The 72,089-nt window shown below is 35.2% G+C and overlaps 2 protein-coding genes and 1 long non-coding RNA gene across 5 annotated transcripts; 1 reads left to right on the top strand and 2 right to left on the bottom strand.

Annotated features, from left to right (window-relative positions):
- Positions 1-18,154: 18,154 nt before the first annotated feature.
- Positions 18,155-20,786, top strand: LOC132278915 (transcription factor GTE9-like). 2 transcript variants are annotated; one of them, XM_059780822.1, is made up of 5 exons: positions 18,155-18,527; positions 19,285-19,559; positions 19,654-19,717; positions 20,003-20,121; positions 20,237-20,786. In XM_059780822.1, exons 2-5 carry the CDS (start codon positions 19,311-19,313, stop codon positions 20,408-20,410), a joined length of 606 nt encoding a protein of 201 aa, XP_059636805.1. In that variant the 5' UTR covers positions 18,155-18,527; positions 19,285-19,310; the 3' UTR covers positions 20,411-20,786. The 2 variants fall into 2 exon arrangements, with proteins under 2 accessions (XP_059636805.1, XP_059636804.1); XM_059780821.1 differs by having other exon boundaries at positions 18,156-18,527; positions 19,282-19,559.
- Positions 20,787-21,319: 533 nt separating this feature from the next.
- On the bottom strand, positions 21,320-23,641 carry LOC132277631 (codeine O-demethylase-like). The gene is made up of 4 exons (XM_059779470.1): positions 23,562-23,641; positions 23,346-23,387; positions 22,869-23,193; positions 21,320-21,868 (listed from the first exon to the last, which is right to left on the bottom strand). The coding sequence occupies exons 1-4, from the start codon at positions 23,639-23,641 to the stop codon at positions 21,524-21,526; spliced, it is 792 nt and encodes a 263-aa protein (XP_059635453.1). The 3' UTR covers positions 21,320-21,523.
- Positions 23,642-53,525: 29,884 nt separating this feature from the next.
- LOC132279259 (uncharacterized) lies at positions 53,526-57,328 on the bottom strand. Of its 2 annotated transcripts, XR_009471275.1 has the most exons (3): positions 56,984-57,328; positions 56,120-56,198; positions 53,526-53,756 (listed from the first exon to the last, which is right to left on the bottom strand). It is a non-coding gene; the product is annotated as an uncharacterized LOC132279259 (long non-coding RNA). The 2 variants fall into 2 exon arrangements; XR_009471274.1 differs by lacking the exon at positions 56,120-56,198.
- Positions 57,329-72,089: the final 14,761 nt, after the last annotated feature.

Raw genomic sequence — 72,089 nt, 5'->3', positions numbered from 1 at the left:
AGAGACACATATAAATGGTTGTGTGTAATGAAAAGACACATATAAATGGGTGTGTCCAGTAATGAAAAGACACACCCAATCCGAAAAGACACTTCTATTTCTATAAATACCCCATTGGGCTGCCATTTGCAATTCATTCAATTCAATTTTGTTTTTCTATCTCCCTTTATAGACTTGAACCCAACCCAAGTGAGTTCAAACCATAGGTCAAGTGGTCCAAGCCACTTAGACCCTAATTCAATTTCATTGAACCATATTAAGATTGGTCTGAACCATTTGGTTTAGATGGATTACATCCACTTTAGCATTTATATAGTATAAATGCATTTTTGAGTCAGAGAGAGTATTACACTGAGCAGGTTCACCGTATCCATAAGTTTGTAGTGTTGTTACTGGTGGATGTAGACCGTTGTATCCTGGGAGATAGACGCCACTGAGTCCGTTAGCACCATAGTGGGGCGAATCTGTCTTAAGGACATAGTATTCAATACTAGCCTCGGTTCAGGTTCTTTATTTATTATTTATTAATTTATTAATTTATTTTGCATATTTAATTAAATATATAGTTACATATTTAATTAATCATTTATTAGCATATTGTTAATTATCTCATAACATATTAGTATAAGGGTTGTTATATCTTAAATATCACATGAAACATATATTTTACCAATAAAATTCACAAATTATCATTTCAAAGTACCATCTCATTCTCTTCCTACCCTCACTAAAATTCACAAAGGAATATGGACGTTTAAATTATTATCGTTGTTTTTTGTGGGTTCTTTTTTTTTTTTTTTTCCTTCAACTGTTCTCTATATCAATATTTATCTAATGCATTCATGAATAAAAAATAACTAATTGGTACAATATAATTTGAGGCTATTACCTAATTGGTAAAATTTTGTGTGACTTTCACTCCCCTCTCTGTCATCGAAATAGTAACATAAAAATTCATATCAAAAAAGAAAAGTAGTCCACATGTGATGCATGTATACTTAGAATAAATTATATGGACTAAACATGAAAGCTCATCATATTCACAAATGTGCATCAACCACTTAATTGGATGAAAAAACATAAATATTACTTTTGGAAGCACGGTATTGGTAGTTTCGATTTGAAATTGGAAGAAATCTTCCAATTTATCGATTTGGTGCTTCCAAATATAACAAAAGTGATTTGTAATAATCAAACCCAATTAAAGTGATTTATAAACTTTTAATCTTTTTTTCAACACCTTTAGTCTTTATCTTAACACATTTTAATTTTTTCTTGACACCTTTTAAACTTTTTCTCAATACCTATAATTTTGTTTAAATTTTGATCTTATTTTTAACATATTTAATCTTTTTCTCAACACCTTTTAATCTTTATCTCAATACGTTTTAATCTTTACCTGAATAAACAAAAAAATTAACATACGTGTATCAACCACAAAATTGGATGGAAAAACATAAATATTGTTTTTGGAAGCACGGTAATGCTAGTTTCGATTTGAAATTGGAAAAAATCTTTCAATCTATCGATTTGGTGCTCCCAAACACAACAAAAATAATTTGTAATAATTAAACTCAATTAAGTGATTTATAAACTTTAATCTTGTTCTTAACACCTTTAATCTTTATCTTAACATATTTTAATCTTTTTCTTGACACCTTTTAATCTTTTTCTCAAAACCTATAATTTTGTTCTCAACACCTTTTAATATTGTTTTCTACACCTTTAATCTTGTTCTCAATACATTTAATCTTGTTCTCAACATTTTTTAATCTTTATCTTCATACCTTATGATATTTTTCTCAACCTCAAATCTGAGTAATCTCAAAAAATTAATAAATGAAAAAATCAATCAATTTGAGGTGTCACGCCCTACTCAAATAAGACTACCATAAAAACTTATTTCAATTGCTAGCACATAACAGATGCTCACTACTTGAGTAGGGTGTTGATTTATTCATTTATTATTAATATATCAGATCACTCATATTTGAGATTGAGAACAAGATTAAAATGTATCGAGGTAAAGATTAAAAGGCGTTGAAGTAAAGATTAAGAATATTAAAAACAAGATTAAAAGGTGTTGAAAACAAGATTAAATATGTTAAGAACAATATTAAAAGTTCTGAAAAAAAGATTAAAAGGTGTTGAAAAAAAAAAAAAATTAGGGTTGAGAAAAAGATTAAAAGATGCCGAGAAAAATATTAAAATGTGTTGAGATAAATATTAAAAGTGTTGACATTGGCGGATCTAGGGGTGGGCTTGGCTGGGCTCAAGTCCACACAAAAATAAATAAAAAATTTTACTTTACCTAATTTTAGCCTAGCAAAAAAAAAATAAATAAATAAATTACTACTATTAGCCTACCCATAGATATATTAGCCCATCCCACTAACAATTTCTGGATTCACCCTTGAGTGTTGAGAACAAGATTAAGAGTTTATAAAATCACTTTAATTGGTTTCGATTATTACAAATCACTTTTATTATGTTTGGGAGCACTGAATCGATAGATTAGAAGATTTCTTCTGATTTCAAATCGAAGCTACCAATATCGTGCTTCCAAAAACAATATTTATGTTTTTCATCCAATTATATTTATATATAATTTTTTTTATATATATATTAATTTATATAAATGACTTTTACCATGATTATACTGATGTGATTTTTACCAGAATTGATTTTCACACGTATAAAGAAATGATTTAATCTCTTAATTTATATATAATTATTAATTAAAAAAACTCTTTTTAGTCTCTTAGCTAGTTGACAAAAGAAAACTCTACAATAAAAGTAATATCCTTTTTTAAAAAAACATGCCTTAAAAGAAACTCAAGTAGTGTTGGAAATGAATTTTTTTTTTTTTTTTTTTTTCCATTAACGCGGGTTGTGACCGTTTCACAGTTAAATTATCTTTTTAAAAAAACATGCCTAAAAGAATGTAATTTATTGTATAGCACTGGTACAGCAAACGAAAGAAAAAAACACAAAAGCTCCCCAAATCTGATTTGGCTATCACATCAAAATTAAAAAAGAAAGAGTCGCCTCTTACATGGTATAAATGAAAAAAAAAAAAAATACATGTGCTTTCTATACAACACTTCTCCTCAAGCGTTAGCTTTTGTAAAATTACTTTCGACCCCTACTTTTTCTCTAAACGACAAATATATTTTGTAGAACTTTAATAGGATGAATAAATTAAAAATTAAAAATTCCTTAATATAAATTTTAAAACAATAAATATTTGAATTTAATAGGATGAATAAATTATAAATTAAAACTTCCTTAATATAAATTTTAAAACAATAAATATTTGATTTATACATAGTATAGATAATATTGTATTTGTATAGTTCTATGACTTTTTACTTTGTAAATTTAAATTTATGAAACACGGAAATAAGTAATTTCCGGTTTGTGATTATTTTCTTTTGCTCTCTTCATCTAATTTTGGAGAGTTTTTAGTTATTTGTTTGTGAAGGGAAAGAGAAAGCACCATGTGTGTGTGTGTGTGTGTGTTTTTTTTTTTTTTTTTTTAAATTCTGACGTGGCTTAGCCAAATCAGATTGGGGAAGTTTTCCCGTTTTCTCTTTGGCGTTGCCTATCATTACTCATTATGGTTTACCAGAATAATTATTATATTGATGATATAGGGATAATGATTTGAAGTCTGAAAGTTTGACATTAATTTATGTGAGTGAAAGCCGACATATAATAACCCTTTTGTCATCAATTATTACTTACCTAAAATTAGTTAGTATGTGACATCGAAAAGGAAAAATAAATCTACGGCGCTACATCTTCTTTTATTATAAAATTAAATGGCAAGTACTGTACCTTATTTATTTTGTTTGGATTAGAATATGTGATTGGTCTATATATATATATATAGTGTAAAGTTGTCATTAAGTGAGTAGTGACTAGGGTTACACATTCCTTCTAATTTCAAAAGTTATGTAACTTGCGTTAATATTGGTCTATAAAATGCAACAAATGATAAATTTTTAGTAATATTTATTTATTTATTTATTTTTAATACCTTAACCATAAACAAATCGCACATCCACTTGCCTCTAAAGTAATATGGAGTACTTACTTTGTGATCCCAAATATATGACAAATTAATTCCTAAAAAAATTATTAGCTGAATAATAAATGTTAAACTGTTTTTAAGCATTGATTTGTAACTGTTGATTTTTAAAGGGTAAATTTGTTTAGTTCAACAAAAACTCTAAATAAATATTTAAGCGACAATCAAATATTAATATCAAATTAATTGTTTACTCATATTCTATAAGTTATCCAAACAGTCTCAAAATGATTCATTTATTATTTTTATGGGCTTTTCTTGTTTCCTAACAAATAATTCGCACTCACTTCACTAATGCTTGTCGTTCTATTTTAAGAGAGAACAAATAGTACTAGATTACAACTCTTTGTGGTTTATGAACTTAAATTGTAAATTTTTTGTTATCTATTGTACATATATATTTATTAAACCATTATTTGTTTTTTTTTTAGACACTGTTGGGATAATATTCAATATGCGTAAACAATTAATTTGTGATTAAATTTGACTGTCACTTAAATATTTGCTTAGAGTTTTTGTTGAACTAAACAAATTTATACCCTTTAAAATTCTAAGGTTACAAATCAATGCTTAAAAACAGTTCAACGTTTGTTAGAATTAAGAGAGAGAGTATAACTATGTAATGTATTGATGTGTATAAGATGTATACAAAAGGGGTTTATATAGGAGGGTTATATATGATGAACAAGTAAACCCTATTTGTAAATGGTAACTAAATATATTCTAACCATGTATAAGATTACATATACATGGTTAGAATATATTATACAATATAGTAATTATATATTTTATACATGGTTAGAATATAGTAATAATATATTCTGACAACCCCCTCAAAATCAAGTAGATTCAATGAAACCATCTTGAGTTTGGAAATGAGATATTGAAAGCAGCTTAACGGAAGCGATTTGGTGAAAACATCAGCGATTTATCATGTGAAGTGATGGACCGCAATTGTAAGGTCTTCTGAAGAAGATGATGACAAACAAAATGACAGTCAATAGATGTAGCTGATGTGGCAGGATGATGTGGCGCTATGTGGATCTAATGTGGAAGAATGACGCGGTAGTGCTAACGTGGCCTGACATGTGGCACGGTGTGGATTTGACGTGACAAAATGATGCAACAGTGCAGACGTGGTGCGGCGTGGCAGAATGACGTGGCAGGATGGCGTGGCCTAACACGTGGCACGGCGTGGATATGACGTGGCAGAATGACGCGGCGGTGTTGACATGGCAGGATGACACATGGCGCGGCTTGGATCTGACGTGGTAGTGTGTAGCGACGCAATGACGGAGCTGATGACCACTGATGGCACATGGTGGCACAGTGACAAAGCTGATCCAACACGTTGAGGTGCGGGATTACAACCGGTGCGCGTGAAAGTGCATGGAAGAGTAGGATTACCACTTAAGGCGTATGGTGGCGCGGTGATGGAGTTGATCCGACACGTTGATCATCTTTGAACGAGACATATAGTTAAACAACGAGGCTTCCCTATACGGGGCATCCCTATGTGGGGCTTCTCTAAACAAGGCATCTCGTTGGGTTTTCCAGAGAAAGACTTAAATAACGAAGCTTCCCTAAACAGGGCATATGAAGATCTTGGAGTGCGGAAGCGTATTGGTTGATCACTGCCGCTGAGGATGGGGTTAATGGTGCCATCTTCGGCGGTGACTATGATAAACTGGTAAATTATTTACCAGAGATCGAAAGGCTCTGATACCATGTTAAATATAAAAGAGATAGAGTATAGAACTCTGTATTTTATTGATGTGTGAGATGTTACATAAAGGTTATATATAGGAAAGGGTTTGTGGATAGGTGAGTGATGAACAAGTAACCTATATATATATACTAATATTGTAGGTGTACTCATATATGGTAATCTGTAATATATATGTAAGAATCCTAGATGATAAGTAAATAGGTAAACTTGTAATCTAACAGTCCCCCTCAAACTCAAGGCGAGTATGAACCCAACTTAAGATTGAAGGCAAGATCATGAAAGTTATGGAAATTTGATGGAGATGGGTTTTCACCCATGATGATGATGTATGCATGATTAACAGCTAACGTGGTACTACTGTTGGCACCGTTGCTGACTGTGTTTGACGTGGTAGGTGACATGGCTCTATTGCTGGCACCGCTGCTGGCTGTGTTTTGCATGGCAACTGTCGTAGTAGGTGACGCACTACTGCTGGCACCGCTGTTGATGCGTCTTGGAGGCTGATTGGGCAGCCAAATAAGGCTTTTGCTTATTATGAACTTTAGACTAAAGGTTAGGATGCAGAAGCATAAGTTTAAAGGTTGATCACTGAAGGTCGACCGTGAGGGATGGGGCTGATGGTGCCATCCCCGGCGGTGATTACGATAAACTGATAAGATTATTACCAGTAATCGAGAGGCTCTTATACCATGTTAGAAATAAGGGAGAGTATATTACTCTATATATTGATTGATATATATAAGATGTATACAAGATGGGTTTATATAAGAGGGATTATGTGTGATGAATAAGTAAACCCTATATGTATATGGTAACTAAATATATTCTAACTATGCATAAGATTACATATACATAGTTAGAACATATTATATAATATAGTAATAATATATTGTACAATATATTCTAACAACATTTATTATTCAGCTAATAATTTTTTTCAGGAATTAATTTACCATATATTTGGGATCACAAAGAAAGTACTTTGTATTACCTTAGAGGCAAGTGGATGTGTGATGCGTTTATGGTTAAGGTATTAAAAATAAATAAATAAATAAATATTACTAAAAATTTATCATTTGTTGCATTTTATAGACCAATACTAACATAAGTTACATAACTTTTGAAATTAAAAGGAATGTGTGACCCTAGTCACCATTTACTTAATGACAATTTTAAACTATATATATATATATATATATATAGACAAATCACAGAGAGATAAGAGGAGTTTCATAATCTGGGCCATGAGATGCATGGGATAGATTGGAAATCCAATAACAAAGGGTAGAGACACCAAACAGAAATAGATGATGGGCATCTAAAAAGAAGATGAATTAGCGTTTCCTTCTCCAAACCACAAACCGAACAGAAGACAGTGCGTTTGCTCTTAAGGTTTTGGAGGGTTGGGAGGCGGTCATGAGCACATTGCCAAATAAAAAATTGGATTTTGTGCTTTGTTTTCAATTTCCATATCTCAAACCAGTTTGGGTAGTGAATATGAGCATTGCTACTACAAGTAGATGGGGGAGATGAGGCGAGAGAGTTTATAGAGAGAAATAATTGATAAAAACTGCTAACAGTACATTTGTATAATACCTCGGTATTTTAAATGAATTATTTATAGGGATTAATTATTTTTATTTTTAAATTAATATGATTTGTTTGATTTAATTGGAATTAATTGCGTTTATTTTATTTTTAAATTATTTATTTTATTTAATTGAATGTTATGATTAATTGTCTCATTTTTTATTAAATTATATTTCGTGATTATATTTGATAAATTGGTGTGTTGGTTTGCTTGACTAGAATGTCATGATTGCATTGTTTTTAAGTTGCTTATTTGATTATGTGTGATTTTTTTGCTTGTGTGATTTTATTGTGAATTAATTGTAATTAAGAGATTTATTTTGATATTTTTATTTATTTAAATTAATTGGATTTGGGTTTAAAGGAAGTGAGATCAATGGATGTGATCTTGGGCTTAAAGGAAGCCTTGCTGGGTTAATTAATAAGGGCCTATGGTTATAAAGATATTTAAATAATTATCTTTACATAATTATATATATAATTATATGTATATAAATATAATTAATTAATAATTATTATGGAAGGAAATATATATATATATAAATATGTGAATATAATTTAATTAGTTAAAGATTAGCATGAAAGGAAATATACATATATATATTATAAAATATATGTGTATATATATTAATTAAGATAATTATTATTTATTTTATTTGGTAGCCATACTAGAAAAATGATTAGGTTATTTATGGGTATAAATATACACATAAAGTTTTATTGTTAAAAATTTACACGTTAAAAAAAAAAAAAAAAAAAAAAAAAAGAGGCAGAGAGAGAAAAGGAGAAGGTTGATAAAGAGGAGGCCGAATCAGAGAAAAAGGACGACGGATTTGGAAGAGACGATCAAAGCTTTGGTTTCGTGTCGAAACCTTCAGACGAGTTTTCTCTATTTTTGCTCTTAGAACTCATAAGGATTTCACTTTGAGTATCAAGGCTTTAGATTTAATTTATTAATTTAACTCATGGTTAAAACGGATTAACCAAAATCATTAAGTTAATTTTATTTGATTAAATCGGAGTATTAAAAACTTGTTTTATTATTATTTTATTTTTGGAATTGTTGGATTTTAATCATATATATAGGTTGTATATATTTAAAATCATCTGTTATGCTTGATCTGTGACCTAAGGGGATTATTTAGGGTTTATAGAATTTTCTGCGAATTTCTTTATTTTCCTTAAATTTTTCTGGGCTATTAGATTAGTAAAGGTTATGTGGATTGATGCATTTGCGGCGCATAAAATGGTGGTACACATGCTGATCTGGGCCAGTAGATTATTTAACCTTAAGCGGATTAATCCGGTACATTGTGGCACATGATAAAATGTTACACACGCTAATCTAGACCATTGGATTAATTTAATATAAGTAGAATGATTCGGTGCATTGCGGCGTATGGAAAAAGGTACGCATGTGCATCTGAACCGTAGATATGGTCAAGTAAACTTAAAAATAATCTGGTGTGGGCGAGCTCACAGCAGCTGCAAGAGTTTAGCCAATACCAGCACACACGGAGGCTTGGATCCAGTGCGTACAAGTGCATGCTAAACGCGTGGGTGCGCGTAGGAAATCCCTATTCGTTTATTTCGACACTTGAAGTTGAAATGGTTGTAACTTAGTCATCTTAAGTCGAAATTGGGTCATTCTTGAGCTCAAATTTAAAAAATTTTCATCCTCTTTCCAATGGTACCAGTTTCATTCTCAAATTCCCATTACAAAGAAATATTTATGATTTAGTGAGACAATATTGAAAAATTATTTAAACCGATGGAGTATTTATAGGAAACTATTTATGAGTGCATAAACATAATTCATTAATAATTGGTGATGGAATGAGGCATGTATATATATATATGTATGTATGTATATATATATATGTATGTATATATGGTTTAATTAATTTATGTATATATGCATATACTTCCTTCCATACAAAACATAAATTAATTAAACCATATATACATATATATATATATATATATATATATATTGATATATATGTATATATGATTTTAAATAATCAAAGATTATTATGGAAGGTGTTGTACATATATTTATGCTATATAATATATGTATATATATGTATATAATTTAAGATAATTAATATTATTATTCTTCTTTGGTATATCATGGTTAATAGGTAATATTAGGCTGGTTATTTAAATGAATTATATATGGATATGATATGCATGAAATGTCTAGGTATAAGTTGTTTTATTATTTTATTAATTCTAAGGTTTGATACATGGTTGAATTATAGGCATTGATGACTTGCCAAAGGCATAAATATATTGTTTTATTATTTGTATGAATAAAATATATACATAGGAAGTATGGATGAGTTGCTAATTTAAAAATATAAATATATACTTAAGGAGGCATGGTTGAGTTGCCAATATATAAATAAATATAGGGCAAATTTCTCAAAACCCCCAAAACTATCAATAAGTGATCATAAAACCCCAACCTGTTTCTAAAAACTCCAACACTATTATAAAGTTATCACATTGTCTCAATATCTGAGTCCGACCCGTTAACCGGGCTGTGAAATGACAAATTTAACCTTATCATTTAATGTTAAATTAAAAATAGAAAATTATTATTTTTTAAATTACAAAAATACCCTCTCCTATTCTTTTTCTTTTTCTTTTTCTTTTTTCTTTTTTGTTTCTTCTCATCATCATCTCCGGCAGCAAGAATACTGCCGGCGATAAAGCAAATCGCCGCCGGCAGCTACCAAACCAAGTATCAATGAAGAAATTAAAGCAAAGACAGCTCTAGTATTGTGTATAATAAACCAAACTGCGTGTCATACATTTGCACCAACACAAAATATAGAGAGAGAAAAAGTAAAGAGAGAGAGAGATGGAGAAGAAGCCGTGGTTCAGCTTCAAGAGACTGAGGAAGAAGAGTTTGTGGACATGGAGGTTCAGGAGTTCTGGGTTTCGGTGGAAGAGGCTGACTTTTCAGATTGGGTTCATCAACGACTCTCTTTTTATGATCGTGTCTGTGTTTGAAGCCATTGTTCTGGTCTCAACACTCTGTTTCTTCTACCTATGTTCTGGTTGTAACTTCTGAGCCTTTAATTGGAAGAATTGGGTTCCTTGATATTTTAGAGAGAGAATAGGTACATTGGAGTGAGAAACAAAGGAGGAAGATTGGGCTTGAGATGGAGGAATGGTCAAATCTTGCGTGTGATTGAATGTTATGAAATTCAAGTCTAATGGGCCTTTTTTATTTTTTATTTTTTTATTTATTTTTTATTTTTTACAAAGAGCATAAAGTTTCTCTCTCATTTAAATTAGGTTCCCTGAGAAGAAAGATGAAGACGATGAGGTAGTGGAAGAAGAGAAAGGTGGGTGAGTCGTCGTGTAGCATTTTCACTCGCTCTTTTCCGTATATCTCGATGGTTCCTTAATATCTGTGACTTCAAGATTCGGCGCTTCAATGGCTTCATCGTCAAATCTTCATGACGTTGATGCATACACTTTTTATTGGTGAATCATTTTTTGTGATACCCTTCGATTCTAGAGCCATGGGTGATCAAGTCCGAGCACAGATCCGAGGGATACCAAACAATTAATATGTAAACAAGCAGAAATAAAAACTGAATTAAGAATAAATTAATAATACGCTGAAAGAAATCTAAAATAAGAATCCTCAAACTTGAAATAATAAATATAATTTAAAACCGTACAACTCGGGAATCCACCTAGTGAACCCCTAATCCCAAATCCTTGAATAAATTTACAGAATTAAAATCCAAAATTAAAATAGAAAGAAAATCCTATGTAACCGGAAGAGTGAGTGTCTGTATCTGCATCAACACGATCAAGCTCTAAGCTAGGTACTGTTGAACACCTGAAAAATAATAGAGCGGGTCAGGCCCACATGCAAGTCCTGATCTACTACGATCCAAACAGGAATCCGATACGCAGATACATCTTAGATAGACTCAACAATATCTAAAGTAGTCCATATATGTATATATTACACACTATAGGACGCTCACTAGTCCAATAGGTATGTCTCAGCCTGAGTAGAGATACCATGCCAATCGCATGTAATGTGGTCATGTGTATCTAGATCTACCAGGGAACAAAACCACTGTCCAGTTATCCATCCTAGGCGATATACGCAACCTAACCATGGTCCTGAGACTCAAGCTCATACCATGGCACCATAACATAAATATATAAAGTCCGTACTCCTAATACAAAATATCATCCATCTGTATAGTGGTCTGATATATGTATAACAAAACCATTCTGAAACCATAATAGGTCATTCAATTTATTTGATTGACATGATACAAGTAGGTGATGGACTTAACCTTTATGGTTAATCCATACCTTAATCCAAATTAGGTAGGATTTAGTACTTGAACTAATCCATACCTAGTATGTCACCGTCCCATACCGGTACATACAATCCTCCAAATAGCATAGTTTACAAATAACACTACGTATACAACAACCATTCTCCAAAATATGCATCATTATAATCTAATACATATATATCAATATTAAGCATTCATTATAAGGCCTAACAATAACATTCCAATAATGTAAACTGCTAAAATAATCTAAGCATTTACATTCTTCAACTTGTCCATAAATCGATGCAGTTCCGTAGCAAGGTGTATATAAATTTGGTCCAACATAAGTATAGTTAAACATGGGTGTAACTAAGTCATGCCTCCACTGAAAGATTTAGAACCCAAGTTTCAGTCCATTAAGTTTAATAAAACATGTTTATGAAACTTACTTCTCCAAACAGTACTATAATTGATACATTTATGTATAGACTTAAACATCAGTCTATTCCAACTAAGCATACACATTATTAAATATCAACATGCTTATAACAGAGCTGCAAAACATGATTCCAAACTAAGAACATGCAAAGGCATCAAATCTCCTCCAAACAGTGTTGTAACAAATGAGATATATCAGATTAAAATTATCAATCAATCCCAACAAAGCATACATGTATTTAAATAACATAATGCTCATAACTCAACTACAGAACATGATTAAAACTTAAGATCATGAAAAGAAATCAAATTGCAAATCAGTCTGCAACATAAGTCAATTGTTCACTTATCCACATACCGACCTTCGATTAAACTTATGTTAACTCTGTCCTAAATTCTGACTATAAACTTGCTTCTCAACTATTTTATAAGTCTTACACCATGTATTAAGTCACCCTAAAGCTTTTAAACAATTTTAAGAACCACAGTGATAGCCAAACAGAACCTAGAAACTCAGTTTTATACAATTCCAAGAGAAAGAGAAGGCTCTGAGTTTCAAAAAGCCTTCTCCAAAAAAGGAGAGCCGGCTCCCCTTCCTTGGGAGCCGGCTCTAGATGGTTGAGAGCCGGCTCTCAACCTTAGAGAGCCGGCTCTTGTGTTTTGGGAGCAGGCTCCCTCCATTTTTGGAGCCTGCTCTCACTTCTAAGAGCCGTGCCTATTTTTTTTTGTCCTCTCCGACTCCTGTGGTTTTCAGTCTTTCAATTCTGTTCTATTACATGTTTTAAGTACCTATCCTCCTCCCAAATTGATCACAAAGCAAAGTTATACATCTATGAATTTAATTATAGATTAATGTTTTAAGCAACGATAAACATCTAAAAACTGAAACTTGTAAAAACTGAGAAATAGAATATAATCTAGTGATGTTAGAAACTGATTTAACATGTTTAAACAATGTGATTAACACTTAGTTTAATTCCTGGAGTCCAACTAAGCATGCACAGAACACAAATTCTTGGGAAAGAGAAGAACAGAACTTGCCTTTGAAACTTTGAATAAAAACTCCACCGTTGTCTCTATCTTCTCCGGTAATGTGGGTTGTGTTAAACCACCCTTGCTACACCTATTGCAGTCCAATAACACACACCAAACTTCCTTCATTGACTCAGCTTTGTGAACCACCCAAATTCCCACTCCGGTTCTCTTTGTATCTCTCTGGTTTTTACTACAAGATTAGAGCTCTGTTTGTGGTTTACAGAACGTACGTTTATTTTTCCTAAACCCTAAACCACCGTATTGCTTATACTTATAGGTGAAAGCAATAACCTTAATTCACGTGTACTAAGAGACTAAGCCCTAACTCCAATCCTAGTCGGCCCATGAAACCCTCTAAGTTGTAAAATACGACGGCTTACTATACAACCTTCTTAACCCTACTGTTTAACTAACGTATTGTTTTAAAACAATTCATTCACTTAATTTCCATAATTAAATAACTACATCAAATAACTTAAGTCAAATAAAACGAATATGCAACTAAACCAAAAAGAAGCCAATTAATTCAAATAAAACAATTAACTCAATCAAATTATTCAAGTAATTAATTAAAACAAATTTAAGTAAATCGTTTATTTAAAAATAAATACACACTTAATCAATTAAACAAACCAAAACACATAGCTCACATATTAAAAATGCAATAAAACTCAAAATTATCAAAATTAAATTCCCATTCTATCCTTTTGGAAACTAGGGGTATTACATTCTTCTCTCAATTTTGAAAAGCTTCTGGTCGTCATCCATAATGCTCACCAGGTCGCGCTCTGGCAACCTAGTTGATCGGTAGAAGAAGGGCATAACCTTGGGCTGCCGATGAGAAATAAGCAATGGTAAGCAGCGATCAGTCTAGGTGGAATGAGAGGAAGCCGACAGCGACCTGGTTTGGTCGCTGCAGGCGGCGATTAGCTTCATCGCCAATAATATTCTTGCTGCCGGAGATGATGATGAGAAGAAACAAAAAAGAAAAAAAGAAAAAGAAAAAAGGAGAGGGTATTTTTGTAATTTAAAAAATAATAATTTTCTATTTTTAATTTAACATTAAATGATAAGGTTAAATTTGTCATTTCACAGCTCGGTTAACGGGTCGGACTCGGATATTGAGGCAATGTGATAACTTTATAATAGTGTTGGGGTTTTTAGAAACAGGTTGGGGTTTTATGATCACTTATTGATAGTTTTGGGGGTTTTGAGAAATTTGCTCATAAATCATCTATGGTTATTGTATGTATAGGTTGGATTAGGATTACATATTTTTAAATCAAAATAACCTAGTAATTACCGATTAATGTATTATATTTTGTAAATTAATAAAGGGCAAATTTCTTAAAACCCCCAAAACTATCAATAAGTGATCAAAAAACCCCAATCTGTTTCTAAAAACCCCAACACTATTATAAAGTTATCACATTGCCTCAATATCCGAGTCCGACCCATTAACCGGGCTGTGAAATGACAAATTTAACCTTATCATTTAATGTTAAATTAAAAATAGAAAATTATTATTTTTTAAATTACAAAAATACCCTCTCCTTTTTTTTTTTTCTTCTCATCATCATCTCCGGCAGCAAGAATATTGCCGGCGATGAAGCTAATCGCCGCCGACAGCGACCAAACCAGGTCGCTGTTGGCTTCCTCTCATTCCAGCTGGACTGGTCGCTGCTTACCATTGCTTATTTCTCATCGGCGGCCCAAGGTTGTGCCCTTCTTCTACCGATCAACTAGGTTGCCAGAGCGCGACCTGGTGAGCACCATGGATGATGACCAGAAGCTTTTCAAAATTGAGAGAAGAATGATTCACCAATGAAAAGTGTATGCATCAACGTCATGAAGATTTGACGATGAAGCCATTGAAGCGCCGAATCTCGAAGTCACAGATATTAAGGAACCATCGAGAGATATGGAGAAGAGCGAGTGAAAATGCTACACGACGACTCACCCACCTTTCTCTTCTTCCATTACCTCATCATCTTCATCTTTCTTCTCAGGGAACCTAATTTAAATGAGAGAGAAACTTTATGCTCTTCGTAAAAAAAAAAAAAAAAAAAAAAAAAAAAAAAAAAAAAATAGGCCCATTAAATTTGAATTTCAGAACATTTAATCACACGCAAGATTTGACCATTCCTCCATCTTAAGCCCAATCTTCCTCCTCCGTTTCTCATTCCAACGTACCCATTCTCTCTCTAGAATATCAGGGACCCCAATTCTTCCAATTAAAGGCTCAGAAGTTACAACCGCAACATAGGTAGAAGAAACAGAGTGTTGAGACCAGAACAATAGCTTTAAACACAGACACGATCATGAAGAGAGAGTCGTTGATGAACTCAATCTGAAAAGTCAGCCTCTTCCACCGAAACCCAGAACTCCTGAACCTCCATGTCCACGAACTCTTCTTCCCCAGTCTCTTGAAGCTGAACCACGGCTTCTTCTCCATCTCTCTCTCTCTTTACTTTTTCTCTCTCTATATTTTGTGTTGGTGCAAATGTATGACACGCAGTTTGGTTTATTATACACAATACTGGAGCTGTCTTTGCTTTGATTTCTTCATTGATACCTGGTTTGGTAGTTGCCGGCGGCGATTTGCTTCATCGCCGGCAGTATTCTTGCTGCCGGAGATGATGATGAGAAGAAACAAAAAAGAAAAAAGAAAAAGAAAAAGAAAAAGAATAGGAGAGGGTATTTTTGTAATTTAAAAAATAATAATTTTCTATTTTTAATTTAACATTAAATGATAAGGTTAAATTTGTCATTTCACAGCTCGGTTAACGGGTCGGACTCGGATATTGAGGTAATGTGATAACTTTATAATAGTGTTGGGGTTTTTAGAAACAGGTTGGGGTTTTATGATCACTTATTGATAATTTTGGGAGTTTTGAGAAATTTGTCCATTAATAAAATAATATTAATGGAGACATGGATGATTTTTCAAAGCCTAGATATTGGCTGTGTGATTTAAATAATTAAATCTGTATTTGATTTTGAATTCAAATCGGGTATTTGAATTTAAACAACATGAAAATACCAAACTACTTTCAACCGCTACAAGACTTCTCTATAAATAGCACTAGAAGATATCTGCACAATGGTCCCTGACCACACAATGCATTTTTCATCATGTAATATTTTCCACTTTCCTTGTATTTTTCTTTCCTTTTCCAGTATATTACTTTATCTGTATTTTTATAGGATTGGTATTATAGTTTGATCCTTTTCCAGTATATTACTTTATCTGTATTTTCATAGGACTGGTATTATAGTTTGATTACAATTCCTTTACTTGTAAACCTTGTACTGGAATTCTATTTATGGAATAAGAGATTGGACGCTTGGCTTTTGTCCCCTCTGTTATTTTATAAATTTCTGGGATTGATGAATGCTTGTGCAGTTCTCTTTCTCCTTTCATCTATTCCATTATCTGTTATTAAAGTCCCCTTCAATGAGGCATTGAAGAACCTAAAAGGAAAGTGGTAATCCTAACTTTCCTACAATAGACTGATTTCTTTTATTCGGTTATAAATATGATAGGTTTAGCTATTCTAAATTTGAGTCAATGGGCTCTGGCACGCCCCTAAAAAACAGATCCAAACAAAATAAATAAGGTATATAGTACTTGCCATCAACTTATGGTAAATCATAATCATCCAGGCTCATTAAAACAAATATTGATTTGTGCTTAATGGTAGAGACCGATCACATACTCTAATCCAAACAAAATAAATAAGGTATATAGTACCTGCCATCAACTTATGGTAAATCATAATCATCCAAGCTCATTAAAACAAATATTGATTTGTGCTTAATGGTAGTGACTACAAAAATAACCTCATAAATTTTTCTTAAGATAAATGAAATATGCAGATGTTAAAAGGATATAGGTATATTAGGAAATGCCTCTATTTCAAATTTACTGGATAAAAATTAATTACTAAATTTGTCTCACTTCGAAATTAGATAGATCCATATATATATATATATATACAATCTAAAATATATCCAAAATGACAACTAGGGTCATAAATTTTATTAACCTATACGAATCCAAAAGATAATGAAAAGAAAGAAAAGAAAAGTAATAAAAATATTTTTTATGCATGTCTATTAGAAAGAAAAAATATATATATGTTTTGATTTATCCTCAAACTCTCTCTCATTAAAAATTAAAATGCAATAAGAAAAGAAATATTATTGTGGTGAGGGTAACGCAGTCATTTTTGCATTATCCCCACTATTCCTAGGCTAAGAGCAACCGGTACAAGGGCTTGTTTGCTAGCTCTGGAGTTAGTGTTGCTAGTATGTGAATTGGTATAAAGCTAGCAATCTGTGGGACCCAAAGGAAAGCTAGCAAAGGGCATCGCAACAGGTAACAAGTCCTTTGCGAGCCAAACAAGCCCCACATGCCCTGCAGCAATAGCTCTTGTCCTCTTTTTTTTTTTGCCCACAAGCAACGGCTCTTTTCCCTTTTTTTTTTTTTTTTTTGGTTTTTTTTCTTTACTATTTCTTTTTATATGTGATTTATTTTTATTGTAAAAAATAAATTTATGTTTTGATTATTTTATTTTATTTTTTATTTTGAAATAAATATTTATGATTTCTATTTCTTATTAGTCTTTTGAAAAAAAATTTAAAAAAATTTATCAACGAATTTTTTAAAACAAAATATCATATTGTTAGAAATGGTTTTAAAAAATACAAGCAAACAAAAAAAAATAAATATATTTTTAATATTTTTTACTCAAAATATTAAATGCATTAAAAAAGTACAACAAAAAATAATAAAGTACTAAATATTAACTAATTCATATCGTATAAATAAAATAGCAGTATATTATTGCTAGTCACATCAACATAATTGCTGACGTAACCGACAATCCAACAAAGTTTTGCTAGCATATATTGCCAGCACTTGCCCTAATCGCAGTACGTATAGCAGCGCCTCCAACTTGATAAAGCCCTATTTTCTGATAAAGCCGTACTCTATCTTTGACACAAACAAATTCAGACCTAAACCCTCGAAAATCTTTTCTTCCCCTTTATTCCTTTGCAAATCGCAATACGTATAGCAGCGCCGCCAATTTGATAAAGCCCTATTTTCTGATAAAGCCCTATTCTTTCTTTGACACACACAAATTCAGACCTAAACCCTCGCAATAGGTACAGCAGCGCCGCCAACTTGATAAGAAGGGCTTATGCTCGGTCTTCTCAATACGCCGAGGCATTTTCATGCGTCCGATGAACCAAGTTTTCGACTTCATCACAGCATCTTGAAATTGAAGTCTCACACAGTGCAGCATTTGCGAAGGTATATTTCTATTTGATTTTCTTTTGTCCTTAAGCCGATGTAAATCCAATAGTTCCCTTTGACTTCTTCTTTATCAATCGGCATAGCATGTTATTTTCTGATAAAGCCCTATTCTCTCTTTGACACAAATTCAGACCTAAACCCTCGCAATACGTACAGCAGCGCCGCCAACTTGATAAAGCCTTATTTTCTGATAAAGCCCTATTTATTGATAGAGCCCTATTCTCTCTTTGACATACAAATTCAGACCTAAACCCTCGAAAATCATTTCTTTCCCTTTTCTTTCCGAAAATCTCGTTGCCTCTCTAAACCTTTACTTTCCTTTCTCTTCCATTCCCTTTTTTGGTCGATTGATACAGATTTTCACGTCATTCGCATTCAATTCTGGTAATTATCTTCGAATTTTTGTTTATCTTCGTATTTTGCTAATTGTATGATTTCAGGGTTATATTTTAATTGATGTTTCATGATTCAAGGATGTGATTATTGATTAATTTCCAAAACCAATCACTACTGTTTCATACAATTTTTTTTTGGAAGTTGCAATTGTTTTCTCCCTATAATTAGGTTGCAATTAGGGGTTATCTTTATTTGTTCCTTTTTAATAACTCGTGTTCTATTCATTGAATTAAAAAAGAAAAATTATTATTATTATTATAACTTGGGGTTCTTATATTCATTCTTTTCATTGAATTAAAAAAGAAAAGTGATCTTTTTAATGTATTTAGTCTTGTTTGTGGTGCTAATTGTGCAGTAGGTGATTCATGCATTGTTGGTGACAAAATGGTGTCTGGGATTCGTTCGGGAAATCTGAACTGTGACAAGACAAAGAAGAAAAATGTTAGGAAAGATTCATTTGTGGAAGTATCAACTGGAAAGAAGGCGCACCAATTGCAGGGTTTCCTTCAAAATGATGCTTTCACCTACCTGAAACCAGAAAAGATCAAATTAAATATTGAAGCATTGGATGATAACACTTTGTGCGAGCTGGAAAGAATTATCAGGAGTTGTCTCGATGCAAGGGCTATCAAAGTAAGTATTTTTCATTGATTAGTTTTCAACTGCAAGGTTGAGGTTTTGCTGTTGTGGTTTTGCTCATTAAGCTTCTTGTCTAATTCTTCTTCAGGCTGGTAAAGCTGACCAGGCTAAAAGGGAGGAAAAGGAAAGAGTTGCAAGGCTGCATGGGAAAGGTAATCTTTACTATTCCATAAATGAACTCAAGTTTTATTAATTTGTGTTTTGGATAAATAAGTTTTTGGCTGAAATTGAGAAAAAAAGGATAGGATATTGGCTCCCCTATGGTTATTTTTTAGTTTGCATTAAGTATCTCAGGTGTGGAATGCTGACAGGAGCATAGGTTCCATATTGCATGAAGTGACTTTACAAGGGGAAATGAGACATTTTTCTCTTCCTTCTAATTGAAACAAAATGTCAATTCAAAATCATATTTGAACTCTTAAATTTCTTGTTTACAGATAAGGGCAGAGTTGAACCCCAAATCAGAGCCGATGAATCTTTTTCACAAAAGATAGCAGAAGCACGACAAATGATGCAGAAGAGAGAAAGAGACGCTGCCCGACTTCGTCTGCAGAAGGTTTATGTTTGTCTATTTTTTGTTCAAATTTTTTTTTTTTTTTCTTTCCTGATGTACACCTTTGAATCTGTTGCTTAAAAAGAAATTAACTTGTCTTCCCCTTTCCTCGTTTCAGTTGGAGAAGACTGTAGAGTTCGAGGACAATCTGCAAATTGTCCAATACTTTGAGAACCTTAGAGTATTTGTATCAAATAAACCGTTGGAGTTATTGGGTTTGTTTCTGAAGGAGGATGACTTCTACATGGATGAGGAGGCGATTGATGTAGAAGAGGGAGAGATCTTGGGATAAGTTTCAAACCAGAATAGCTTCCAACGCCATTCATTTTTTTCAGCAATTTGGAATCAGTTCATTCTTTACAACTGTAAAAGAAAATTTTGCGAATAGAAATGTATATGTTTACTGCTGCAGAAAACTCTGAGAAACAGGGCTAAAGCTTGCCTGAAATGGCACAAGGCTAAAGCTTGCCTCTTATGTACAGAGAGATTGCCACTGTAATTTTTTTTGGTGTTACTTTGGCAAGGTGTATTTTGACTTTTGCTAGGAGTTGACTCTTGCTTAGTTCCTAGTTGTTGAGTGGCCATGTGCCTTGTTTGTGAATTGTATAAAAGTTCACCTGTAACTAGTTTTATTTCAAGTTAATAAAATCATGACACTGTTTCTTTTCCTCTGGTTTGAAACTTTCTTGTTTGAGGCTTGATGATATGCTAGGTTGCAATTGATGCATTGAAATTCTACTGCCAATGATACGTGGATGTTGCGGGAATGAGGTATTAATCCCATGGAAGGTAGCTGCCTTGTATCTCTCACACTTCAATTAAAGACCCTTATTAGTGCCCATGGATAATAATAACTCAAGCTGGTAGGTATTAGTGGCTATGTCGAATGCAATAATTATGGCATGCTAGTTTTATGTTGTTGTCATCGTTGCACTGATTTGGTGCTCCAAAATAACCACTTTGAAGTTCGGATCAAATTAGTACCTCCATAAAGCTCTCTTGTGCTTTGGATCATGTTCACTTTCAAATTCTACCGCAATTTGTTGGTTCCTTTTGCACCTGATTACCAAATTAATGTTCAAGTCTTCGGATATATAACGTCTCAGCAGTACCATATATACATAAAAACCAATATCATTCCATTATTATGCAACCCTAAATTGTAACAAGTTTAGATACAAAACAGGATTGAATTATCCCACCATAAAATTCATCAATGTAATAGAGACTAGTATAACTTTACATACAAGAGGTACCATAATACCATTTACAAGATTTAACTCCAAACCAACAAGTACATAAAACAATTTTATTTATAACAACATTATCCCACCAGCAATGTGGTACGACTTATATACAACACATATACTCCAAACCATAATATACATCGATCACACCATTTTATTTATAACAACATTAAACAAGACACAATTTTATAAAATTTAACTTCAAACCTCAATATATTACACCATTTTATTTGTTGAGCAAGTTCATGATCACCATCAATTTCAATTTGCATTCGCTCTAAGAATGACTTTCCATTGAGCTTATGGGAGTAGAAATCTTTGACACACTTCTCCATCTCCACCCTTTTGAACAATGGTGGGTTTTCTGGGTTTATAGTACGAGCTGTAGGTCCAACCTTTGCTTGGAATTTGGGATTGAAAAACATAGCAATAGAGATCCTCTCTTCCAATGGATTTACTGTCACCCTGTGCTCAATGTTGCGATAGACACCATTGCTAAAGATCTGTACATGAACACAATAAACAGAAAGAAATTGAGAAGGCAAGCAACAAAGAGGCTGACCAAAATACAATGTTAAGAAAGACACAAATACAGCTTCATCCATGTGGTGGAGACAAGGATGCTTTGCGAGATGATAAAAATTACTAGAAAAGATGAGATAAATAACATGTGACTATGCGATGGGAACGTTAGGTATAACAAGATAAAACTACGAAAAGTAGACTTAGGGTGGTATGGTCTTATTCAACGTAGGTCCCTATATAAAAAGAGCAAGACTTGTATGTTTTGAAGGTAAGCAACAAAGAGGCCGACCAAATATGAAAATAATTAGTGTTGTTTCCTAAAGATATTTGGAATTGAAGTGTTTGGTGTTAACAAGTTAAATCATGGAACTCACACCATGGCCATATTATGATGAATATGTCTGTGGGACGATGAATAGTAGAATTTAACAACTCAAACAGTGGGAAAAGGAAAAGGAAAATTCAAATCAAACTAAAGAAGGTAGGTGAGTGTAAAAAAAGTATTAAACGAGTCTTAGCAATTAAGACCAAGGTAGGTGAGTGTAAAAAAAATTTAAAATTTATTACAGAACTTCACAAATTAAGCATCTGTACTTAATATACCAGCAATTAGTAAAGGAGCCCAGAATGTTGAAATGAGTGATGCTGCATAAGTTAATTTTAGGAAAAGGAAATTGTGATACTGCAAAACTTATGTCAGGCAGTAGTAGCTAGGTAAAAAATACAGTACTAGTCCAGTGTACGAGACTCCTATCATTGCAAGATTTAGGAAGAGTCAGCTGTAAGTTGTCTTATGTACTTGTGGAAGGCCATTTCTGTTTTGAATCTGTGACCTCTAGGTCACAAAAGAGCAACATTATAAAAGGTACTTATATATTTTAAATTGACATCCAAACCAGAAAAAGGTTCTGAAAATTTATTAGATTTAGTTTGTGATAAAGAGAACGGGGAAGGATCTATCCATGTAGGTATGCAAACCTCTACAAAGTCTCCTACATTCACCATAAAGGCACTAGGAAGGAAGTTTGTAGGGAGCCAAAATCCATCTTTTCTAACTTGGAGGCCTTCCACTCCATTGACTTGGAGAAGGATAGTGATGCCAGAAGCTTCCGAGTGCGGTGTAAAGCCAATAACCAGCTCTGGTTTTGGACATGGTAGATAATAAGTCATCCTCACTGATTGCATCCCATCTTCAAACATCTCGTCTACCTCTTCCTCATCAATCTGTAGAGCCTTTGCCATCAACCCAAGAAGTGTTTTGGAAAGTTTTTGCGACTCAGAAAAGTATGATTCCAAGGTATTCCTACAGTGATATAGATGAAATATACATACATGTAAGTATTTTACACACATAAATACATAAAATATACACATATATGTATGCATGCATACTTACATATAGTAATGCATAAATACAAATATATTATGTGTGTATGTGAGAGAGAGTGAGAGCACCTAAGTGATGAAGGGATCTTTTGCAAGTGGGGTGGCTTTCTTCTATGGTTGGGGGTTAGTTATCATTTTTTTTTTTTTTTTGATAAGTAAAAAATCATCATTATTATTATTAAACTTTACTTCAAGTGTTGACTTGGGTAAGGACTGGATGATTGAAAACATAGGAGCTGCTAGTGAGTTGCTGGGTGTTTCTTCAGAGGGGAACAGTAATCAGACACTTTCCATTCTTCAAGCAATAGTGGAAGGCAGAGAGGTAGCTGTGACTGAAGAGGTAGTGAACCCGAAGCCCTTATCATCCTAGAAAGGGGTACAGGAGATCAAGAATCTTATCTCTGAAGTCAATTATGGCAGAAAGAAAGGGGCGGTGATGGAGAAGGGAAGGACTAGGAGTCAGAGCTTGGCGAAAGGAGGAGGGGAGATCATCTTATCTTGTTTTTAATGAAGCTACGAACTATTTCTTGGAATGTTCGTGGTCTCAATGACCTGAATAAAAGGAGGATGGTAAAGGTTCCTTTGAGGAAGTGGAGGGCCCAAGTTGTTTGTTTGCAAGAAACAAAGTTGGCATCCATTTTGGATAGGGTGGGTAGAAGTTTGTGGGGAGGAAGGTTTGCAAAATGGGAGGTCTTGAATGCTATAGGTACTTCGGGCGGTATCTTAGTTATGTGGGATAGTAGATGGTTGTCTCAGTTGGATGTGTGGGTGGGGAGATTCTCAGTGTCTTGCAAGTTCAAATTGGAAGAGGGCAACTTCAGTTGGGTTTTCATTGGGGTCTATGGACCAGTTGTTGATATTGATCGGCCTTTTTTTTGGGAGGAGCTCAACCATGCTCAAGAAATGTGGTCTCTTCCTTGGTGTTTGGGTGTGGATTTCAATTCTGTTATATTCCCATTAAAGAGGTTCAGAGGAGGAATGAGGTCTTCTAAAATGGATCAGTTTTCTGATTTCATTGACAACATCTTCTCATTGATTTACCAATGAAAGGCGCAGCCTATACATGGTCAAATGGCAGGGACCTAGTCACTTTTTCAAGGCTGGATCGTTTTTTGATTTCTGGGGAGTGGGAAGAGAAATTCTCGGATGTCGTTCAAGCAGTTTTAGCACGGGTCATATCTGATCATGTTCCTTTGGTTTTAGATTGTGGAGGTTTATGTTCTCAAAGGTCTCCGTTTCGATTTGAGAATATACGGCTAATAGCAGAGGACTTCCAAGGGAAAGTTCAGTCTTGGTGGGAGGGAGTTGTTGTCATAGGCTCATCTAGCTTCATGTTAACTTTAAAGTTGAAGGCTCTCAAATTCAATCATAAGAAGTGGAATAAAGACGTTTTTGGGAATCTTGAATGGAGGAAGAATAGAGTCATTGCTGATTTTTATGAGATTGATCGCCTATAAGAGGCGGGTGGGCATGTGAAGTTTTTGCATTCTAGAAGAGCTTATTGTCAGGTAGCTTTTGCTGAGATTGCTAGTATGGAGGAGATATCTTGGCGACAAAAATCCTGGGTTCTTTGGCTTAAAGAGGGAGATCGTAATACAAATTTTTTTCACAGACTTGCTAATGCTCATAGAAGAAGTAATCATATAGGATGTATTCGGGTGGAAGGTGTAGAGATGTGGAGGGAGGAAGATGTACGAAATGGGATTGCTTCTTTTTATCAGAAGCTTTATACCGAACCACTTGCTTGGAGACCTAAACTTGATGGTCTTCATTTTGAGACCATTTCTGAGATCGATAGGAAAGGGCTTGAGATTCCATTTACAGAAGAAGAAGTTCTAAAGGCTTTATCTAGCTGTAATGGGGACAAAGCTCTGGGGCCTGATGGGTTCACTATGCAGTTTTTTATGGAAAGTTGGGCAGTTGTGAAAAACGATGTGATGGGCACTTTTCAGGAGTTTTATTCTACTGGTGCCTTTGAGAAGTCGCTAAATGCAACTTTCATTGCCCTTATCCCTAAGAAGGGAGGTGCTTCTGATATTAAAGACTTCCGCCCTATCAGTTTAGTGGGTTCTATCTACAAGCTTATGGCTAAGGTCCTTGCTCTTAGGTTGAGGGGAGTGATAGATGAAATTATATCGGACTCCCGGAATGCTTTTGTTGGAGGAAGGCAAATTCTTGATTCAGTTCCTATTGTAGGCGAATGTGTGGACTCTAGATTGAGAAGTGGTGTTCCCGGAGTCTTGTGCAAACTTGACATTGAGAAATCGTATGATCATGTGAATTGGAATTTCCTACTTTATTTGCTTCAGAGAATGGGGTTTGGAAGTAAATGGAGAAAATGGATAGAGACATGCCTCTCGTCTGTCAAATTCTCTATTCTTATGAATGGGTCTCCTGCTGGTTTCTTTGGGTGTTCTCGGGGTTTACGACAAGGAGATCCCTTGTCAATTTGTCATCCTTCCTCTTTTTTATTGTTATGGAGGGATTAAGCAGACTTATGCGAAGGGCAGATGATCTTATTCTTATTAAGGGCTTTATGGTGGGAAGAGATCCTGTCCATCAGATGGAGGTCTCTCATTTACTTTTTGCGGATGACACCCTAGTTTTTTGTGATGCTAATGTGTCTCAACTTAGATATTTGAGGTGCATCGTGGCCTGCTTTCAGGCCGTCTCTGGTCTGAAGGTTAATGTGGCTAAAAATGTGCTTGTTTCGGTTAGAGATGTTCAAGATATTTCATCTTTAACGGAAGTCCTTGGGTGTAAGGTGAGTTCTTTTCCAATTCCGTATTTAGGCTTGCCTTTAGGGGCCTCAAGAACGGTGGGGAGTTGGGACCCTATGATTGATAGGTATGCGAAGAGATTAGCAAGATGGAAAAAGCAATACTTGTCTAAGGGGGGGAAAGTTACGCTTATTAAGAGCACTTTATCGAGCCATCCCACATATTTTGTATCTATGTTCCAAATTCCATGCTCTGTTGCTGATAGGATTGAAAAAATTCAAAGGGATTTCCTTTGGGGTGGAAGAGGAGATGAATTTAAGTATAAACTTGTCAATTGGGAACAAGTTTGCAAGCCAATGAATTTAAGCTCTTTTGGAAAAATAGCTGTGGAGGTACGAAAGGGAAAGACATTGCCCTTGGCGAAGGCTTGTTTCTTGCCGATATGGGGAAGAGAGTGGTGGTTGGTCTACTCGTCTGGTTTCTCTCATGGGAGGAGCTGGGGCGTGTGATACCCCAGATTTCTGGATGCAGGTTGGCCAGGCCCACGCCCGATTACCCGAGGATATCAAACCAATTAGCAATAAACGAATACAGAATACAATTAAGATAAATAGGAATAAATAAAATTGCTGAAAAGAAACTAAAATGATAATCCAGAAATTGAAACCTCAGAATAAATTTCCATTAATAAATAAACTCTTCTGATACAACTGATCCTCCATGAATACAACTCGGGAATCCATCTAGTGGACCCCTATTCCAAACCCAACTGAAGTTAAACTAAACTAAACAAGGAAATCTAAAACTAAATATAAATAACAGTCCTATGCAGTCGGAAGAGTGAGTGACCGTTTCTGCTCAGCACGAATAAGCTCTAAAACTGGAACCGTCCAATACCTGAAAAATAATAATAGGTCAGGCTCATGAACAAGTTCTATTCTAACTACAATCTAAACAGAGACCCGATACGCAGATACATCCTAGATATCTCAACTATATCTATATAGTCCGTAAATATATATATATATATATATATATATATATATATATATATATATCTACACTACAAGACTCTCATTGGACTACAATAGGAATCTCAACCTGAATAAAAGGCAATGTGCAAAAATGTACCCAAAGGTGGGTATGAGTACCTAGACCTAACAGGGTATACCTTAACCATTTCAACCAGTTATGCATCCCAATACATATACGCTCCCTAACCAACGATCCTGAGACTCAAGCTCATATCGCGGTACCATAAATTATATATATAAATTCCCATCCAAAACAAATGTAGTGCCGCTTAACTGTTCATTGCCAAGACACGACATATAATTAGGATTTAAATTTTTTAATTAAACCCATTTCCTTCCTAATACAGAAATATAAACAAACATCCAATATGTCGTTCAATTGTTTTAGTTGACAGGACATGTAACCATGTAGGATTTAACTATTTTAGTTAATCCATTCCGTATGAATGAATAGGTAGGAATTAACGTTTTGATCTAATTCGTCCCTAATATGCCACCGTCCCATACCGGTGCATATAATGCATAGATCCATAAATGATGCAACACTTTAGACAGTACATCAAATACAATCCACATAATCTATATAGTTGATAAAAACAGAATTTAAACAGTTCATCAACTAAAATCCAAAATAACATCCCTGTAATTGCTATAACATTATTTAATAGTTCAGCAATTAGAATCCAAAGCATTTAATCCATGTAATTGCAGACAGAGTTTTAATATCTCAGCAATTAAAAACCAAAGTAAGCATAAAACAAGTATGATAATTAAATGACCCCATTATGCATTCAAAACAAGTTTTATAAATCAAACTACAGTCCGTTAAATTGCTAGACACAATTTAAGCAATTAAATCCCCTCTATCCGTTATATTCGTTAACAGCATACAACTTGTTTCATGCTTTCATACTGTTTAATCCAATTGCATAAAAACATCAATTCTGCAGTTTGGGTTCTAATACAACATAATATAAGGTTTAGAGTCCATGCTACAGTCCATTAGATTATTAAAACAAAATTCAACAATCTAATCCTTCTTATCTATTAACCGTATGCAAAATTGTTTAATCTTCAATTTTTAGCATACAACTAAAGATTATGCATCAAAGGGTTTTAATACACTTTGAATTAATATATATAACCCTCATTAATATTCCAACACAGTTCCAAAAACCTAACTTGTCCAAACAGTGCCCCAAAACCACTCTAGAAAGCACTAAAACAATAGAGCTTGCTCACAAAAAAATAGAGCAGGCTCACACCACCTTAGAGCTAGCTCCCTAGACCTTGGAGCCGGCTCTGTGAAAAGGGGATCCGACTCCCAACCTCCTGGAGCCGGCTTTGCACAAGAGGGAGCCAACTCCCACTTCCCTGGAGCCGGCTCTCTCCCTCTCTGAGAGCACTGCACTTCTTCGCTTCGTCTGCTTCATCCCCGGCCGTTTCCAGCCATTCAGTTCTTCATAAAAGTGATCCTAACAGTCTACATTTCATCCAGTATCATCCCCATCATTTATTTAGAATAGTTTACATTAAAAACGATAATGAAAACAATTACCGATTCCTTAGTCTGTAAAATCAAACGGTGTATCCCAAACTTACAAGAACAATTCCAGATAAAACTAAACACATAAAGATGATCAATTTAGCATATACTAAGCATGCAAGATTCAATTAATGTTTGATTAAAGTCTTAGAGATCATCTAGGCATGCACAGAACACAGGCAAAAGGGAGAGAGACATAATAAAACTTACCTGTGTGGTTTTGAATCAAAACCTCGTCACCGTCTTCCTAAGTTTTTCCGGCGATTGTGACTGCCGTCAAGGACTCCTCTACTCTGGTTCTAACCCTCGAACAATCCTCAACCTTCCTCCTTGGTCCAGCCTAATCCTTTGGCCCAAACCTTAATCCCCTTCTCTCAGTTTCTCTCTTAAAACTCACAATATTCTCCCGTCCCTCTCTCTGCTGCTATTAGATTTTTCCCAACCCTAGTGCAGACCATCATATATATATATATAGGTTTATAAAACCCTAACTCCACTTTTAAGAGGAGACGAAAAAGAGAAAAGAAAAGAAACTCTAATATAAACTAAATATATGTATACAAGTCGGCAACCTCAAGCCCCGTGATATTATAAATATAAATAAAACCCTAGAATTATTTTATACATTAAATGATGACTAAAATTACAAATTCAATTATTAATAATTAATAATAATTAAACTAATCCACATATACATATATACCCATATATACATGTATATACATCCATGAGTATAACCAATTCCATCCTAAATAAAAGTAAACACTTAATTTTAAACCATTAATTTTAAACATTAACTTCCATTCATTAATACATTAACGTAATAACACTTTCAATTAAACACATAAAGCCAGTTAAACACAAAATAATTTAAACAATTAATTCAACATCCACATACGCATATAATTTAATTAACACAATAACACAAAGAAATCAATCAACACATAGCCACGTAATCACCTAAAATTCAATAAAATCAAACAATTAAATTCCAATTATATCATTTTTAGAATTAGGGGTATTACATTTTCCCCCCTTAACAAAAAGATTTCCGTCCTCGGAATTCACGAAATTCTGAATTATTTGTTTTTAAAATTTATTTCCGTTCTCGTGTGGACTCAGCCTCTGTGTCTAGGCCCCACCACATTCCAATTCATCTAACAAGAAACAAGGTTCCTATATTTAAGAAACACCACAAATGTACAACTCTTAGGTTGTATCTAACAACGCCTCAATCTTACCCAATATGTAGTTAAGGGTAACGATCCCTATTCCTCCAATTCCATAGGATTATCGCACAAAATTCCTATACATCCAGTGCTAATAATTTGGTAATGCTAATCGATATGCAATATCAAAAGCCAATAATGAATTTAACTAAGCAAATTATTTTTATTTTTATTTTTATTTTTTTATGCTTTAGCAAATCAACCATGCCGTTATGGATATATTTATTTATACCCGGGCAATTCAACCATGCCTCTTTAAGTATAGTTATTTATATTTTGGCAAATTAACCATGCCGACAATTCAACCATGTCTTTGGCAAATCAACCATATATTCTTAAGAATATTTAGTTATACTTTGGCAAATCAACCATGCCGACAATTCAACCATGTCCCAATTTTTTTTTTTTACTTAACAATGAACAAAAACACCCATAGTCATAGCATGCATATCATATGCATAACATTAATTTAAAACTAATCTATCCAGATAGACCAATTAAACATGTCCTTACACCAACCGGTTCATTAGAACATATAGTCGATATCTGGATGAACCTTATAATCGTCTGCGTGTATTGAGAAGAATTGACAAATTTTACATCTCATTTACTCCGACATTATTTACAGAACTTCTAATCCTCCTCCAGTACCTTAAGCTCTATCTGAGTACGATAACACCTCCACTAAGATCAGCCCCAATATTTGAAGTTAACTTCCTTATTTTCCTCGATAACAGCCAGTGTCATTATTATACAGGCTAAAACTCCAACTGCGAACTCAACAACGAATCGAAAGATATTTATATCCTATCGGTTGTTGAGAGCGTCCACTTCTATATTCCCTTCCACCAGACAAAACTTAATGCAAAGTGTGAATCATTACTTTGATGTATCTAAGTCTTCTCATAATCCACTCTATTCATATGAACTGATATCCTACCAGTTCGAAATAAACAAGAATTGAGCTGATTTAATTTAGAAATTAATCCAATATCCCAACCAAAATCCCAACCCTTTTGTAAAGTCAACAATCCCTCAACTAAATCCGTGAAAATACTCTATCATTTCCACTGCAGTATAGAAAATGGCTGCAAGGATCCAGTAATCTCGAATGATCCAGCTCGATCATCTAATAAATATTAGAAATGGTGTCAAAATCACTACGTCCCTCTTCTTGCCTATCCTCCACACATCTGCTTCATACCGTGAAGCATTTTGTTTTCACCAGGATAAAGAACTAAGAGTTATGAACCTCAGTCCTTACATCCTCCTTCCCATTTGTCTACAGAAAGTACCATCTAGTCTAGTACCACTAGCTTTCGTCTGCACCCATTGTTTAAATTGGAGCATCGTCAAAAGTTAACCCTGTAACTGAATCTATGCATCACCAATTAGTGATAAACTTACCGATAATGAAAATCAACTAGTAATTTTATTCATCGAAAGTCAACTAGCTATGATTTTTCTACACACACCGTACATCTCTTCCTTATTATACATGATCGATCTCACCATCCTGTCTTTGACACACCCTACTTCTTTAATATAAGTAAGTGTCAATTTGACTCCTTGTCTCGCTTCAAATGAATATGGAACTTTTCTCCTCCTCCATATAGTCATCAACGTCGTAGCAACAGCTAATTGTTGCGAATTATGACCCTAATTTTTTTTTTTTTTTTTCACATTTTACACAGTGTAGAAACTTTGGTTCTTCCTCCAAGTGCAACACTAGCAACTCCTCCAAATGACACCCTTGTGAATAGTGTCTTGGTTATGAATAGACTGATAAAGATTTAATCAGTCCACCATCCTCTCTCAGCATCATTCTAATAATACCTACCAGCACGAAATCCTCCTTCCGTCCTAGTGACAATTTCTAGAATATCCAACAAGATGTTCTGCACCTCCGACACCTTTGATAAACCATAGTGGCATTACAGTGATCTTTATCTACCACACCCTTATGAATACCGCCACAATAACATTCACCATTATTAGGGTGTTGTAAAAATGAATCCATATCTAGTGTAAAGCATATCAAACTAATCGTTTTAGATTAGTTGTCGCGTATTGATAGTTTAACTATCCTATCCCAAGTAGCATACCATAGTGATACATGTCCAGGTCCAATAGATTGGCTAGAATCCTGTATATCTACCAAATCATATGACCACATGCTCATAATCCTAGCGTAAATAACACTATTATTCCATGTTATTAAAAACAGTAGTTGGCTGATCACATACTTTTGTCCCCAACTAAACCATATTCCAAATCATGAATAATTAACAAAAAATGAAACATGTATGATGCACACAATAAAATAAAAATATAATTCTACTTCAGCTATCATCCATTATAGACAAGAAAACCTCCTTTGAACTCAACTTGAAAAATTGTTTCACAAATTCTTCGTTTTTAGTTTCGTAGGTAATCATCCAACCTCGAAACCTATCCGTTCAACATAGCTTAAAAGCAACATTCGTTTGCCTAGGCAAAACCAAAGACTTAACCCTCATCTTCTTTATACGCGAAATACCAACCGTCTAACGTGGCTTTATAAAGCAACTTAAAACATCACAACCTAATCCCCATAATCTCTGAAATGTGGTATAAAATCATTACTTCATTCTGATAATAACTTCATCCGATTTCCAAACTCCTGAATAGTACCTTTTTATCTATCTCCCTTAGAGATGATACGAAAATTTAACTATATGTAGATTGGTTCACACCAACCACTTGTATCATTCATTCCACTACAAGCAAATAAAATTCATCCTCGTGCAATCATTCATCTTAAATATTTAGTATCCTTTTCCTTGGATACTCTGCAATCTCCTCAGTTAGGATCCTCTTGTGTTGGCCTCGACATGCGGTGACCTAACACCTACACCTTAATCCTTTATTGGCTTATACTTTCTAAGTAATTCCAACCCCATAACTAAACCTTCCATCCCAAGTTCTGCTACTGGCAAAGAACTCGACAACGTACTCCTTTACTCCTTTGGGTCTTTGTCGCTTTCGCTTTGGACCCCATCCTCCTCCTAGTGTCAACCACTTCACAACTTTGGAATTTTGATTGACATCAGCTCCTCCTAACGAACTGTAAATAGAGTACAACGAATTCTAATATGGCTCTAAGTTTTTAAGAGACACAACGCGGAAGTCCTATAACAAAAGACACTCCTAAGGATACTAGAACCTGGAGTGCTCTGATACCAACTGTGATACTCCCGGATTTTCAGATGCGGGTTGGCCAGGCCTATGCCCGATTACCCGAGGATATCAAACCAATTAGCAATAAATGAACACAAAATACAATTAAGATAAACATGAATAAATAAAATTACTGAAAAGAAACTAAAATGATAATCCAGAAACTGAAACCTCAGAATAAATTTCCATTAATAAATAAACTCTTCTGATATAACTGTTCCTCCATGAATAAAACTCAGGAATCCATCTAGTGGACCCCTATTCCAAACCCAACTGAAGTTAAATTAAACTAAACAAGGAAATCCAAAACTAAATATAAATAACAATCTTACGTAGTCGGAAGAGTGAGTGACCGTCTCTGCTCAGCACGAATAAGCTCTAAAACTGGAACCGCCCGATACCTGAAAAATAATAGTGGGTCAGGCTCACGAAAAAGTTCTATTCTAACTACAATCCAAATAGAGACCCGATACGCAGATACATCCTAGATATCTCAACCATATCTATATAGTTCGTAAATATATATATATATCCACACTACAGGACTCTTTCTGGACTACAATGGGGGTCTCAACCTGAATAGAAGGCACCGTGAAAAAACGCACCCAAAGGTGGGCATGAGTACTTAGACCTAACAGGGTATACCTCAACCATCACAACTAGTTATGCATCCCAATGCATATACACTCCTTAACCAACGATCCTGAGACTCAAGCTCATATCGCGATACCATAAATTATATATATAAATTCCCATCCAAAATCAATGTTGTGCCGCTCAACTGTTCATTGCTAAGACACGACATATAATTAGGATTTAAATATTTTAATTAAACTCATTTTCTTCCTGATACAGAATATAAACAAACATCCAATATGTCGTTCAACTGTTTTAGTTAATAGGATATGAAACCATGTAGGATTTAACTGTTTTAGTTAATCCATTCCGTATGTATGAATAGGTAGGAATTAACATTTTGATCAATCCATCCTTAATATGCCACCGTCCCATACCGGTGCATATAATGCATAGATCCATAAATGATGCAACACTTTAGACAGTACATCAAATACAATCCACATAATCCATATAGTTGATAAAAACAGAATTTAAACAGTTCATCAACTAAAATCCAAAATAACATCCCTGTAATTACTAGAACATTATTTAATAGTTAAGCAATTAGAATCCAAAGCATTTAATCTATGTAATTGCAGACAGAGTTTTAATATCTAAGCAATTAAAAACCAAAGTAAGCATAAAACTAGTCTGATAATTAAATGACCCCATTATGCATTCAAAACAAGTTTTATAAATCAAATTACAGTCCGTTAAATTGTTAGACACAGTTTAAGCAATTAAATCCCCTCTATCCTTTATATCCGTTAACAGCATGCAACTTGTTTCACGCTTTCATACTGTTTAATCCAATTGCATAAAAACATCAATTCTGCAGTTTGGGTTCTAAAACAACATAATACAAGGTTTAGAGTCCATGCTACAGTCCATTAGATTATTAAAACAAAATTCAACAATCTAATCCTTCCTATCTGTTAACCGTGTGCAAAATTGTTTAAACTTCGATACTGTTCAAATTATTAGCATACAACTAAATATTATGCATCAAAGGGTTTTAATACACTCTAAATTAATATATATAACCCTCATTAATATTCCAACACATTTCTAGAAACCCAACTCGTCCAAACAGTGCCCCAAAACCACTCCAGAACGCACCAAAACAATAGAGCCTGCTCATAAGAAAACAGAGCAGGCTCACACCACCTCAGAGCCGGCTCCCTAGACCTTGGAGCCGGCTCTGTGATGAGGGGAGCCAGCTCCCAACCTCCTGGAGCTGGCTCTGCACAAGAGGGAGCCAGCTCACACTTCCCTGGAGCCTGCTCTCTCCCTCTCTGAGAGCACTGCACTTCTTCGCTTCGTCTGCTTAGTCCCTGGTCATTTCCAGCCATTCTATTCTTCATAAAAGTGATCCTAACAGTCTATATTTCATCTAGTATCATCCCCATCATTTATTTAGAATAGTTTACATTAAAAACGATAATGAAAACAGTTACCGATTCCTTAGTCTGTAAAATCAAACGGTGCATCCCAAACTTACAAGAACAATTCTAGATAAAACTAAACACATAAAGATTATCAATTTAGCATATACTAAGCATGAAAGATTCAATTAATGTCTGATTAAAGTCCTAGAGATCATCTAGGCATGCACAGAACACAGGCCAAAGGGAGAGAGACAGAATAGAACTTGCCTGTGTAGTTTTGAATTAAAACCTCGTCACCGTCTTCCTAAGTTTTTACGGCGATTGTGACTACCGTCAAGGACTCCTCTGCTCTGGTTCTAACCCTCGAACAGCCCTCAACCTTCCTCCTTGGTCCAGCCTAATCCTTTAGCCCAAACTTTAATCCCTTTATCTTAGTTTCTCTCTTAAAACTCACTGTATTCCCCGTCCCTCTCTCTGCTGCTATTAGAGTTTTCCCAGCCCTAGTGCAGACCATCATATGTATATATATAGGTTTATAAAACCCTAACTCCACTTTTAAGAAGAGACGGAAAAGAGAAAAGAAAAGAAACTCTAATATAAACTAAATATATGTATACAAGTCGGCAACCTTAAGCCCTGTGATATTATAAATATAAATAAAACCTTAGAATTATTTTATACATTAAATGATGACTAAAATTACAAATTCAATTATTAATAATTAATAATAATTAAACTAATCTACATATACACATATACCCATATATACATGTATATACATCATGAGTATAACCAATTCCATCCTAAATAAAAGTAAACACTTAAATTTAAACCATTAATTTTAAACATTAACTTCCATTCATTAATACATTAACGTAATAACACTTTCAATTAAACACATAAAGTCTGTTAAACAATTAATTCAACATCCACATTCGTATATAATTTAATTAACACAATAACACAAAGAAATCAATCAACACATAGCCACGTAATCACCTAAAATTCAATAAAATCAAACAATTAAATTTCAATTATATCCTTTTTAGAATTAGGGGTATTACAGGGTGTGGAAATTCATTAGGAAGGGATGGGACGCTTTTTCTACTCAAATCAGATTCAAAGTTTGTGATGACAGATGTGTACGCTTTTGGGAGGATATTTGGTGTGGAGACCGGCCTTTATCATTTTTATTTCCCAGGTTATACAGTATTGCAATTGATAGACATGCATACGTAGCCAACTGTTATCGACTTGATAGTAGAGGGATTACGTGGGACGTGCACTTTCGACGCTCTCTTCAGGATTGGGAGGTGGACGAGGTATGTGTTTTCCTGAATTTGTTGTATCGATAAAAGGCAGTTGGCAGACGTAGTGATGACATGACATGGATTCCCTCTTCCCATGGTCGTTTCGAAATTCGATCCTTATTCTTATGTCTTTCCAATTTTGATATCGTTGATTTTTCGTGGAAAACTATCTGGTGTTCTATGGCTCTAACTAGGGTAGTATTCTTTGTTTGGACCGCTGTTTGGGGCAAGATCCTTACGATTGATAATCTAAGGAAAATGGGCAATTGTCTTGTTAACTGGTGTTGCCTTTGCAAACAAGATAGTGAGTCAGTTGCTCACATTCTCATGAACTGTCCTATGGCGAGGGATTGTTGGAATCTTATTTTTTGTCTGTTTGGTATGCGATGGGTTATGTCTCGTTATCCTAAGGATTTGATTCGTATTTGGAGAGGAAGTCGTGTGAGTAGTAATATTCACGATTATTGGAGAGTTGTACTATATTGTGTTTGGTGGTGCATTTGGAAGGAGAAGGATAGAAGAATGTTCTAAGGTAAAGAATCATCCACGGCGATTCTGAAACTTAATATCATTCGCTCTCTTTTCAGTTATGTGAAGAGGAAGTCCTGTTCTTCTCCCGAAGATTTAATTATTTTTTTGGCTTCTTTAGGGACTTAATGTGACACCCCTCGATTCTAGAGCCACGGGTGACCAAGTCCGAGCACAAATCCGAGGGATATCAGACAATCAATATGTAAATAAGCAAGAATAAAAACTGAATTAAGAATAAAATAATAATGCGCTGAAAGAAATCTAAAATAAAAATCCTCAAACTTTAAATAATAAATTAATATTATTTAAATCCTCCAAATCCGTACAACTCGGGAATCCAACTAGTGGACCCCTAATAATCCCATACTATAAATAAATTTACAAAATTAAAATCCAAAACTAGAATAAGAAAGGAAATCCTATGTAGTCGGAAGAGTGAGTGACTGTATCTGCATCACCACGATCAAGCCCTAAGCCTGGTACTCACGAACACCTGAAAAATAAAGGTAGGTCAGGCCCACATGCAAGTTCCATCCTACTACAATCCGTACATAAATTTGATACGCAGATACATCCTAGATAGCTCGGCAATATCTAAAATAGTCTATATATATATATATACACACTATAGAATGCTCACTAGCCTATAACATAGTTCAGCCTGGGTAGAAAGTGACATATAAAACACGCTTTCCAGCGGCCAAGTAAAATAAATAATTTAAACAAATAAGTCATATAAAACGCATGTCATTTAAACCACAAATTAATCAAATAATTAATTTAAATACACAAAAATAATCAATTAATCAATTAAGCAAATACACATAAAACAAATTCACCATTAATCAATTAAGAACCCAAAACACAAAAGTCACATAATTAAATAAAAACGCAATAAAATCAAAATTAAATTCCCATTTTATCCTTTTGAAAACTAGGGGCATTACATTTTTTCCCCCTAACAAAAGGAATTCTGTCCTCGGAATTTACGAAACTCTGAATTAATGTCTTTTCAAAATTCATTTCCGTTTTCGTGTGGCACAGCCTTGTTATATGAGCTCCACCAAATTCCAACACATCCAACAATAACCAGGTTTCTATGTTTAAGAAATACCATAACTGTACAACTCCTAGGTTGTATCTATCAGCGATCCAAACCCACCCAATATTTAGTGAAGGGTAACGATCCCTATTCCTCCAAGTTCCACAAAACAAATGCATAAATTCCTATACATCCCGCGCCAGCTAAATGGTAACGCTAAGCAATAGGCTATTGCCTAAATCGATAACCAAAATCCTTGAAAAGTCAGTGTAATACGTAAAACTGACCTTCCTCTAAAACACATTGCTTCCTATACGGAAATCCTCCCAAACAACCATTTCCTAATAGAAAACTCCAATGGATGAGTTCAACTATCTACAAAATCTGACTGCCGCCTCCAAACCGCGCGCAATCATTACCATAAGAGAGGTTTTATTTATTTATTTTTATCTCCAATGTATCCTTAAACAAAGGCAAGGTCGTATCATATAACCTCGCTTTCATGCCAGACCAACCAGTGAGATATACACAACATAGTTATCCAAAATCCCAACCTTTGTCGCACTAACGTCTTTGGGCCAACAGTAGCACACAAAATAACTGAAAAGCTGAGTTACTCTTTCAATTACCCATGCCAACTTAGGATATACATTCTAAACATATCTACCATGATCAAATATTATATCGCGATCATATTTCCCGTCTAGAGATGTAGAGCATAGTTGTTGCTCCAACACCTTCAAAGACTCCGATGACATAGCAGTGTTTAACCCCTATAAGAGATAATCACTCTGATACCCCTCGGATCCGAGACACGGGTTGATCAGGCCCAGGCCCAAACCCGAGGGAATATCAAACAATTAATATTTTATAACGAACACGGAATACAAAATGAATTAAGAAATGAAAGTTTAAAGCTGAAAAGAGAACTAAAAGATAATCCTTAAATAATTAAATACTTAAATTTGATAAACCAAATATCCATAATTTGAACAACTCGGGAATCCATCTCTAGTGGACCCCTAATAAAAATCTCACACTGAATGAAAGTAAAATGAAAGATAAAATCCAAATCCAAGATCTGGAAAGAAACCCTACATCGTCGGTAGAATGGAAGATCGTCTCTGCTCAGCACGAACAAGCTCAAGCCTGGAACTGACGTACACCTGAAAAATAGGAGTGGGTCAGGCCCACGAACAAGTTCTATCCTACTACAATCCAAGCAGAGACTCGATACGCATGTACATACTAAATAGTTCAACAATAACTAATAATCCGTACATAAATATATCCACACTACTGGACTCTCGCTAGGCCATGAAGGGGGTCTCAACCTGGATAGAAGGCATCACACAATACGCACCTGAGTGGGCATGAGTACCTAAACCTAAACAGGGTATCCCTCAACCTTCACAGTCAGCTACACATCCAATTACATATACGCACCCTAACCGTCGACACTGAGACTCAAGCTCATGACACGGTAACTTAGAAATATATCTAAACTCCGTTTCTAACCATCCACAAGAAATCCAGTAAGTCACTCGGCGTATTCAACCGTACCGACTTATATATATAAGGAGGATTGTATTTTATAACCCGTGCCCTTACTCCAAAATAGGTAGGACTTAGCAATTTGAGCTAATCCAAACCTAGTATGTCACTGTCCCATACCGGTACATACAATCCAATCCGTCCAATAGTTGATAAAGCATATACAAGTACATAACAATATCAACGAGTCCATATCAAGCATATCAGAATGTATTAACAACCGTTCTTGAATAGTCCCAACAAATTGATTAACATTGGAAACATAAATATCAATATTAATTACTCTATCCCACGCATTTAAATAATTTATAAATGCCAAAACCAACAATTCCAACCTAACCATGTTAGAATAGATTAACCATCATGCTTTAATAAATCCAACCACTGATTAAGTACTAACAGTATCAGTGTCAAAACCCACAGTTCCAAACTAAGCACATTAAAGTATACTAGAAAAACATGCTTAATTAATCCAACAATAAGCCGTTACCTGATCACCCACAGGACTGTGTCTGTAAATATAAGTTTATTCCCGGTATCCATAATTAACAGAGCTTAAACAAATGTTATGATATTTATTTCCATGGCATGCATAATAAATCTAGACAATTTATCATACTGTTAAGCTCCTATTCAACAAAATTGACGAATTAAATGTTAGGTTTAATCATCAATTAATCTTTAGCAAAAATACAGATTCCTTGTATGTATGTATATTCTAAGAATTTGCAATTAGCAGTGCACAAACTCTCACAAGAAATTTTACATTATAATCTAGAAGTTAGAAACTCCAAATCCACACAAGTCTACAAGACATTCGTAATTAACTCCATGTAATCCTAATGATTAATGCTTTGTGTCCAATTCTATGTTAATCTTTGTCCAAAAATCTCTACGCCGTCTCTAAAGTTCCGACGAAAACCAACGTGAACCCTCTCTGTTCTTCCTTTGTCTCCACAGTCGTATACTTGGTTTTGTTATGTTTCTCAAACCCTAACCAAACATCTAACATATATTTATAGGATTTTACTAAACCCTAAATTAATTCAAGCCCCAACTGAAATCCTAACCGGCCCATCCAACATACTGAGAAACCTACGACGGCTTACAAACTGATTAAAAGTAAAACCCTACTTATTAAATCAAGACAATTACCAATTTAACCCTAATTATAAATCAACACAATTACCAATTTAAATTTAGAATAAAGAATTAAATATAACACCATTACAATTAAACACATAACTAAACAATTAACTTAAATAATCACAATTAATGTACATAAAGAAAACAAATAAACCAACTAATTAATTCAAATAACACAAATAAGTCAAGTAAATCAAATAAGTAAAAAGTCAATTAAAACATAATTCAAAACGATTAATGAACCAAAAATAATTAATGAACAGAAAACAATTAAACAAAATACCGAGACTATCCTTTTGAAAATTAGGGGTATTACATTCTTCCCCCCTAACAAAAGGAATTCCGTCCTCGGAATTCGCTCTTAGCTCCTTCCAAAATTCCAGGAAACTGCAAGCGAATGACATCTTCCCGTTCCCAAGTAGACTCAGCCTCATTGTGATGACTCCACTGAACACGAACCAAAGGAATAACCTTATTACGAAGAATCTGATCTCGTCGGTCGACAATACGACACGGTGGCTCTAAATAAGTTGCATCCGGTTGCAACTCAATCTCCCCAACATCGATATGCTGATACCGATCCTCATCTCGCAGAAATTTCCGCAACATGGAAACATGAAACACGTTGTGAACGCGATCCAAAGTATCCGGAAGTGCCAACCGATCCGTAATCATGAATGGACCGACAAACCGCGGAGACAACTTCCCTTTCTTCCCAAAACGCATAACACCCTTCATAGGAGATACTTTAAGAAGAACCTGATCCCCAACCTGAAACTCCAAAGCACGAGTGCGACGATCAGCATAGCTCTTCTGCCTATTTTGGGCAGTACGCATGCGATCTCGAATAAGAGCAATCTTTTCAGAGGTATCCTTGATGAACTCAGGACCTAAGAATCGATTCTCTCCAACCTCCATCCAACAAACAGGTGATCGACACGGTCGACCGTATAACGCCTCAAAAGGTGCCATCCCAATAGTCTTCTGGAAACTATTATTATAAGCAAACTCCACAAGTGGCAAATATTCCTCCCAGTGGCCCTTGAAATCCAGAACACACGACCGAAGCATATCTTCCATAATCTGATTCACCCTCTCAGTCTGTCCGTCAGTCTGAGGATGATAAGCAGTACTAAGGTGTAACTCCGTACCTAAAGCCTGCTGAAAACTCTTCCAAATTCCAGATACAAAGCTCGAATCCCTATCCGATATAATAGACAATGGAATGCCATGTAGCTTCACAATCTCTGAAATGTAAAGCCTCGCCATCTGCTCCGAAGTGTAGTCAGTGCAAATAGGCAAGAAATGAGCTGACTTGGTCAACCTATCCACAATGACCCATATGGAATTATGCCCCTTGAAAGAATTTGGCAACCCTTCCACAAAATCCATAGATATGCTCTCCTGTTTCCACTCCGGAACTGGTAGTGACTGTAGAGCTCCTGGCGGCCTCTGATGATTAATCTTAACCATCTGACAAGTACTACACTGAGAAACAAAAAGAGCAATGTCCCTCTTCATACCTGCCCACCAAAACTGCCGTTTCATATCCTGATACATCTTATCGCCTCCTGGATGAATAGAGAACTCAGAGTGGTGAGTCTCAGTCATCACATCCTTCCTCAAATTATCAGCAGAAGGTACCACTAACCGTCCCTTGTACCTTAAACCTCCATCATCCCCAATATAATAGAATGGAACCTCTCCGGAAGCTATCTCTGTGACCTTGTCGACATATTGCTGATCAGTGAGTTGTGCTTGTAAAACCTTGCGAATGATGGAAGGTGTAACCACCATGCAAGCCATAAAAGCATCTGACAACTCATCTACATTCTTCAAAGCATTCCACTTAGTAGTGAATAGAGTAGAAAGACTACTAACAGGTCGGCGACTGAGTGCATCCGCCATTACATTCGCTTTCCCTGGATGGTATTGTATAGAAAAATGATAGTCTTTTACAAACTCCAACCACCTGCGCTGTCTCATATTCAGCTCCCGCTGAGTGAACAAGTACTGCAGACTCTTCTGATCACTGAATAATCTGAAGGACTCACCCAACAGATAATGGCTCAAAATACGCAAGGCAAAGACCACTGCTGCCAACTCCAAATCATGTGTTGGATAATTAAGCTCATGAGGCTTAAGTTTCCGAGATCCATAAGAAATCGGTCGCTCCTCCTGCATCAATACACATCCAAGACCCTGCAACGATGCATTCGTGTAAACAAGATACTCTATCCCGCTCTGCGGAGTGGCCAGAACCGGTGCAGAAGTCAGCTTCCTTTTCAGCTCATCAAAAGCTCGCTGACAGTGTTCATCCTACACGAACTGTACACCCTTCTTGGTCAGATGAGTGAGTGGTCCTGCTATCTTGGAGAACCCCTGGATGAATCTCCTGTAATATCCTGCCAGACCGAGAAAACTCTGAATCTCTGTAGGTGATGTAGGCTGTCCCCACTCAACCACCGCCGAAACCTTGGCCGGATCCACTGCGATCCCCTTTTCTGACACCACGTGACCCAGAAATTTCACCTCCCGCTGCCAAAATTCACACTTCTCGAACTTAGCATATAACTGGTGTTCACGAAGCGTCTGCAAGACTATGCAAAGATGTCTAGCATGATCGTCCTCCGACCGAGAATAGATCAAGATGTCATCAATAAAGACAATAACAAAGTGATCCAAATAAGCCCGGAAGACTCTATTCATTAAGTCCATGAACACTGCAGGTACATTAGTCGTCCCAAACGGCATAACACGAAACTCATAAGAACCATATCTCGTGAGAAACGCTGTCTTAGGAACATCCTGCTCCCTAACCCTCAGCTGATGATACCCAGAACGCAGATCAATCTTGGAGAAGTATGTGGCTCCCCTTAACTGATCAAACAAGTCATCAATCCTGGGCAAAGGATACTTGTTACGAATCATAACCTTGTTCAACTCCCTGTAATCTATACACAGACGAAGCGAACCATCCTTCTTCTTCACAAACAGAACTGGTGCTCCCCAAGGTGATGTACTCCTACGAATAAAACCCTGGCTGAGTAACTGCTGAATCTGATCCCTCAGCTCTCTCATTTCTACCGGTGCCATCCTATAGGGTGCCCTAGCAATAGGCACAGTGCCTGGAGCTAAGTCTATCACAAAATCGATCTCGCGACTAGGTGGCAACCCTGGAATCTCCTGAAATACATCCGGGAAATCCTGTACAATTGGTATGTTATCCAATGACACAGTAATCCCCTCATCCTTTTCCTCCTCCACATGGAACAAATAGGTGCTACCGCCTCCTTTAGAACGTGGCATAGCTACTACGTACATATCTTGACCAGGTATGGTAAAAATAATAGATATATCAAAACAATCAACTTGGGCATGGTAGTGAGACAACCAATCCATCCCAAGTATCACATCATAAGTGTGCATGTCCAGGACCAGTAGATTGGCTAGAAATCTGAGTCTGCCAATATCTAGTGTCACAGGCCCATCACTCTCATGTATAATAGCTATATCACCCAATGGTGTAGAAATACCCTGAGGTCTAGTGCATACCCTCGTCCTCATCCCAGATAAAGCAACAAAAGTCCTAGCTACAAATGAGTGTGTAACACCCGTATTAAATAAAACACGTCCATGTAAACCATGAATAGGAAACTTACCCTCAATAGTCTGAGGTGCCTGAACATCCTGTGGCTTGGGGTTATACACCCTGCCATAATGCAACTGCTGTGGTGCCTGTCCCTGAGTTTGCGGCGGTGCCGATAAAGCCAGATGTGTCTGTCCCTGAATCCGTGGAACCTGTGGAGCTGGTAGAGGCACTGGCGCCCTCTGTCCCTACTGCACATACTGTCCCTGTCCCTGTCCCTGTCCCGCTTTAGGACACTGCCTGGTGGTATGACCATACTCTCCACAAGTGTAACAACTACCCTGGAAAGTACCAAATGGCCTCCTCTGTCGGTTAGCCTGTGGCTGACCCTGTCCTGCCTGTGGTCCCCCATTCTGTTGCCTCTGAATAGGTACCCCATTCCGATGAGCATCTGAACCACCCTTGTGCTTCTTCCAAGGCTGTTGCCCTTGGAACTTGCCTTTGTCATTCTGCCGGTGACCATTGCCATTCCCCTTTTCAGCTGACTGATTAGTAGAGTCTTTATCTCCCCGCTTCTCACCACGAGCCTGTCTGATGTCCACAGTCAATTGATACTGTTGTAGAGCGGCATCTACCACCTGAGCATAGGTAGTATAGGCTGGACTACCTGTAATAGCTCTCTTGATAGACCACATCAGTCCCTTGACAAAACTGTTACGCTTCTTCTCCTCTGTATCCACCTCCTCCGGTGCAAAGAGAGACAAGCGTGTGAACTGCTGCTCATACTCCGCCACTGTCATGTTTCCCTACTGCAGACTTAGAAACTCGGTCTTCATAGCTGCCCTGACTGCATAGGGAAAATATTTCTCATCAAAACGAGCACTGAACTCATCATAAGACAATGTCATCCTCTCCTCTGAGGTGGTAACTGACTCCCACCACTGTAGTGCATCCCCAACTAACTTGAAAGTAGCAAGCATCTGCTTCTGAACCTCCGTGCACTGAACCAAATGAAGATGACGCTCAATGTCCTGTTTCCACTGGTGAGCTGCTCTCGCATCGGTTGAGCCTGAGAATACAGGTGGACTCCCCTTTGTGAAAGAGCTCATAGCCTTTCCCCAAGAATTTGTCTAAACCACTGGTGCTGGTACAGGTGCCTGCTGAACCTGTGGTTGGTTTCGGAGTGCAGCTGTTACCCCAGCCTCTATAGCCCGAGCAACGAGGTCATTGAGGGGAGGAGGAATCTCTGGATCTCTGACCTGGTCCAGAGTCTGTTGAACATTCTCCTGTTCCTCCTGAAACTGATCCATGTCATCTTGAAACCCAAGCCTTTGTTGCTCTTCTTCCATTTGCTGACGCTGTAGGAGATATTGTTGCCTACGTGCCGCTCTCCTTTCCTTCCTAGTTCCTTGCATGTTCTGTCCATTTCTAGCGTTAACCATCTGTTAACACGAAAAGACAGACATCAGTACCATTTCTATACGAACCATAAGGAATACAATGAATCCTAACTTAAGCTCTATTCAAGAGAACGCTACGCGGAAGACTTAATACGAAAACATCCTAGAGACATTTGAACCTGGAGTGCTCTGATACCAACTGTGATACCCCTCGGATCCGAGACACGGGTTGATCAGGCCCAGGCCCAAACCCGAGGGAATATCAAACAATTAATATTTTATAACGAACACGGAATACAAAATGAATTAAGAAATGAAAGTTTAAAGCTGAAAAGAGAACTAAAAGATAATCCTTAAATAATTAAATACTTAAATTTGATAAACCAAATATCCATAATTTGAACAACTCGGGAATCCATCTCTAGTGGACCCCTAATAAAAATCTCACACTGAATGAAAGTAAAATGAAAGATAAAATCCAAATCCAAGATCTGGAAAGAAACCCTACATCGTCGGTAGAATGGAAAATCGTCTCTACTCAGCACGAACAAGCTCAAGCCTGGAACTGACGTACACCTGAAAAATAGGAGTGGGTCAGGCCCACGAACAAGTTCTATCCTACTACAATCCAAGCAGAGACTCGATACGCATGTACATACTAAATAGTTCAACAATAACTAATAATTCGTACATAAATATATCCACACTACTGGACTCTCGCTAGGCCATGAAGGGGGTCTCAACCCGGATAGAAGGCATCACACAATACGCACCTGAGTGGACATGAGTACCTAAACCTAAACAGGGTATACCTCAACCTTCACAGTCAGCTACACATCCAACTGCATATACGCACCCTAACCGTCGACACTGAGACTCAAGCTCATGACACGGTAACATAAAAATATATCTAAACTCCGTTTCTAACCATCCACAAGAAATCTAGTAAGTCACTCGGCGTATTCAACCGTAACGACTTATATATATAAGAAGGATTGTATTTTATAACCCGTGCCCTTACTCCAAAATAGGTAGGACTTAGCAATTTGAGCTAATCCAAACCTAGTATGTCACCGTTCCATACCGGTACGTACAATCCAATCCGTCCAATAGTTGATAAAGCATATACAAGTACATAACAATATCAACGAGTCCATATCAAGCATATCAGAATGTATTAACAACCGTTCTTGAATAGTCCCAACAAATTGATTAACATTGGAAACATAAATATCAATATTAATTACTCTATCCCACGCATTTAAATAATTTATAAATGCCAAAACCAACAATTCCAACCTAACCATGTTAGAATAGATTAACCATCATGCTTTAATAAATCCAACCACTGATTAAGTACTAACAGTATCAGTGTCAAAACCCACCGTTCCAAACTAAGCACATTAAAGTATACTAGAAAAACATGCTTAATTAATCCAACAATAAGCCGTTACCTGATCACCCACATGATTGTGTCTGTAAATATAAGTTTATTCCCGATATCCATAATTAACAGAGCTTAAACAAATGTTATAATATTTATTTCCATGGCATGCATAATAAATCTAGACAATTTATCATACTGTTAAGCTCCTATTCAACAAAATTGACGAATTAAATGTTAGGTTTAATCATCAATTAATCTTTAGCAAAAATACAGATTCCTTGTATGTATGTATATTCTAAGAATTTGCAATTAGCAGTGCACAAACTCTCACAAGAAATTTTACATTATAATCTAGAAGTTAGAAACTCCAAATCCACACAAGTCTACAAGACATTCGTAATTAACTCCATGTAATCCTAATGATTAATGCTTTGTGTCCAATTCTATTTTAATCTGATCTTTGAATATTTATGTTTACTCTAGACCACTCCTAAACCATCCATTACAGTATTCATTCTCCACTAAAACATATTAAAACAATAACTATGAAGCCTAATCACTGAAAAGTGGAAAAACAAACAACAGAACCAAAAACCCACGTAGAAAACAACCTGGAGCCGGCTCCAGAATATTGGAGCCGCCTCCAATGGCCTTGGAGCCGGCTCCTAGACCATTGGAGCCGCCTCCAATCCAAGGAGAGCCGGCTCCAATCCAATAGGAGCCGGCTCTCTCCCTCCTCTTCTTCGTGTTCTCCTCTCCAGTCGTCGTTTACGCCTCCGACACTTCACAGTATAGGTTTTCAGAGAGTTTAACTTAATCCCAGAAGATTCTAACCCTTGATTCAGTCCTTATTATGCTACTAATATGGATTAAACCAAGCACAATGCAAGATCAGTTCCAAGCTTTAACAGTTTATCAAACCAATCCTAGGACTAACAGTTTGCGTCCTAGTAACAGATAGCCTATCTATTTTTGTTTTAAAATCATATAATAAACCTGGAACCAATTTAATATGCAAAGAACACGAGTATAAGGGAGAGAGTAAGGTTAGAACTTGCCTTTGAGATCTTTGTCCAAAAATCTCTACGCCGTCTCTAAAGTTCCGACGAAAACCAACGTGAACCCTCTCTGTTCTTCCTTTGTCTCCACAGTCGTATACTTGGTTTTGTTATGTTTCTCAAACCCTAACCAAACATCTAACATATATTTATAGGATTTTACTAAACCCTAAATTAATTCAAGCCCCAACTGAAATCCTAACCGGCCCATCCAACATACTGAGAAACCTACGACGGCTTACAAACTGATTAAAAGTAAAACCCTACTTATTAAATCAAGACAATTACCAATTTAACCCTAATTATAAATCAAGACAATTATCAATTTAAATTTACAATAAAGAATTAAATATAACACCATTACAATTAAACACATAACTAAACAATTAACTTAAATAATCACAATTAATGTACATAAAGAAAACAAATAAACCAACTAATTAATTCAAATAACACAAATAAGTCAAGTAAATCAAATAAGTAAAAAGTCAATTAAAACATAATTCAAAACGATTAATGAACCAAAAACAATTAATGAACAGAAAACAATTAAACAAAATACCGAGACTATCCTTTTGAAAATTAGGGGTGTTACAATCACCTATTATAACTCCTTTATCAGTGCAATGTAGAACTGACATAACACGCCAAAACAAACACCACTAACAGTGATGTCCACCATCGAACTTGCTTATCCACAACTCTTAATCCATATGGAATTAAAATTCTAACCAATGTCGATACTTTCTACCAACCATCCACCTCCTGATTAGTCCTACTTCCCTGTTGATATAGGATGTGGCTAAAACCTCCAATGATATCCAAGCCTCAATTTTCCACCTTGTTAGCAGGTGATACACTTGGAGACAGTGATATACATGTCTCTATCGATACCGGCTCACCAAGACGAACCTGGTAAGTCGTGCTGTAAATCCTATCCATTTGACTGCACCGTAAAATTTATGAATTTTACATCTCAGTCATTCCGACCTTCCTAGAATAAATAAAAAAAAAACAACTACCAATCCTCCTTCAGTACCCTAAACTCATCTGAGTAAGATACTACCTCCTATGAGGTCAGCCCAAATATTCCAAGTTGACCGCCTTCATTTCCCTGGTAATAGCAAGTGTTATTATTTCCACGTGCTACAATGCAATGGATTGCGCAATAACCACCGCAGGTGCAATCACCACATCGGTTGATAAGATCATCCTCCTCCCTATTACTTCCACCAGACAAAACTTAATGCAAAGTGTGAATCACCACATCTATCCATCTAAGCCGTCTCGTGATCCGTGCTATTCGTAGGAACTGATTTCTTACCAGTTCCAAAATAGACAAAATGAAGTTGATTTAATTTTATCAATCAAATAATATCCCGATCAGGATCCTGACCCTTATGTAAAATCAGCAATCTCTTACCTAGATCCGTGGAAACTACCCTGTTAGTCCCACTCTAGCATAAGAAGTGGCTACAAGGATCTAATGATCTCTGACGGCCTATCTAGATTATCTACCAGATATCAGACTTTGAGACAAAATCATTATGTCCCTCCTCCTACCTACCTCCAAACATCTGCTTCCCTCTATGAAGCCTCATGTTTCCTCTAAAATCAATAAAGAACTAAGAGTGGTGAACCTCAGTCCTTACATCCTTCTTCCAATTTGTCTAACGAAAGTATCATTAGTCTGGTAGCACCAGCTTCCATATTTAGATGTTCAGTCTCACCTTCCAGTCTTTGACATCCTACTTGTCTAACACAAGTAAGTGTTTATTAGACTTCCTGTCTATCTTCAAAAGAATATGGAAGTTTTCCATCCTCCAAATAGTCAAAAATTTCCTAGCAACAACTGTTTGTTGCGAACATAGTGATTTTGTCTCAAAGTCTGATATCTAGTAGATAATCTAGATGGACCGTCAGAAATCATTAGATCCTTGCAGCCACTCCTCATACTGGAGCGGGACTAATAGAGTAGTTTCCACGGATCTAGATGAGAGATTGCTGATTCTACATAAGGGTCAGGATTCTGGGTGGGATATTGTTTGACTGATAAAATTAAATCAGATTCACTTTGTCTATTTTGGAACTAGTAAGATATCAGTTCCTACGAATAGCACGGATACTGTGATACCCCTTGTTTTTAGAGCCAAGGGTGATCAAGTCCGAGCACAGATCCGAGGGATATCAGACAATCAATATATAAACAAGCAGGAATAAAAACTGAATTAAGAATAAAATAATAATGCGCTGAAAGAAAGCTAAAATAAAAATCCTCAAATTTTAAATATTAAATTAATATTATTTAAATCCTTCATATCCGTACATAAACCCGATACGCAGATACATCCTAGATAGCTCGGCAATATCAAAAATAGTCCATATAGATATAGATACACACTATAGGATATTCACTAACCTATAGTCATCACACCTGAGTAGAAGGTAACACGCAAAACGCCGTAGCGTAGTCATGCACACCTAGACCTACCAGGGAACGTCATTAGGTCTAGTTATCCATCCACGCGATATACGCACCCTAATCGTGATCAGGAGACTTAAAGCTCGTATCACGGTACCATAAGTATATATATAAATTCCTTCTTAGTGCAGAAAGATAAAACAAATATCCATTATGTCGTTCATCTGTTTTAGTTGACAGGACATGCATCCATGTAGGATTTAACTGTTTTAGTTAATCCATTCCTTATGTATGAAGGGGTAGGACTTAGCTTTTTGATTTAATCCATCCTTGATATGTCACCGTCCCGTACTGGTACATATAATGCAAATGATCTACAAATAATGCACATTCATTAGAACATCAAATACATCCAGAGTCCGACATAACAACAATCAGATATAAGCAAGATTCTATTATGCATACAGTACATGATTAAAATCACGAAACATTCGTTCAAATTGCTACAGTAATGATAAACAATTTAAACCATCCATTCCTCATATAATTGACTGAACATGAAATATATTAGTTCAGCAATTAACATTCATAACATAATATAATGATTGACCACATTATATTAGAAATCCCAAACCATACTCTCATATTAGTTTACTAAAATCACTAAAACAAAGACTAGTAATGAAATCCTCCACAATCCTTGACGGCATGAAAGTTAACATTTACACCACATGACGTCCATTTGACCCTCCACTCCAAAACCTGTGCCTGATGTAATATGACACTCTGAAGTCCAAACTGCACAGTATATGAAACCCCAACAGTATTCCCATACTAGTCCATTTAGTTCGCTAAAACAAAACTAGCAACTAAAATTCCTACCATTCCTGACAACATGTCATTTAATATCTAAGTTCATGAAGTCTGTGACCATGTCCTAAACTGACCTTTCTGGCCTCCTTTAATTTATATATACATTTTATATAACATCCCAAAAATAATTCAATACTAGTTAGTTTAAGTTATTAAAACAAACTTAGTAACTTAAACCTTCCTCCTTCCTTGACAGCATGCCTATTCTACGTTTCCGTTTCATGATGCCCCCTAGGATTAGCACCCTAGCATAAACCAACTGTTCGAGGGTCTTAATAGGTTAATTTTTACACATTTGGAACCCAATTTATTTTCCAGTAATTACCTTTAAGCCCCTGAAATCAGAAAAATATCCGAAAACGTAAAAAAAACCACTTACTGAGCAATTTCAAAATCCACAAAAGTGTGGAGCCTGCTCTACCATCTTGGAGCTGCCTCCACAAGAGTGTGGAGCCTGCTCCACTTCAATGGAGCCGGCTCCATTGAAAAGTGGAGCCTCCTCCACTCTCTTAGCCTCCGTTACCTCTGTTTGCCTTCTCCGCTTCCGGCAAAGCTTCAATCCTCTATCCCACCTTTGTTAAAGATATTTAAGGTTCAATTTAAGTCCTAAAAATCCTAGAAACTTCTCCAATTCCAGTATGAATTAATTGACAAAAACATAAACCATAATCGAAACAGTTTATGCTTCCTCTGTTTGCCTTCTCCGCTTCCGGCAAAGTTCAACCCTCTGCTCCAGAATTTTTTCAACCATCCTAAAGACTCCTCAAATATCAACAAGCATTGCTTGACAAAAATTTAAAACCGAACAAAACAGTTTATGCAAGGAACACAATTTCAGTTCACCTAAACATACGAACAGTTTAAAGTCTGTTCCCATGCATCAAAATTCCGTTTTAAAGTTTAATTAACTTCCTGGAGACTATATAGAATGCACAGAACACAAGTTTACAAGAAGGAGATAGAATGAAACTTGCCTTTAGGTTTCGGTTTGAAACCTTTCAACATCCGTCTCCAAGTTCCGACAACCCCCAAGACCATTCCTTCCTCCTTTGTTCACTGCTCTCTACCTTTGTTACTTCTTGGCTCAACCCACAAGCAACTCCCTTAATTAATCTCTCAAGACCCTCTCTGTTTATCTATCAAAACTATTCCAGAGCCTCTGTTTTTCCCCTCTCTAGACTATTGCGTGAGTAGGGTTTTTCCCAACCCTAGCAGACATATAAGAATATATATATATAGGCATCCAAATCATAAGTCTGATTATAATCGTATATCTATAAGCTTTAATTAAACCCTAATATAAGTCGGCTACTACAATATCATAAAATAATAAAACCCTAATCCTAAACTACATACACGACCAAATAAAACAAATAATTTAAACAAATAAGTCATATAAAACACATGTCATTTAAACCACAAATTAATCAAATAATTAAATTAACTCACAATTAACCAATTAAAAATACAACCAATAAAACAATTATAGTTAAATAATTAATTTAAAGAAATACACTAATATAATAAAACAATTAATTTAAATAAACAAAATTAATCAATTAAGAAAAACACATAAGTCACGTAAGTCACATAATTAAATAAAAATGCAATAAAATCAAAATTAAATTCCTATTTTATCCTTTTGAAAACTAGGGGTATTACATTCTTCCCCCTAACAAAAAGAATTCCGTCATCGGAATTCACGAAACTATGAATTAATGTCTTTTCAAAATTCATTTCTGTGTTCTTTATGAGCTCTACGAAATTCCAACACATCCAAAAATACACAAGGTTTCGAGGTTTAAGAAATACCAGAAATGTACAACTCCTAGGTTGTATCTATCAACGATCCAATCTTACTCAATATTTAGTGAAGGGTAACGATCCCTATTCCTCCAAGTTCCATAGAACAGAAGTATAAAATTCATATGCATCCAGCGCTAACAAATTGGTAACGCTAAGCAATAGGCTACTGCCTAAACCGATAAACAAAACCATAAGAAGTCAAGTGTATATTGAGAACTGACCTAATCCCCATACATATGGATTGTCTGATATCCCTCGGATCTGTGCTTAGACTTAATCACTCGTGACTCTAGAATCGAGGGGTATCACAATTGGTATCAGAGCAAGCAAGAATAAAAACTGAATTAAGAATAAATAATAATGCGCTGAAAGAAATCTAAAATAAAAATTCTCAAATTTTAAATAATAAATTAATATCATTTAAATCCTCAAAATCCGTACAACTCGGGAATCCAACTAGTGGACCCCTAATAATCTCATACTATAAATAAATTTACAAAATTAAAATCCAAAACTAGAATAAGAAAGGAAATCATATGTAGTCGGAAGAGTGAGTGATTGTATCTGCATCACCACGATTAAGCCCTAAGCCTGGTACTCATGAACACCTGAAAAATAAAGGTAGGTCAAGCCCACATGCAAGTTCCATCCTACTACAATCCGTACATAAATCTGATACACAGATACATCCTAGATAGCTCAGCAATATCTAAAATAGTCCATATATATATACACACTATAGAATGCTCACTGGCCTATAACATAGTTCAGCCTGGGTAGAAGGTGACATATAAAACACGCTTTCCAGCAGCCAAGTAAAACAAATAATTTAAACAAATAAGTCATATAAAACACATGTCATTTAAACCACAAATTAATCAAATAATTAATTTAAATATACAAAAATAATCAATTAATCAATTAACCAAATACACATAAAACAAATTTACCATTAATCAATTAAGAACCCAAAACACAAAAGTCACATAATTAAATAAAAACGCAATAAAATCAAAATTAAATTCCCATTTTATCCTTTTAAAAACTAGGGGCAATACACTTAATCCCTAGTTCCACTTTTGTATAAGGGATGCGTTTTCCTTTTGAACGCTTTTTTATTTCAATTATTACTTATCAAAAAAAAAAAAAAAATATTGCCAGTTCATACTTCCAAAAGTATCTTTAAGTAACACAAAATCCTTGCATTATAATGTAGGAAGAAAACATAAACCTTGCAACAACTTGTCTCTAAACCTAGCATATTCACGAACACGCCCTTGGTGACCAAGCTTACGCATTTACCCCTAAATCTTCGACCATGAGCAAGAGGTAACCACCACAACACTAACTTGTGAATTTTCTAACTAAAGTAAAAATTAAATCAAAAGTCAAGCTCATTAACATATACATCATTCATAGGTGAAGACTTTAGCCTCAACAAGAGTAGCTATTACGAAAGACAATGTGACGGGTAAGGGGGTTGGTGAGATTGTACTGACTGAACGGAAGAACCGAATAAACACTAATTTTGATCAAAGAAATTTGTTACCCTAAGTTCTATTGACTTGACAACTCTAATATGAGTTTACAAAAATAAATGGACAACTTATTCATTTTAATGATATTAACTTTTTCTTATTTATGAGTCAATAAAAAACCATTCTTAGCACAAAAATATATCATCACATTCTATGCCACTGTACAAGGCTGCCCTTGTGACCCTGTCATACCATATTTGCTGCTAGGGTATGTGGCATGTCATGACCTATTCCCATTCTACTTTAGCAAAATGATCCATGTTCTTTGTGTCATTTCTTGGTTAACATCATCCTTACCTTAATCCCATATAAATGTGGTCGGCGACATGAATTCTCTTTTTTCATTCTTTTCTATTATAAGCCATCTCTCCTCTAATATTTAACGTTTTGAAATGATTTCTTTCCATGTTAATTATGGGTGCCTGCTCTGCCTCCTACCCTCTATGCAATGGCTTATAGATGAGAGGAAGAAAATGACACAAAGAAAAAATGTAATCTTCCTCTTCTTACCGATGCATCTATAGGTCTTCTATGCAATGGCTTACATGTGGGAGGAAATAAATGACACAAAGAATGATCTTTAAGTTGAAGGGTACGATGGATGTTCAAGAAGTAAACACTGACATCAAGAGTGGATTATTTATGTAAAGCTCTTTCTAGTTGCTCACCAATTGCAATTCAGGCTTCCATATCTCAATCTCCATAGGCTAACAACCTCAACTTTTAGCATATGTTATTCTAAACCGCTAATCGAGTCTAGCATTATCAAACTTTTAAAAGATTTGGAAAACAAATCCCTCATTCCATTCAGCCAACACTTGCACAACCGGCCATACATCCCAAAAATTTGGCAAAAGCCAGATGTGACCATACCATTAAGCCACATTAATCCTGCTGGGATATTTTAATAAATATCCTTATTTATTGTGGTTTATTATATTTTATTAGTTTGTTAATTCCTAAAACTATTTGACCATCAACGGTTACAACCCAAGCATAATATAAAAATTCCCAACAAATCCTCCTCAAGTAGCCTCATTAAACATCAGTCAATTCATTGTTTCAGACCCAAAATGCTAGAAGAATAATAGAGCACACGAGTAACAGACACAAATTCCCCAAAAATCACATTAAGAAATTATCAAAATAAGAAACACTTAATATTCAGACACAAAATAAATCACTCGTCTAGGTACATTTCAATCAAAACGAGTATCACAACAGCTAATGAGAAGCCCAATTACAGCTAAATCATAAAAGATAGAGCAATGCCAATGAGAGATTAAAACAATAACAAAGCAAATCAAGAACGAACACAACCCAAGCAAGCAAAACCTTAAAGTTCTTCTTTTTCAGATATAAACATACATATAGATGTGAGCGTGCACGTGTCAGTGTATATACGGACAGAGTTAGAGGAAACTTCATTTTACCTTTTGGGAACAATTATTCGTCGATGGTAGGCTTGAAAGTGAATCGCAGGGAACGTTTGAATCCCTATAGATATCTTCTCTTTAGAGAGAGAGAGAGAGAGTGAAAGAGTAAGAGAGAGATATGTAGTTACAAAGGAGCGAATGAGTGGGAAAACTGCATAAATGTGCAAAGTCCTACAACGTACAGAAAATTAAATTCAGAAAAGATTAATACATATATATATATATATATATATATGTATATATATACACATATACATTGACCCAAATGTATTAAATGACTATTATATTTATTGTAACTTAGGTGTGGTGATGTTGCCCAAGTGTTAAAAGGGTCAGGCCTTAGTGATCCCACCCTACATTCCTAGATTTGAATCCCCTCCCCTGTCCCCCACTAATTACTAATTTTCTAACCATTGATGTTTTGGAAAAGAAAGAATATAACAATTATTGAGAAAATACAACTCTATTACCTTAAGAGAAATATGTGCACTAACTCTTAACGATTTTATATTAAATAAACAACCACAATTGTTCTACATAAAAGAATAAATAAGTGAAATTATCATGGCCAATATGACAACTAGGTGTCAAATGACTGTAATATTCATGAAATTAAAAATAAATAAAATAAAGTAGAAGATATTCATGAATATACAAGCAATCCACAAGAGAATATAAATAAACAAATATAAACCAATAAAAGGAAACAATTGTTAGCAGGTATCCATGGATATTGTACACAGACAAAATTAAAAATAAAAAATAAAAGAAAGCAATATGACTGGAAGGCATTCGTGGATATACAAAGCAGTGCATAAGAGAAATAACAAGGAAGTAAAGCAAAGGTATTAAGAAGGGTACCTTTTGATTGGTGCACTACTTGCCTATTTTCTTTTGCTTCTCTAAGTGCCGAGCAAAACTTACTGTTGCCACGCCACATCGGAATGCTTAATGCTGCTGCCATCTTTTTGAACAGAGCTTCGACCTCTTCCGGACGTCGGGAGATTACAGGCACAGTCCCGATTTATATTGTATGGCTGGGGCCATTGTATGGTTGAAGGCTATATTAAAATATCGGTAGAGATGTTCTACACTCTAGGTTTAGGTGTCTCCTTTGGATACTCTTGTAAACTTGGAGACGGCTTTTAGGGTTAGTAATTGGGTTTTCCCCCACTCCTCTTCTTGTGAAGTGCAAGCTATATTTTATAAGACATAATAGGCTTGGTGAACCGGTGTTCTTGCTGAGCAAGTCCATTAAGTTTGAAAACTTTGGACTAACAGAACACGTGATTTGTGACTGTGACTGTGACAGTGATTGGTGGAATTGTATATCCCTGTACCCCTAAATTTCTGAACTTTACCGAGGAAACAGTTATATTTGTTTATCTATTTTTATTTCATTATTTATTATATAAGTATTGTATTTATTACATGGGGGCGATCAACTCCACATCTATTGAGATATTTTTTTTGACCAGAACATTTCAGTTCGGGACAAACACTATAACAAAAAATAATAATATATTTTATTATTGTTTTTATTTCATTTATGCTTTCTTATTTTTTTTTTCTTTCCTTTCATTGCTATTATATTTATTTTTCTTTATATATGGGCGCAGTTTATGGCCACAACCTGGTGAATCTGTTGGTGGCCTTAAATCACAAAAATGATAACTATTTTATATATTTATATTTTATTTTTATTTTACCTTAAAGTTTTGACCCAATCCGGACACTGTGGGTCAGTCTATTTTAACATTTGGAAATCATATTAGCCTATTTTTCAAGTTTTAATTAAACTTGAACGGTTCAAGGGGTGAAAAATTACGTTTTTACCTCTTTCTTAATCGAGTGTTACGAGTCGCATTACGAACTTGAATCTAAGTGTATCTTAAGGTTTTGGGATGTTCCGGATCTAATGGTGACATCCATTTTATGATCCGGTGGTCGAATTTTTTGATTTTCCTAACTTGGCCAAACTAGTTTTACCGGAATACTCCTACAAATGGGTAGGGGCAAAATTGGGTATCTACAAGCATGCAGTACACGCAACAAGATATCCAATATACAAGTATACGTACACAAGTATACAATCAATATTAAAATGCACTTAAGACAAGTATACAAGACACAAGTATACTAGGTTATCTAGAAAGTAAATCATTAATATACAAGTGTACATACCAAGTATGCTAAGCAATATTGAAATAGAATACAACATATATATTCAAATATATATTTCTAAGTATACTAAGCAATGTTGATATACATGGGATACAAGTATACAAATTCAAGTATATAAAGTATTTTTGATATACAAGGCGTACAAGTATACTAAGCAAGAAATGAAGTATCATTCGTCTAAGCACAAGTTAAAATTAATCTACAATTACAACTAGGAATTGAATGCAAAATCAACCAATGGCGGAAAGATAAAGGACATATGGTCTCAATGACCAAACAAGTGATCTCGAGTTACTAGCCTGTAAGGAACTACCTAGTGCGTACTATATGTTGTAAAGGAAACTATCATCCCTCGTACTAGAGACATACTCTAGCCTTAACATATTACAATGTCCATACAAACTTTCTAAAAAATCATCAAGTTGTGCAACAAATATATCACATATACACAATGCATATTGTCAATTACCATGCACAACTAAGTCATGGAATACACACAAGATATGCTCTAGGCCTTCAAGCTACAATAGCATATTAAATGTTATATTGTTGGGATTTATATGCCCTGGCATAGCAAATTCCTGTTTGGATTAATTGACATATGTTCCTGACGTTTCTGAAATATTTATGTTTTATACAATTGGTGAATTTAATGTATTATGTTTCGATTCACTATGAAATTGATAGTGTCCATGTAATTACAAGAAATATTTATATATATGTATGTGATGGCAATCAAATGCATGATATATAAATAGTAATTATAAATTGTTCATAGTCGGTAATTATGGATGGACTCATAATTAATTAAGACTTGAACTAGATCCGCGTTAGGTTGAGATATATTGCGAGAGCCGTCGTATGCAATTGCTCCCTATCATCGTCATGGCATTTGACTCTTAAGCATGAGAAAAGTATAGACTCTTTTTTTAATTAATAATTACTTTGATTTGTTCGGCGGATTCTTCGGGATCCTTAGACCGACACTTTGGGTAGTTATGTAATTAATAGTTAGAGGGTTATATTTTCAATATTTGCATCATTGCTACTTGTATTTATTTTGTATTGATTATGGTTGATCACAAAGTAAATTCGAAGGCCTTCGTGTGTTTTTAGACAAAATGATTTATTATATATTTATTTATTTAAATTATTATTTTTGTCAAACAAATGTTTTATTGTGATCGAGCCAGAAATAATCAAAGGTACCAAAATAAATATATTAATTAAGTAGTCGGATTGATGGCTATATTTATCCGATAACTAATTATGCATAGAGGGGTCAAAGTGCAATATTGACTTAGAGGTTATTTATTATTTAATTGGAGTTCAATTAATTTCTTTTAGTGGAGTAGAAATTAATTTATGAATTAATTGAATTGGGTCCATGGACCGGGCCAATTATTAATTCATTGTAGCCAATAAAATAATAGGCCCAATGGATTCTCACTCATAGACCAACTTGATATTGGAATCATATTAGATTTGAGACATATGAATTAGAGATGGAGAAGGATTTGTTGTTTCCTTTTCTTTATTTTTATGTTGCCTATAAATATACATGGTCTATGTATATTTGGGGGGGTGATTTTTAATGAGAAGGAAAAAGGAATTTATTTTCTCTCTCTAGAAAATTAGGGTTTATGTTCTCATCTAATGGAGGCTCCCACAAGCCTAGTTTTCCAAGGTCATTCATGGAGGCTTATGAGTGATTCCTAAAGGCAAAACAATTACCAAGAAGATGGAGATCCAAGAAGAAGGCATCTTGCTAAGGGATCTACAATAAGTGAGAACATTCACTTTAGAGGAAAGTTTTAAAGGTTTACTCAGACCTTTGATGTAAGTATTCAATCTGTTAATTGAATGATACATCATATTTTTATTTTGGCATAAAACTTGTCTCTATGTGATGAATCAAGATCTATGAATCAAAATCCCTCGAAAAGTTTTTAAAACTTGCACGTTTCCTAACAGTGGTATCAGAGCATGGTTTGATTCATTACTAGAGATCATGATTTTATGAAAATCATCATTCATGGATCCAAAATTATATTCATATATATTTTTTGATGTATGTTGATGTATGATTTAATATGTTGATATATATTGATACATAATGATGTATGAATAATTGTGAATGAATGATGATGTATGGTTGGGCCATGGATGAAGCTTATAGGTTAAATTAATGTAATTTTATCTTTGGATGAATGTAATTAAGGCTTTGATTTAGCCGTTTGAAAGTTCAATGATGTAATTTAATTTTTTCCATTGTATTTCAAATTGTAAATATTTTTAAAACCATGTAATCTTCGTCAAAGGATGCTATGAAGCTTCAAGAAGGTCCAAAAGGGTTAAATTATGCTTCAGTAATTTTCTGGAATTTTTCCGAATTTTTTGGAATTTTTCTGGAATTTTTCCGGATTTTTTGGAATTTTTTCGGCGTTTTTCCGGTGGCCGGAGCTTCGCCGGCGGCGAGAAGGGGCGTCGGAGGTGGCCCGGATCCGGTGTGGCATCAAGATGGTGAGCCTGGCGCGTGTTCCACACGCGCCAGGAGAGTGCACATGCTGGCGCGTGCAAGCCAAGGAGCTTGACCTCCACGCGCGTGAAGGCGCGTGGAGGCGCGTCCCACGCGCCCCAGGCGCGTGGGAGCGCGTGAGTGTGCATTCCACGCGCCCCAGGCGCGTGCCGGCGCGTGGGAGCGCGTGGGAGCACGTGCAGCTTGCCCTAGGCGCGTGCCAGCGCGTGTGAGGTCCTCCGGGCTCGTTTCAAGCGGCGTTTTGCTTCTCCTGACGCGTACAAGCTTCCTATGGGTGTTTACAGACAGTTGAAGGATGCCCGTACAGCAAGAATAGTTTTAAATGTTAAAAGCTGAATCCATTGGCCATTTAATTTGCTTTATCTGTCATTTATTGTTGTATGTGATGCATGAAATAATTAATTGCTAATTATTATTATTCATGCATTGGATCCATGATATTTATTTAAATGGCTTGATTTATATTAGTTAAATTATGAAAATTAATTGGATTTGATTACTAATTAATTAGAGGGCACTTATTGGGAAATAAAAAATTATTTTTATAAATTATTTTTGAAGTGTGCCTCAAGTTAAATATTAGTGAATCGTTTAAAGTCCAAATATTTTCTAAATTTAATTGGATTGAAATCAAGACGTTTTGCATGCATTATATCATGTAAATGAATAAAATGAAAACCCTAATTATGAATGATTAAAAATTGAGTGGGAGCGGGGATTTTTATACATTGCCCCATGGCCTTTGTTATTAACACCATTGTAATTAGATCTTCAAAAATAAGGCCCCACGCATGATTTGAAGAGTCTTAATATTACAAGAATGGTTGTCTCATGAAAATAATAATATTAAATGTTCATTGTACTTAGATCTTTAAAAATAAGGCCCTACGCATGATTTAAAGAGTCTAGATCATAATGACAAGATATTTAATATTTTATTTTTCATTAGAGCATTAATAACGTTATACACTCAATCTAAAATCAATAGTGTTAGCTTCCCAACGAAGTGGTCTATACTAGGTGATTTTAGAAAGGCTAAATTAAATCGGGAATCATTTCATATGATAGACAAGGCATTGTCTTAAGAGATATGGAAATGATGGGATTTGCCCGCCAATAGCAATAATGAACTTCGCCAACCGAATAAGTTATTGGCGTATTGGTTATTCGATTTTTCATGCAGTGGTTAAGGGACCCACATATTATTATTTTAATGGAAGTGCTCACCTAATAGTAAATGAATCTCAACAATAGTAATAATGAACTCCTCCAACAGGATAAGTTATTGACATATTGATTGGTTGATTTATTATGCTACAGAGTTGAGGGACCCGCATTAATTAAAAGGGATTGTTCACCAATAATGATAATGATCTCTTGTTCGATTGAGATTTATTATATTATGTGGTTAACAAACTCATTTTAATTTTAAATATGCATGACAGAATTAATAATTCACCTTGCATGTTGTATGAATGCATTTATATTCAGATAAATTATGTCTAATCTAGTTTATGTGCTTGCTTACATATTCTATGATATTGGACCTTATTTATAATGACTGGAAAATGAGCTTAGATATTTTATTCACAACGTAAGGGTACAAATGTATTTACTACTCCTAAACCTAATCCTTTTACTTTAAGATACCCAAGAGAACATTAATGCTTTGAATAAGTGAAATAACGCAAATGAGATGACTTAGTGCAATATTCTAGAGTTTACCTCGAATACGCTCCAAAGCTAACATTTACATTATTTTATTTTCTTTAAGCATCATGTTAAATATCAATAAGATGTTTTGGTGAGATTAGATAGAGAGTATGCTGAAGTACTATATCAGACTTGAATAGCATCAAGATAGCCTAAGGAACTCCAGTATGAAATCGAATTTTGGAAAATGATTGTTTATTATTTAAAATTAGCTGGAGATCAATAGGGCTGACTTGGGTGGTAAGTTTCAAGTTAACATGATTATTGCCTTGTTACCAAACTCGTTCGACTCTGTTAGAGTGAATTAAATAAAGAATCAGTTTGAGTTCACACTCGCTGATATTCTTATAGAATTGGTAACAGATGAAGGGATAATCAAGAGTATGGGCGTTCCTATCAATCTAACCTAGTCTATACCATCTTCTTCTAGGCCCAAGTGGACGGGCAAAGCAAAGAAGAAGGATGATAATAGGACTAGACTAGCACAAAACATGGGTATTCAAAAAGGTTAAAGGGAATAAGGCAGTGTATGTTGAGGGCGAAGAAAACTGTTTCTTTTGTCGCTAACTAAAACACTAAAGGACGAACGGTTTAAGCAATGACGTGGCATAGGAAAATATATATTTAATCATTGAGCCATGTTATGTGGTTGTATCTATTGATTCCTGATGGATAGATTCTGGAGCCACTAAACATGTTTGCAATTTATTGTAAGGATTTCAGGAATCCAGAAGCCTTGATGATATGGAAATATATTTATCTTTTGACCTGATGCCAAGGTTGTAGTTAAGTCAGTGGGAGTATTACATCTGAAATTAGAGAGTATGAGGATATTAGTATTAGAGAATCATCTTTATGCACAGTGGTTAGACGCTATCTAATTTTTGTTTCACTTGTGGTTTATAAAAATTAGATCGTTATTTTGTAAAACTGGTTTTATAAAATTGAATAGATATGTGATTACTTCTGGTGCATTGAAAGATGGTTAATATACTATAATCACAAGCTCTTAAGATTTGCAGGATGTAGAAACTAATGTTGCATCTTCTAGATTGAATGTTAAGAGAAAATTTGTTATTCCTGACTCATTGTATTTTTGGTGTCTATTTTTGGGTTGTAATCAATCAAAATGAGATTTAAAGATTGGTTAAAGAAGGTTTATTACCTAGTGAGGCAGAGAAGCCTAAACCAAACTTGTGAATCTTGTTTTGAAGGATAGATAACTCTAAGGGCTTAATCAGCCAAATGAAATAGACATAAAGAACAATTGGAGTCGGTACACACGTACACGTGTAGTCTTATGAACATCCAATCAAGATTACTCACGTTTTGGATAAATTTACCTGTTGCAACACAAGTCTTAAACTCTTGGTATTTTCTGAGAAGGTTAAGACTGATGTGGAACACATATTAGGTAAACTTGTCAAGACACTTCGATCTGATCGAGGATATGAGTATTTCTTGGGATAGTGCAAAGACTATATGGTCAATGAGGGTATGATGTACCAGTTTTCCGCAATTGACGCTAAATTAATTTAGGTGTCAAATAGGAATAACAGAATTCCACTTAACATGGTTAGATCTATGATCAGTAATGCCACATTATCTCTTTCATTTAAGAGTTTAGCGTTAATGACATCGATGCGCATTATGAACTGCATTCCATCTTAGTCTGTCTCAAGGATACCGTTGAGCTGTGTTTTTAACTAAATATTAGTTTGAATCATATGCACATATGGGGTAGTCTTGCACATGTGCGTTTGATATGGACAAGTAAGTTGGAATCAGATCATAGGCATGCTAGATTTGATAGCTACTCTAAATTTCACTAGGATGGATTATTTTATGATCTCAAAGATAAAAGTTGATTATTTTCACTCACTGTTTATCTATAGGAGAATCATATTATGAATCACATACCTAGTAGCATAATGTTAGAGAATTTGGTATGAGTACCAGATGTACCACATGTGAACACACTTATTATAGAGATTGAGAATAATATATGAATTCCCTATTGATGCGTTAGCATCATCTACTACACAGATTCTTGCATCGGTACATTGATGTAGTGGGAGGATTATCATCCAATTCGACAGAATCATGTTTTTAGGTGAGACCATTATGGACATCCCTGTTAAACATGAGTTGGACCCAGTAAGCTACACGAAAGCGTGAACCAATGTGGATACAGATCGTTTTGTTGAGTTACTATGAAATCAGAGTTGGAATCTATGTATTCTAATAAATTCTGGGATCTTGTAGAACTTTCTAGTAGGGTGATTCCTATGGAAGGCAAGTTAATCTACAAAAAGATACCAGAAGATTTCTTAGTGAATAAATCATGAGTGTACAAGGGAATGTCATTATTTTTCTTAATTCTATATATTGATGACATCCTACTCATTTATAATGACGTGGAAGTTTTGTCATCAATTAAAAGGTAGTTGTTCAATTACTTTTAAATGAAGGATTTTCAAGATGTAAGCTATATTCCTAGGATCAAGCTTTTGCAAGATCAGGTTAAAAGGAAAATAGGCTTATCTTAATAATCCTACATTGATAAAGTTTTGACCAGGTTTGGTATGCATAACTCAAAGAATGAGTTCTTGCTTTATTGATATGGATGGCTCTCTCTAATAAGTAGTTTTTCAAGACTATCAAAGGAGATTGAGCAAATGGGACTGGAACAATATGTTTCGGCATATGAGAGTCTCATATATGCCATGGTCTATACAAAACAGGACATCCGCTACATAGTAGGGATAGTCAGTAGAGATCAGTCCAATACTGGACTTGACAACTGGTCTATTGTGAAAAATATCATTAAGTACCTAAGGAGAACCAATGATATCATATTCATTTATGGATTTGATGATATGGTCCTAGTCAGGTATGCTAGTTCTGATTTTTAATCAGAAGTAGATACTATGAGGTTCATGACTCAGTGTAAGTTCACTTAATGGAAGGGAAATCAGTTGGTAGATTGTCAAGCAGATTTCAACTGTTGACTCAAACCTGCAGGTGGTGTATATTGCAGCCTTAAAAGTGGCAATATAAGCCTATTGGTTTGATCTCACTGATTTAGAGGTTGTGGAGTATACTAGCTTGCCTATCGAGCTATATTGCGACAATAGTGCAGAAGTAGTCCAAACCAATTACCCAAGGTTCCATAGATGAACAAAATACACTGATAGGAAGTATCATGTTCTACATGATATTGTCCGGCAAGAAAATGTACTTATAGCTAGAACATTGCATTGGAACATAACTTTGTTGATCCATTATCAAAGGTGTCATTGATCAATAATTTTGATCATCATCTGGATAACATTGGAGTTAGGTGCAATTTGAATTGGCTATGAGGGCAAGTGGGAGCTGTTGGGATTTATATGCCCTGGCATAGCAAATTCCTGTTTGGATTAATTGACATATGTTCCTGACGTTTCTGAAATATTTATGTTTTATACAATTGGTGAATTTAATGTATTATGTTTCGATTCACTATGAAATTGATAGTGTCCATGTAATTACAAGAAATATTTATATATATGTATGTGATGGCAATCAAATGCATGATATATAAATAGTAATTATAAATTGTTCATAGTCGGTAATTATGGATGAACTCATAATTAATTAAGACTTGAACTAGATCCGCGTTAGGTTGAGATATATTGCGAGAGCCGTCGTATGCAATTGCTCCCTATCATCGTCATGGCATTTGACTCTTAAGCATGAGAAAAGTATAGACTCTTTTTTTAATTAATAATTACTTTGATTTGTTCGGCGGATTCTTCGGGATCCTTAGACCGACACTTTGGGTAGTTATGTAATTAATAGTTAGAGGGTTATATTTTTAATATTTGCATCATTGCTACTTGTATTTATTTTGTATTGATTATGGTTGATCACAAAGTAAATTCGAAGGCCTTCGTGTGTTTTTAGACAAAATGATTTATTATATATTTATTTATTTAAATTATTATTTTTGTCAAACAAATGTTTTATTGTGATCGAGCCAGAAATAATCAAAGGTACCAAAATAAATATATTAATTAAGTAGTCGGATTGATGGCTATATTTATCCGATAACTAATTATGCATAAAGGGGTCAAAGTGCAATATTGACTTAGAGGTTATTTATTATTTAATTGGAGTTCAATTAATTTCTTTTAGTGGAGTAGAAATTAATTTATGAATTAATTGAATTGGGTCCATGGACCGGGCCAATTATTAATTCATTGTAGCCAATAAAATAATAGGCCCAATGGATTCTCACTCATAGACCAACTTGATATTGGAATCATATTAGATTTGAGACATATGAATTAGAGATGGAGAAGGATTTGTTATTTCCTTTTCTTTATTTTTATGTTGCCTATAAATATACATGGTCTATGTATATTTGGGGGGGTGATTTTTAATGAGAAGGAAAAAGGAATTTATTTTCTCTCTCTAGAAAATTAGGGTTTATGTTCTCATCTAATGGAGGCTCCCACAAGCCTAGTTTTCCAAGGTCATTCATGGAGGCTTATGAGTGATTCCTAAAGGCAAAACAATTACCAAGAAGATGGAGATCCAAGAAGAAGGCATCTTGCTAAGGGATCTACAATAAGTGAGAACATTCACTTTAGAGGAAAGTTTTAAAGGTTTACTCAGACCTTTGATGTAAGTATTCAATCTGTTAATTGAATGATACATCATATTTTTATTTTTGCATAAAACTTGTCTCTATGTGATGAATCAAGATCTATGAATCAAAATCCCTCGAAAAGTTTTTAAAACTTGCACGTTTCCTAACACATATAAGTATAATGTGTATACAATAAGTTAAATCATAACTTCTACTCATGGAATACCATCTTGTAATCATACACCAAGTTGTAATTTATAAATTAAGCAAGAATATAACATCAGTACGTAATTACCTCAATGAAAGCATACAAGTGGAATTTAATTAAATTAAATAATTAAATTTTCAATATTACAAAACAACTCCTAAAATTTTAAATATAATATATGTCAAAGGTCGTAGCAAGCCCTAATTTAAGTTCAAGTTACAAGTCAATTCTACCTTAGTTATAACAAGGTAAATTAAGATCAATGCCAAGAAAATAATTAAATAAATTTCTCAAAACTTATTCAAATATTCTCTATTTAATATATATGAAAGAACTTGCTAAGATAATCAACAATATCTAGTTAGAAACTTAAACAAGTCATTGGAGCAATTAAATAAAAATAATTAAATTAAAATGATTAAATCTCTAAATTTTAAAACTACTCCAATTAACTTCATATTAAGGCAAGTTATAGATTAAGTCATGGTCTCCAAGAATAAAGGAATTTTACAATCTCCTTCAAGGGTTATATAGAGCAAGGTGAAGCAAGTATTTTGTGTCCCAAGCTTTTTAGTCAAAGGTGAGTGAAAGGAGATCAAAACCAAAGTTTTAGGCCTAGGTTAATGGTTTCTTTCAATGGTGGCTAAGGTTTTATGTGAGGAAGATGATGAAATTAAAATGATGCAAAAATGAAATATTAATTCCCTTTGGTGTAATCCTCCACTCATTTGGTCAAAGCAAGTCAATTACACCCAGTCTTGCACCATACCTACACACACACAAAAGCTAGACTTTAATTTGGAGCCTACACTTGTCATTAATCCAATGGTTCATTCTAGGCTTAATCTAAAGCCTACACTTGTTAACAATTTAAGCCAACAAGTGCACCAATTCTAAGCCAACAAGTGGGTGAATCTCCACCCTCCATATGTCATCATTCAAAACTTTCAAGTATTAACCAATGAGATGCTTACAAGTGGCCCAATGAGAGTGCGACATTTGTCACACCTTCTGGTAATTACAAAAAGGTCATTTTTAAAAATATCTACCAAAATAAATTTCAAAAAGGTCCCTAAAAATAAAAATAATTATTTTTCATAATTACGAAAAAGAAAACCCTACTTATAGTAAAACCCTAAAAGTGCCTCGCTAGGTCCGAAAAAGTTAAATTTGCGCAGACGTGCTCAAACGGTAAAACACCGTGAACGAAAAAGAATCTAAATGAAAAAAATGAACAACAGAAGAAACGACGTCAAAAATTAAGTTCTGTGCAGAAAGATATGCCCCAAACAAGTTCGGCGGCAACCGAGGCGGAAAATCCTAAAATTGGGAAAAATGACCGGAAGGAAATTCTAAGAGTTTCTGACTCTACAAAATGTGAAAATGAATCCCGTACGAGGATCCAGGCTCAAAATGAGGCACTTTGCAATAACTTTCGTTAATTGCACAATGGCCCCTCTAAGAATGGATAACTGCAAAACTGCCCATAATGAAAATATCTTCTAAAATATATTTTCTTAATAATCCCTGAAATAAATATCTTTAAAAGATATTTACGAAAAGCACCCCAAGAAACACCAATGTTTCTCAAGAATCCTTTCATCCACGCCCCTGCAGGAGAAAGAAACAACCGGTGAGCTCTTCTCTAAAAGCAAAGTTACACGTTTCGAGAAAATCAACTGGAATGAAAACTCGTGAAGTCAAAACTCAACTCTGAACACGAAAAGTGAGGTTGTGCCAACAAAGTGACAAACGGAAAAAGGACGAAAAGTGAATAGTGTCAAAAAAATGAAAATGTAGAAATGACTCGGTCCTTAAAGGAAGTTGTCAATCCAAAGGAAAGAGTCTCGGAAACCATTTCTGAGCACTCGAGATGACACTAAGTGATGAGTAACCGAACTCAGAAAAGAAAATTCAACGGAAAAAATTTATCTGTAAAATTTTAGAAAAATGAAAGGAAGGAAAATGACTAGGTCATTACAACTTACCCTCCTTAAGGAAATTTCATCCCCGAAATAAGGAACATCCCGAGGAAAACCGAACAAGGACCAAACACAAGGTCACATTGAGGAAAGGATCTTAAAGAACTAAAGGACAACTCCAGAAGCCTCAAGATCCAACTGAAGGAACGCAAAACCACGAACCGAAAATAACTCCTCAAACGAATCAGTATGTCAACTCAATGTCAACCACTGAGAGAATCCCAAGACAACGAATCGTCGAAACACGACAAAAGAAAAGAGCGACATGGCAGTACGAACAGCGACCAGAACCCGCCCACGACGTACTCAAATGTGTGGTAGCAATGACAATGACTAGCGCTGGCCCACACTTACTCATCAGCAAGGTAGCATTGACGGCAACTAGCACTCGCCCACAACACGCAACTTTGTACGGTAGCATGACAGTATAAGGTACTAGTTCATAACCTGCCCCAACCAGGTCAACCTGGAAAAATTTATCGATACGAATGACATCAATGTCGAAAAAGATCATTACCAAAAACGCTACGGGAACCAGGCATCTTGTCAGAGTTGGGATAACTAATCCCAAAACTCTGACAACAATGTCATAGGCACCGTTACGCTTAAGGCCTTAAATCCTTTGTACAAGTAGAATTAGCAACTCCTACATTACAAAACACCCTTATCAACAACCTCCGGTCATGAATCCAAAGCCTGACAAGTCTATGCCCTCAAGCCAATGGATCGGACTCCACGAAACTGAAAGACATTGTCCTAAGCAGACCTATCCTAAGGTCACAAATGGAAACAAAATGCTAGATCAAAATCCCTATCATGGACAACTAAGTCCTCAAAACAGAAGTCTACCACGTAACTCACTCATGACAATCCCGACAACTAAGGTCACAAAACCCCAACATAAGTGTAGAAAAATGAAACAGTACAACCAGTTACTCACATAGCATATACTCGTAAAATTAAATTGCATAAATTAAATAATACCTTAGTACTAAGCACACAAGACGCATAAGGTAAATGAAACATGCCACCAATCACATAGGGGTCAAATAAACAACATCACGCTATACACCACTAACGGTACTAGCATGCTAAACGGATACCGTAAATGAAAATACACTATCTACGTCTACACATAACTACCACATAGTCATATATCCTAAACATGTTTCTAAGGCATGCCCTAAAACAATGGCTCATAAACATATAAAAAGGGGATCATACAAACGGCAAGTTCGTAAAATCAAAAGAAATGAATGGAATACCTCTCAAAAGACACCACATAGAAAACGTACAACCGAACCTAGATGAGTCCAATCTCTCACTACGAGGAAAGGAACCATCTCCCAAACGACCATTAAGGTTCCCGAAACAAGGAGTCTACAAGTCATTCCCAAGACTAGCCCATACCCAAGGTGGAATCCTAACGCCACACAAAATGAAACAAGGACGCAATGGATTGTTCCAACACTGGTGATCGACGGATCGATTACAATTATAAATCAACCCTTTTGCAATAGTACAAATCATTGTAAAGTAGGGCTATTGGTCGGGTAAGTCGAACCACTGGACTGCTAGTTACTGGACTGCTAGTTTATGGCAACTAAGATGTCTAGAATCACTTTTCGAATGATGAAAGGATATATAGAGGTTTGTTAGTTTGTCACTAAGTAACTAAAATTAGAATGTGCATAAAACAGTAAATGAAAGGAATCTAAGATGAGAGGAACTTATGTAGAGAGGGCTAGGGAAGTGAATTCACCACCAACTATGTAAACATGCTTGCTTGCAAATAACTTGGGGAACAAAATATATATGTAATCATGATATGTAGAAATGCAAGACAACTACAATATCTTCAAGAAGTTTACACATTCAAGAATTAAGTATAATTCATCAAAGGTTGGTATAATTCATCTATTTAAACTAGGGTATATCATGAAATATCCTTCCTAAGTTATGAACTATCAAAGTCCTCAATTTGTGTGGTAAGTGCACATGAAGTCAAAAGCTAAGGATAATCCATCAAAAGGGAGGCCCTAAGTTTGGACTATCAAACCTTCCATACAACATGCCATTAAAATCATTTCATATTCTCATCTCCATTTTCACTATGGAGATGTAAGCCCTATAATCATGAAAACATACAATCTAAGACAAGATAATACATTTAACATCATCATTTATTGAATTAAAGAACATTTACAACATGTGTAAGTCTCTAGAATATGAAAAGATTACATACACACTTCATTCCCCAAATCCAAACAAGATTATATCATGCTTACAAAGAATGGCTTCATCACATCCCTAGGATAGGGAGTTAGTTGCTCATGGATGCAAGAGAGAAAGGAGAAAAGATGAAAACCCCCTCCATTTTCGTGCTAAGAGCTCCAAGAACACACAAACCCACTTTTTTTACAATATTTCTCTTCCTAAAAGCTTCCAAAATTGAGACAATAGATAAAACAAGCCTCTCCCATTCTCTACCACAAAATCAACTTTATATCCTCCTCCTCACGAGCTCCAACCACCCTAGAGCAATTAGGACCACAAAAATTGCAAAAGGGGACCAAAATCAGCAAGAAATTCGAAGCAGGTAACTATCATCTGCAGATCCGCAGGCACCCTCGGAGAGCTGGCGGGCGCCCGCGGGTGTTTAAAGTCCAAGGGGAGTTACTAGCATAAACGGCGGGCGCCCGCGG

Source organism: Cornus florida, unplaced genomic scaffold, assembly GCF_030987335.1.
Source record: "Cornus florida cultivar Cherokee Brave unplaced genomic scaffold, ASM3098733v1 CherokeeBrave_3.0.0_Hap2_Chr10, whole genome shotgun sequence".
In the NCBI taxonomy this organism is placed as follows: Eukaryota; Viridiplantae; Streptophyta; class Magnoliopsida; order Cornales; family Cornaceae; genus Cornus; species Cornus florida.
Note: the sequence above shows the minus strand (reverse complement) of the source record. Positions and strands in the feature narration are given on the sequence as shown.

Bases quoted from the DNA above. Each gene is read 5' to 3' on its own strand.
- LOC132277631 (XM_059779470.1), bottom strand. From the start codon at position 23,641: ATGATAAGGGCTTCGGGTTCACTACCTCTTCAGTCACAGCTACCTCTC. The intron at 23,194-23,345 runs GTGCTCTCACTC...ATATCACTGTAG, and splicing joins AAGATCCCTTCATCACTTAG to GAATACCTTGGAATCATACT. The intron at 21,869-22,868 runs GTTTGCATACCT...GTTCATGTACAG, and splicing joins ATGTAGGAGACTTTGTAGAG to ATCTTTAGCAATGGTGTCTA.
- LOC132278915 (XM_059780822.1), top strand. From the start codon at position 19,311: ATGGTGTCTGGGATTCGTTCGGGAAATCTGAACTGTGACAAGACAAAG. The intron at 19,718-20,002 runs GTAATCTTTACT...TCTTGTTTACAG, and splicing joins TGCAAGGCTGCATGGGAAAG to ATAAGGGCAGAGTTGAACCC. The intron at 20,122-20,236 runs GTTTATGTTTGT...TCCTCGTTTCAG, and splicing joins CCCGACTTCGTCTGCAGAAG to TTGGAGAAGACTGTAGAGTT.